Raw genomic sequence first — 65682 nt, 5'->3', positions numbered from 1 at the left:
GCCTCCTGCCAGGAGTCCCTCCCCCAGCCCAGCTGTTGGGAGAGTCCTGCTGAGCTGGCCAGAGGCAGCCCTGGGATGTCTCGGTGCTCTGAGCCCTGTCCCTTGTCCCTGGCTCAGGCTCGCGTCCTTCTCTTGCTTGGGGATGGGGATGTGACGTGTGCTCCTCCTCCTCCCCTTCCCAAGTCCTTTGTCTTATTTTCTGGGACTCAGCCCGGCCCTCTTGGTCCTCCTCGATCACTTCCTCCCATAACCCATTTTTCCCCACAGTGGGTTGCTAGTCCTGGAAGGGTCAGGACTCACGGCACAACCACAGATTAGATACTAATGTTTAAGGTGGTTCTGCAACTGTGTGGGATGGAACCATTATGTAAGTGTTGATTCATTCTTTTGAAAAATCATGCCCTTCTGACTTTCAATAGTGAGATGAGTATCACTGTATCACTGTGTCGCGCGCTGCTTCGTCCAGCGAAGAAACACGCAACTCGGAGATCCTTTTGGCTGCGATTTATTCAGGAACTTTCTCATGCGTTAGAGAAGAAATCAGGAACGGGGACGTGGAGTAAGGAGGAAAAGGGGACGCATGAGGGAGAACCGACTAGCTAGGTGACTTCCCCCCTTATATACTTCTCCCTGCCTGTTTGCCCTAAGTGTCTGCAGCTGATAAACCAGCCATAACTTGTGAGCGTGACAAGACATCCTGATTCCCCATCAGCTGTTGTTCACGAAGCACGGTGCAAACAACAAGAAACAGGTGTTCACGAAGCACGGTTCCATGGAGGCTCTCCACAGTTCCCCCTTTTTGTTTTAGAACAACAAGTCTGTGTAGCGACCTCGGCCCCCTTGGCCTTACCCGTCATTGGGAGCCCTCTCGCTTGTAGGTCCCTGTCTTAGGTTGGTCCAAGGGTGAGGTGGGGTATAGTGCACCCTTTCAAACTCAACTACAGGAGGTCCCCTGCAGTTAAGGGCTCTCAGCTGCACAATACCTTTGCTACATTCGGCTAGACCTGATTGTTCCAAACGAGATTATTGTTTCAAAATTGCAAGCCAAAGCTGCAGGGATTGCTGCGCCTCCAGGGCCACGAATGCCTGTAAATATCACGCCTTTGTAAATAGTTGTTCTTGCTACATTTTGTATAGACACCAGGCAAAAAACCAAAGCAGCGAGAAGCAATAAGGATAGTAGTACTCCCACCTCCACCCACTCTTTGATAAAATAGAGGGGACTTCTACTCTGGTCTTATTAAGGTGGGTACCGAAGGGATTAAAGCAGGCCAAGTTGTAGCAATGGCCCAAAAAGCTGCTTCTTCAGCTCGTATCATCACAGAAACCAGGCTGAACAGAAGTACCAGTTTCCACCTCTTGGTCTACTTGAGGCGCGGTCTTCCATGTCAGGCGCTCAGGAATCCACACTGGTTCTGCCCTGTCCTGTGGAAAAACACAAACAGAACCCCTGGCCCAGGTTAACACGGGGTCCGGGCCGTGCCATTCACCAGAAAGGATATCTTTCCATTTAACATATCCTTGGCACACAGGGATCTTTGAAGAATGCCTGTCTGCAGAGGAGGTGCCCTTATCATCAATGATCAAAAAATTTAGAGTAAAAAGTGCAATAGAGGTTCTTTCTCGAGGGGGCCGTCCCAGGCCAACTCCCCCTTTTTGTTTTATTAGGCATGCTTTAAGGGTGGAATGGGCACGCTCAACGATGCCCTGTCCTTGTGGGTTATACGGGAGGCCATGAGATAAAGAGACTCCCATCTGGGCACAAAATGCGGTGAATTTAGCAGAGGTGTATGCCGGACCGTTATCTGTTTTCAGTTGGGCTGGGATGCCCCAGGCTGCCCATGCTTCAAGGCAATGAGAGATAACATTTGTGGACCGCTCTCCAGAAAGGGGAGTGGCATGAATGATACCGGAGCACGTGTCCACGGATACATGGAGATATTTGAGCCTGCCAAATTCCGAGAAATGTGTAACATCTATTTGCCAAATGCGTAAAGGCACAAGACCACGAGGGTTTATGCCCATGGAGGGGGCAGGAAGAAAAGGGACACAGTGTGGACAATGTAAAACAATTGCCCGAGCTTCGGCTCGAGGGATTTGAAATCTATGTTGAAGGGTCCGAGAAGAAACATGGAAATGGTTATGAAAATTTTTTGCTAATTGTAAAGGAGACTGAATAACAAAACAAGATGGTCTAGAGAGTGCATCAACACAAGCATTGCCTTCTGCTAAGGGACCCGGAAGGCCTGTATGAGAGCGGATATGTGTGACAAAAAATGGTTTTTCACGGGTCCAAAGAATTTGCTGTAAAGCAGATAACAAGGAGGCTATCGAGCTGGAGGCCTTTATGGGTCCTGCCACCTCAAGTGAGCAAAGAGCATTTACAACATATCGTGAATCAGAAATCAAATTGAAAGCAAAGGAGCAATGCTCAAACACTGTCAAGACAATGCGGAGTTCCACAACTTGAGGAGACGTAGTTGGAAATTGCATACGAATAGGATCTTGACCCTCTATCATATAAGCCCCCCAGCCTGTACTTGAACCATCAGTATAAATGTTTGGAACATCCCGAAGGGGTACATAAGAGGTGACTTTGGGGAAAATTACCGGATGGGTTTTAAAGAAGGTCATTAGTGGATGTTTGGGATAATGATTATCAATAACATTGGGAAAAGAAAATCGGAGAATCGCCCAATCATCATGTAAGTTACACAAAGAAACTATTTGAGTGGAATTATAGGGGGTAATAAGAGTATCTGGAAGTTTTCCAAAGTATTGCAAGCAGTCCTGAATACCAATCATAGCCAAACGGGCTACAGCTGCAGGGTATAATTCCACGGCTTTTGCCGGAGAGACCCTAGGATGAATCCACAGAAGGGGTCCCTCCTGCCATAGGACTGCAGTAGGTTGCCCATATGTTGAAAGCACACAAAGTAAAATAGGAAACTCAGGCTGCACGCGTGTATTCCCAGCAGCAGTAAGAGCTTGCAATTCCCATTAAGAAGGTGCGCCAGTCCAAGTATTGTCCAGGCATCAACACCGCTCTAGCCACCTGTTGCCAATCATTTGGGGTCATACAATATCTGAATAAGCCTTCTACTTGGGTTACAGTAAAGGCTGCGTTGGCTCCATACATCTTTACTGATTCTGCCAAGGACTTGATTATTTTAAAATCTAGGGACTCGTGATATCGCTGTTGATTATTACCTTCAAAAACAGGATAAGTTAACTGTAGCTCTCGCCTAACTTCTGCCCAGAGCCCGGGTTTTGCAAAAGAAAGTCCACCTCCCGCTTTGTTATAAAGGGGCGGATCATCCTCAGACCTCTTTAGCGGCAAGTATCGGTCACTATCATACGTCGCAGCTTCCTCTTCAATAGGGGGGTCAGAATCCCCGTTAGCCCGTCCCTGCTGAAATTGATGTAGCGAGGGATAAAGAGACGGACGGGTCATGGATGGTTCTTGGGGCCTTCCTTTCTTTTTTGGGGCGCGTCCCTCCATCAGCGGGGTTCCCCTAGAGGCCTCGCTTTCCACGTCCGAACCCTCCTCTGGCTCAGAGGCTATAATGCCATGACGGCTGCCTCTGTCCTTCTTTGTCTCTTCTAACACTACTTGTCCTGGTTGTATGGCCTTATCGCACTTCTGATCCTTAGAGTAAGCATAGAAAGCAAAAATGAAAAAACAAAGGGAAAGACAAACAAACATCCAACCAACAAACAAAACATACACATCCATGGATATTATTGTCCTGACTCACCACAGGAACTTGATCGTCACGACTTCTCGTGAACCTTAGTCCTGACTTACCACAGGAACCTCATCGTCACGACTTCTCGTGAACCTTAGTCCTGACTTACCACAGGAACCTCATCGTCACGATTTCTCGTGAACCTTAGTCCTGAATAAATCGCAGCAAGTTCTGAATCCACCGGGGGGGTACTGGAGGTCGGGTTCCCCGTACGGGCCACCAGCTGTCGCGCGCCGCTTCGTCCAGCGAAGAAACACGCAACTCGGAGATCCTTTTGGCTGCGATTTATTCAGGAACTTTCTCATGCGTTAGAGAAGAAATCAGGAACGGGGACGTGGAGTAAGGAGGAAAAGGGGACGCATGAGGGAGAACCGACTAGCTAGGTGACTTCCCCCCTTATATACTTCTCCCTGCCTGTTTGCCCTAAGTGTCTGCAGCTGATAAACCAGCCATAACTTGTGAGCGTGACAAGACATCCTGATTCCCCATCAGCTGTTGTTCACAAAGCACGGTGCAACCAACAAGAAACAGGTGTTCACGAAGCACGGTTCCATGGAGGCTCTCCACATCACTGTTATCCCGTTCTCCGTCGATTTACTCAAGCGGGCACAGTAATGTCTCTATTACACTTAGCAGCCTCTCCTTACTCGTTCTTCCCGATGATTGGAGGTTCTTTCAGGGTCCGGGGAATGAGACCTACTGTTACTGTTTTTGGCATATCGAATATGCCATCGGTAGCTTGCCAGGCTCTGCTGTGCAAGCGGGATACTCTCTGGAGCTTGCCAGGCTCTTCGAGAGGTATGTATATATCTGTTACTGAAATTTGGATATGAATATGCCAACGGGGGCTTGCCAGGCTCTTCCAAGTAGGCAATAAACTCTCGTTAGCTTGTCAGGTTCTCCAAGAGGGAGAACTAAGCTATTAGATGTTGTACAGCTGCATTGCGGCTGCATGCTTCTCAGAGCTTGGTTTTATAGTCTCTGGATGTTGGCCGTTGATGGGATTACATGGCTCTGGGGGCAGTCTTTGGGTGTGACTGCCTAGCTACTGGAAAATGGGGGATCTGGGTGGGAGAGGCCCAGTCCTGATCCGAGCAGCCTTGGAGATCTCGGCCCATGGTCCAGCACACCTGGGTTCCTCCAATAGCTCCCCCTTGCTCGAAGCTCGCCTGAACGTGTGGATATTTGCCCTGAGCATGGCCGTGGCTGGGTTCCAGAGGTCTTCAACTGTCGAGTTGAGACTCTGCAGGGCGGTGGGGGAGGAAAACAAAACCTATCCCCACTGAGGGGGCCCGGTGAAGACAGCCAGGTGCAGTGGCAAGAGACTGTGCCCTCTCTTCCGGGAGCTTGGTTTTATAGTTTCTGGGGTGAGATGAGTATGTGGTGACAAATTATGCTATAAAATAAGTGGCTCCGCGCACAATTGCTGCACCCTTCACGGGAGATTTCGGAGGTGCACTGAGTGTCGTGTGTCCCTGTGGAAAGGAGGACGCCAGAACGCTCCCTCGTCCTGGCCCACTGCGCTCCCGTGTGAACTGCTTCCGCTCTCAGGCCGCCAGTGCCCTGGACGAGCACTGCGGCAGACCACGGCTCGGAATAGTCCTCTCCTGGGTCGGAGGAGGAACCCCAGGGTGGACTTCCTTACACCACAGCAGGCTCTGAGGGGTGATGTCTGGGCTGTCCTGGGTGACGGGGCTGAGAAATGGGAGAGGGTGGGGGGACTCAGGACGTGCCTCTCCCTAGGCTTCTGGAAAGGGTCAGGAGCTCAGCAGCCCTGAGCGTCCATCTCCCTCCCCGACCCGTCCCCACCTCTTCTCGCACGGAGCCTCACACAGCCGGGGCTTCTAGCGGGGGTCCCTGGTGTTGCCCCCACACAGCACAGCTGCCAGGGTCTGTGCTTGGTGCACAGCCAGGGGCCTGGACAAAGGCTATTGGCTACTCTCATGGCCAGAGGCCGGGTCAGCTGCTGACCTGGCCATGCACAGCCCCCCAAAAATGTGTCTGCTGCCCCAGGGAATACACCATGGCACAAACTGCAACCTTTGTCCCCATTTTGCAGAGGCACACACTGAGGCTCAAAGAGTGTCAAACTGCCTGTGCTGTGCGGTGAGGAAGGAAAGGGAGGGTGAGAGCACAGGGCGACAGGGGACAGGGAAACTCCCTGTCAGTGATAGGACGGGGGCCGAGGTCCAGCCTGCGGTTTTCCTGCTGCCCCTTGCGCAGAGTGGACGCTGTGAGAGTGGACAGCGATCTGCATGACTCTCTCCCCAGTGCTCTCCTGCAGGAGGAACCCGCTGTGGGAGGGGCCCTAAGGGAGACACAGCCAGACCCCAGCGGGCGGGTCTCACGTGCTCAGCCCACAGGCCTTTCTGCTCCCCTCGCTGTTTCCGGTTCGGCTCAGGCCCAGCTATACCCACAGCCTCCTCCTAGCTCTGCTCAGGAGTTACCCCCAGCAGTGCCCAGGGCCGCGTGGGGACAGGGATGGAACTCGGGTCTCCTGCGTGCTTCACAGCTGGCAGCCCGCTGAGCTCTCCGCAGCGCCTGCTTGGCCTGTGGCTCCAGCATGCCGCTCCCTTCCCCCCTCTCCCTGTTGTCTCTCAGGATACAGTTCCACTCCTCCCACAAGGCCCATGTGATGTCACCTCCTCCGGGGAGGCTTGCAGGCCTTTCCAGGCTGGGCCTTGCCCACAGTCCCCTGTCCCTTACTTGCTTTAGTCTCTGCCCCAACACTCTATCCTGTCACCTGCTGTGCTGCCACTGAGCCTTAATTTCCCTGTCTTTCCCCCAGCACTGAGTAGGGACCTGAAGGGTGTTTGATCTTCCTCCTGGGGCCTAGCCCTGTGCTGACAGGGAGCAGGCAGTGAGCCCAGGCTGTGCCGGAGATCAACCCTGCCGTCGGCCCGGTCAGACTCAGTCCCTCAGGTACCTGGTGCCTAGGTATCACCACTGAGACCTGTGGGGAGGGGCCTTTGTGATTCTGCTTTCAAGAGGAATAACAGGGAACTTGGGGGCAGTGTAACTCCAAAGCCCAAATTCCATTTTTTTTTCTTTTTGGATCACAACCGTTTATGCACCGGGGTTACTCTTGGCTCTGCACTCAGCAATCACTCCTGGCGGAGCTCGGGGGACCCTATGGGATGCTGGGAATCGAACCCGGGTCGGCTGCGTGCAAGGCAAACACTACCCACTGTGCTCCCCAAAATTTTACTTTGAGGCTTAGTCTGTCTTTGGGAGAAGGCCGGCTCTCTGGGCCGGGGATGCACATGTCCCAGTTTGGCCCCTTCAGCCTCTGCTGCCTGTTCCCCACCTGTTGCTGTCTGTCGCTTTTCTTGAGTCCAACCCAGCTACCTGTGTCCCATCTCTGGAGTAGCTGGAGAGAAAGTAGGGCCAAGGCAGCGCTGCCACGGGCACAGGTGGGCAGTGGTATGGTTGAGCCACCGCCGTTCCCAGCAATGTCTGGAAGGAAGAAAGTGAAGGTGGAAGCAGAGGGAAGAACTGGCCCGAGGCCTGTGGGTCTGCGAACAGGCACCGGCTCAGCCCTTAGAGCCCAGTGAGCTGGGGCAGGTTGCAAGTGGGCCAAAGGGAACAATTCCCGGGGTCCCTTGCACTCTAACACCTTGTTTCCATGGGGCAGAGTTACCCTGAGATACCACGAGCCGGAAGCATCTGAGACCAGACTCCCGGGAGTTGGGAGGTTCCACAGCAGTAAAGCCCCGAGTCTTCCACCCTGAGGGCAGCCGCGGTGATGGGGAAGCAGCCGGGGTCAGGGTGGTGCTGGATGGAGAATCGAGACCTTGCCTTGGACCTCGAGCGCGAGGCCAGTAGGATGCAGCAGCAGCGTTTCCGTGTCCCCTGACCCCAGGACGGCAGGCTGGGTGTCTCTGCATCTCACAGACAAACTCTTCCCTTTCAGCTTCTGCAGCCACTCAAACTGCCCACAGACCCTGAGAATAAACCCTGGGGTCAGGGACTCCCCCAAATGCCTCTGTAGGGCTGTGAGCACGGGCGCCCCTGCAGTGCACCCTACTTTTGAAAGAGGAGATCTCAGTTCCCACCTATCAAAATGAAGAATGATTCTATTTTTTGTGGCTCCATCCGACCTTCTAAACATTCCTGCCATCGCAGGGGCATTTCTTAATGGCAGGAGCTCAGCTCCTCCAGGACCATGAATTATGATCCCGGCCTTGGGTTCAACATAACAGGTTGTACCTAAGCCAGGGGTCAAATATGCAACGTGAAAGGTCTGAAGTAAATGGGCATTGCCTACCAGCCTAAGTGGGAGTGCAGGATGTTATTATCATCGTTGTTGGTTTGGACACACCCCAGAGTGCTCAGAGCTTGTCTGGGCTGCGTGCTCAGGAGTCACAGGCGACCAAGTTGTCTAGGTGCAAGTCGAGCACCCTTCTTGCGGGGCTAGCTCTCTGCCCCAGGGAGCTCTTATCAGCAGCACACATGGTTCCTATGTGCACAGACATCCCTGGGGGAGGGGCCGTCCCGAGAGATAGTACAGCCCGCGGGCGACTTGCCTTGTGCGTGGCCAAGCAAGGTCCATCTCCTGCCGTCCGTCTGGCCCAGCCCATGAGGAGGAGCCCTGAGTGCTGAGTGAGGAGTAAGCTCTGAGCGCCGCAGGGTGTGACCCGAAAACCCAAACCAGACACACAAACACCCACCTTTCTGAGACTCAAATGGGAACCCTCTGATGCTTGGTAATAGCTTTGTCTCGTGATAAGAAACACACAAGACCCAATATTCCCACACAAACCCCCGCCGACATGAGCCATACTTGCTCATGAGTTCCTCTCCGGCAGGGAGGAAATTGCCAATAAACTTTTCTTTGTGACAATCTTTCTACCTCTGAGTCTCTCCTCACTCAGTATTTTCAGCAGGGAAATATGGACCCTGGGAACACCGGGCCAACACAGAGAGCTCCGGCCACGGGTGCTCTGCTCCTTTCGTCTCCACGTCCAGCAGGGCCCCGGGGCCGGGGAGAGAGCACGGCCGGTGGAGCGCATGCTCCACATGAGAAGGGCAGGCTGGTCCCCAGAGCACTGTGCTAGGAGCAGCCTCTATGCACCATCAGTGTGGTCCACAAAGGATGAAACCAACAAACAAGGCCCAGGGCCATTCTCTGTGGGCTTCAGCTCCTGCCCCCGCCCTGCCTGCCCCACCCCTGCACAGCCCCCTTAACCATAACAGCGGTTGTGCTTAGAGTTAAGGCTTAGAGCTGAGGTTGGGGTTGGAGTTAGGTCAGGATTAGGGTATTAGGGTTAAGTAGAGGAATAGGGTTCGGTAGGCTTAGGCTAGGTTTAGGGTTTGGGTAGGGTTCGGAGAGGGTTATAAATAGGCTTAAGGTAGGGTATAAGGTTAAGGTTAAGGTCAGATTACAACTCTTTCAGGAGTGACTCCTGAGCACACAGCCAGAACAAGCCCTGAGCACTTCGGGGGGTGTCCCCAAACCAACAACAACGATGAGATAATAACATCCTGCACTCCCAGTTAGGCTGATAGGCAGGACCTGTTTACTTCAGACCTTCCACGTTGCATATTTGACCACTGGCTTAGGTACAACCTGTTATGTTCAGCCCAATGCCTGGATCATGACACAGTTTAGGGTGTTAGGGTTAGAGGAAGGGGTAGAGATAGGGGTAGGGCTGGGATTGGTTGGCGTTAGGCTTAGTTTGGGGTGGGTTAGGGTTGGTACAGGAGTATTAGTAGGGACATAGTCAGGGTCAGGGTAGGGGTAGGGCTTAGTATAAGGTTAGGGGTAAGGGGGAAGAGGAGGGATAGGGTTACGGTTAGGTATAGGTTAGGGCTAGGGCTCACTTGTATCACTTGTCATCCCATTGATCTTCGATTTGCTCAAGAGGGTGTCAGTAACGTCTCCATTTAATCTGTCACGTGCTAGTGTAGCCCAATGATATCTGCTTGCTCCAGGAACAGGAAGAGCCTCAAATCATTTATTCAGGGTTTTAATGAAAACGTCTGACTATCTCATTGGTGGGCAGCCACACGGTCTTTTAACGTCCTGTGGAATCCAGTCGGTAACAGCTCTAGTCCAGCGGTCGTCTCTGAATCGCATTATGTGTCCTGCCCATCTGATTTTTGATGCCTCGGGAAATGAGACAGCATCCCTGATTCTTGACCACAGATGGAGGTCAGAACCTGGGATTCCTTGTGTCACTTAAGTGAAACCTGGTACTCCCAGCATGGCTCTTTTGATTCCTCTTTGGGATACCCGAATAGCATTCTCATCCTGTTTTCGTAGGGCCCAGGTCTCTGAGGCGTATGTTAGTGCAGAAAGAATTGTGGAGTTGAAAAGATGTGCCCGGAGCAGGAGTTTCTTTGTCCTCTTAACCACTTCTTCGACGCTCTTGAAGGCGTTCCACACCGCTCTCTTCATCCTGCGCAGTTCTGGCGCCAAGTCATTCCTCACGCTGAGTTCTCGACCTACGTACACGTAGCTGCTGCATTCGGAGATGTTTGTTCCATTGAGAGCAAATGGAACATCAGGGACTAGTTCGTTTTCCATGAACATCGTTTTGCTGAGATTCAGCTGCAGTCTGACCTTTCCACACTCGTGGTCGGAGTTGGCCAGTATTTGTGCTGCTTGGCTAATGTTTGGCTGTGTAAACACAAAGTAAGGGGGCATGCCACAGCAGCGCTCTATCTCTCCCCCACCCCACCGCCCGTGTTCGGTAGTCTCGAGCCGCTTCCCCCACCCCTGGGAGGTTGATGGCGATGGGCAGGCGAAGGAAGGAATGGGAGCCAGGCTGGTTGGTCTGAGTTGCAGTTTATTTCATTCCCGTCTCCATTCTTCTCTGAGTCTCCTCCTGCTTCTTCCTCCCCCATGCTACTTCATTCTCCTTCTCACTCTGGATCTGGATCTTAATCTGGCTTCTCCAGATCTGCCCCCCACCCCCAGCCCACACTTACAGCCTAGCTAATCCCCAAGCATGAGAATTTGGGGCTTACACATAGGTGTGGTCACAATCAATAGGGGTCAAGTTCTTTCCCTCAGGGGATGCTTCTCCTAGGACAGATTGGCTTTCAGCAGGAAGACCCACCCAAGAGCAGAATCCCATGGGTGTGTTTCTCCTCTTCTTGTCCAAACTAACATATAAGCATTCATAATAGTAATCATTTTGTATGGACACAGTAAGAGATACATTAAGCTTATAGAATTGCTCTCCTGGGGCCATCTCAATCCAGACTACAGTGCTCAGGCCAGATTAGTCATTCCTATCCACAGCAGCGTCCTAGTCTCGTCGTTGCTTTTGGATCATGACAGCATTTGTCCATGATCAAGCTCTTAACTTATGGTTAAGAATCATGGCGCTTTGTCCTGGCCCATATCAATACCAGGGTAGCTCACAGCTTGCTCTTGGTCCCTTCAGTCCCTTGTCGGGACCCTGATTTTGGGGTGCTAGGAACTAAGGAAAACTGAGGCTAAAGTCGAGAAAGCAGATGCACAGGAGTAAATAGTATTTAAAGCTAATTAAATCCCAAGTTACAAAAGCATATTATTGACTGTCTTCCTTTGTCCATACAAAAAGGACATTGCTTTAAACAAAACTATTCAAAAGACATAAAGAGAGGAGAAAGACAATATTTCACTCATACACATAAAATCATAGATTTCTGAGGAATCCGACCCTACAAGTTAACAGAGTCTGACTAGGGGGAAAAGATGTTAGACCGGTTTGGGAAGAAAGCATGGAGAGGGGTTTAAGATAAACGCAGTGGACTGGAAGTGCCTCGGGAGCACTGTGATAAACCTAAGCTTCCTGTGGCAAGGGGAACAGGACATACCAATGTGTCTTAAAGTGTTTAGAGATTATTACCAGATAAACCTAAACTCTTTGTGGCAAGGGAGAAAGGACAAACCAATGATATCCTACACATACCTGAGCCCATGGGTACTACCTAAGCCTATTCGAAGCTGGCTCAGATTTTTCCAGGCATCTAAGATCTCAAACAGTGTCCAGATATGCTCATACTTAGTGCCATCAAAGAGGCCAAACAATGAGGACCGTTGCTCCCAGCGACATTCCATCATGGTGCCATAGCCAGTGCCAGGCTCGTGACAACGCATTCCTGGTGACTCCTCAAGCCTGCTCAAATTCGGAGTCATGGCTTCCCCTGCTCTGTTTTATTTAAACACTGTGGTATACAAAGTTGTTCATGATGGTGTGTTACATGTGTTCAGTATTCCAACACCAGTCCTTATTATGTCACCACAGTCACCTTTCTCTCCACCATTGTTTCCAATTATGTCAACCACCCCTCAATCTGCCTCTGTGGCAGACCCACAGTCATTTATTTTATATAGATTTTTTGTTACCAATAAATTGCCAACAGAATGAACAAAAATGATTTCCTTAGAAGAAAATTAGTGAACATTGCTGTATCTCACCATGGGGACACTAAGTCCTTGTCTGAGGGATTACTAAGATGTTGTTACAAGTGAAGCCTTCGGTGTTACCATTTTCGTTAGTTGAAATTGGTTGATTCTAGGTTTCATCCCGTCCGTTCTGGTGTGCTATTACAGGATTGTCAGCATTGTAGAGGTGGAGACATCATGCAGGGAATTCAGAATTTTTACTGGGTGGTCTAGCTGGATTTAAAATTGCCATTGGGCAGTAGCTTTAGAGGACCAGAGCAAGCAGTTGCTGGGGCTTTGTTTGGGCAGGTGCTGGTCTGTCCCCTCCGAGAGTGCCCCAGATGTCCCAGTCCTAGAAATCCTTGTGGCTAGTTGAGCTCTTTCAAGATGTATTTATGAGTTTCTGGAGCAAGGCTGGCAGGTGAGCATCTGTTGCGGGAGAGCTGGTTCGTCCCCCTAGGCCTCTGGAGCAGAGTCACCATCCCCTGCTTAGGCCCTTGTGGAATTCTAGAAATAAGGGGAGATGGAGAGACTTGCACACATTGATGGTAGAGACAGCAACTGGAAAGTACTCCTGCTGTTACCCAGCTATGAAAGATGCGAGTTTCAAAAATAGAAACGAATGCCCAAACAGCGACGAGAGCCATCGGTGGCCAAGAGCCGCCTCCCCAGGACAGACGATGTAGACTGACAGATGAAGGACCAGGGGGACGGAGAAACTGGGTCCGGGCTCCAGGCTGATGGGTAGACAGTTGATTTCTCTCTCCCTCCCTGTGTAGTCCAATTTCTCCCCTTATGGCACAATCATAGTCATAGTTTTGGCCATAGTCCCAGTCATCATAGTTCCCTTATTCTAGTCTTCTCGTAGACCTCAGAGTCCTCTCCTTTCTTATCTCCTTCCTAGTCTCGTCTTAGTCTCATAGTCCTCTCCTTCCAGTCATCGTCCTCATCTGGTCCTCCTCCTAGTCCCGGACTTTCTAGTCCCCTCTTACTCCTTACAGCATAGTTCTAGAGAAATCATGAAGGGTGGGGTACACATAGGTGGGGTTGAATATTGTCATAACAACAAACAGAGGTAAAGCCACCCCTTCAGGGGAAGTTCTAGGAGATCAACTCTAGGACAAAATCTCATTGGAGGGTTCAGCACTCTAGATTACTAGGAGATCTGCTCAAAGGCAGGATTCCATCCAGGGTGAATTCTTTCTCCTTTCCTCAGCTAGTAATCCACTGAAACAATGAGAGTAAATGTACTTCTTATCATACTTCTAGTCATTTTGTATGAACACAGTAAGAGATATATTAAGCTTATAGTTTGGCTCTTTGGGGGAACATCTCGCTATATATTCCAGACCACAGTCCTCAGGCCAGGTGAGTCTCTCCTAACCCCAGCAGGGTCCTTATGCAGCTACTTATTTTTGGGTCATGATAGAATTTGTCCCATGACCTTGTTCTTAACTTATTATACTTAACTTATTATACTTATTATACTTCTGCTGCTTAGCTTGTCCCCTTTCGATGCCAGGGTAGATAATTGCTTGCCCAGAGTCCATCCAGTCCATTTGTTGGAACCCTGCTTTTGGGGTATTAGGAAGAAAGGGCAAGTGAGGTTTAAGTCCAGTCAATATGATGCCCAGGAGTAAATATTATTTTGGAGCCAATTAACTCCCATGTGACAAAGCATAACATGAACTGTCTTCCTGAGTCTATACAAAAAGAGCATTGCTCAATAATGTATGCAAATGACATAAAGGAAAGAGAAAGCAATATAGGATTATTAGTGCTTGATGGAATTGGGTATGTCTCAGGGGCACTCTTGTGGGAGTAACTCAATAAACCTAAGCTCCCTGCGGGAGCAGCAAGGACAACCCATTATTATCCAACAGAAAGCTACCTGAGGAAGACTTCAAAACAACTGTCTTACTGATACTCACTGAAATGACTTCTGTGGAAGGTAATGTCAATAAAAACAGCAGAAGTCTGAGATCAGCTTGAGAAAAATCCAATCAGAGATAATAGAGATAAAGAATGTAACAACTGAAATTTAAAAATTAGAATAGAGGGCTTCAACAGCAGAATGAAAAAAAAGAAAGAAAAAGAAAAAGAAAAACCAAATCAGTGAATCAATGGTAAAGTAGTGTAAAACAAATTACAAAATTTATCACCAGCAAACTGACCATCCATGTAATATTAAAGGAAATTTAATAAAAAGAACAAGAAGCCTCATTTGGAGATAGTCAGAAACCTTGGAAGAAAGAAAAAGTAGGAGAGAAGTAGACTGATAATGGGAACTCATTGTTTTGGGTTTGGTGGGATGTTTTTTTGCTTTTTGGGTCATACCCAGAGATGTACAGGGGCCACTCCTTGCTCTGCACTCAGGAATAATTCTTGGCGGCGCTCAGGGAACCTTATGGGATGCTGGGAATTGAAGCCCCAGACTCATTGTTTTTAAGTTTGATGATTCTTATGCTGATTCCTTATGCTACTTAGTCAATATTAAATTTTAATTATTTATTTTTTATGGGCTGGAATGATAGCACAGCAGTTGGGCTTTCGCCTTTCACGCGACCAACCCATGTTCGATTCCTCCGCCCTCTCGGAGAACGCGGCAAGCTACCAAGAGTACGGAGCCCGCATGGCAGAGCCTGGCAAGCTACCCGTGTGCATTGGATATGCCAAAAACAGTAACAATAAATCTCTCAATGAGAGATGTTACTGGTGCCCACTCGAACAAATCGATGAGTGACAGGATGACAGTGGCAGTGATTTTTTATGGGGTCACATCCAGCAATGCTCAGGGGTTATTCCTGGCTCTGCACCCAGGAATCACTCCAGGCAGTGCTGGGAGGATGATACGGGATGCCAGGGATCGAACCTGGGTTGGCTGCGTGTAAGGCAAATGCCCTACCCGCTGGACTATTGCACATGGCCATTAATTTAATTTTTTTTTTTTTGCTTTTTTGGGTCATACCCGGCGATGCACAGGGGTTACTCTTGGCTCTGCACTCAGGAATTACTCCTGGCGGTGCTCAGGGGACCATATGGGATGCTGGGAACCGAATCCGGGTCGGCCACGTGCAAGGCAAACGCCCTACCCGCTGTGCTATCACTCCAGCCTCTAATTTTAAATTTTAGATAACATATTTCTCAGTTCTAAAAGTTATACTTATTCTTGTAAAGTCCATCTTCTTTCTGGGTGCCAGAGTGTTAGTGCAGTGGGAAGGATGCTTGCCTTGAAAGTGGCTAATCAGGGTTGAATCCTTAGACCTTCTAGGGTCCCCTGACCACCCCTAAGAGATCCCTGAGTCCCACAGGTAGTCCCCAAACAAAAATAAATAAAATGAAATAGATATTATTTCAGTAAAACACATTTTGGACCCTTCATATGTGACCTATTTTATTTTGTATCCATTTGGGTAGGTTATTTTTTCTCCACGTACTGGTAATGGCTTTCATTTCTCTTCTTTTCTCCTTTCAGTCTTGTTGGAGATTTATTTTAATGGCCTTTAAAGAAATCTTCAGCATTTTAATCATTTTCTCCATTTTTTTTGTTTTCAGGAAAATAATGCTCTTAAATTTCCTTATCTATTTTTTTCTGCTTAAATAAAATGTACTGCTCATTCCCTTTTCTAGATCTTAAAGAGAAAACTTAGATTACTGATTTTAGAATGATCTGTTTTTAAATAATATAAACATTTAATACTTTGAGTTTCTCTCTCCAATTTTATTTCAAAATATTTCCATAGAATATATAACTTTTAAAATAAAATTTCTCTCTTTGACCCATGGAATAAAAACACTTTGCTTGATTTTAAGAATTTAGATTTCTATTTTTGTGTGTAGTTATCATTGGATAGTTTCACTCTCTAATGGTCAGAGATTCAGAGATGACCACTGGACTAGGGCTGTTACCGACTGGATTCCACGGGACGTCAAAAGACCGAGTGGCCGCCCACCAATGAGATGGTCAGACTTCTTCATCAAAACTGTGAATGAACAGTTTGAGGCTCTTTGTGTTCCTGGAGCAAGCAGATATCATTGAGCTACACTAGCACTTGACAGGGACAAATGGAGATGTTACTGGCACCCGCTTGAGCAAATCTAAGATCAATGGATGACAAGTGACAAGTGATATCAAAAATTATCACTGTATCTGTCATCATGTTGCTCATCAATTTGCTCGAGCGGGCACCAGTACTGTCTCCATTGTGAGACTTGTTACTGTTTTTGGCATATCGAATACACCACAGGAGCTTGCCAGGCTCTGCCCTGTGGGTGAGATAATCTTCGTAGCTTGCTGGGCTCTCTGAGAGGGGCAGAGGAACGGAACCCGAGTCAGCTGCATGCAAGGCAAATGCCCTACCACTGTACTATCACCCCAGCCCTGTCAAAAATTTTTTGATAAAAAATTAAGGGAAATAAAACTGAAAAAGAATAAAAAACATTGATAAACAAATTTACTGACTTATTCAGGTGCTTTATTTCATATGATGGAGCCTACACTTTTTTTTTGTGGGGGGGTGGAGGGTCACACCTGGCAATGTTCAGGAGTTAGTTCTGCACTCAGAAATCTGCACTCAGAAATCACCTGGTTCTGCACTCAGAAATCACCTCTGGCAGTGCTCAGGGATCATATGGGATGTCAGGGATCAAACCCGGGTCTGCTGTATGCCAGGGAAAACATCCTATCTGCTGTACTATCGATCAAGCCCCACCTATTTCTTTATACCCTGATTTTTATTTTGGAAATTTCAAAGATATACAATAAAATACCTAGCTTCAGCAGGTATAGGTTTTTGTTTTCTCCATGCTGTGCACTTGGAGCATATTCTAGACAGCAGATAATTCCATCCACAAATATCTGACCTTCTCTAAAAGATACTTGTATTCACTTTCAATCATGTAAGAAGATGTTATATTGATTGAAGAGCACAGTAGTAACCGTTTTAAACCAAAATAGCTGTTCAGTGAGAAACTAAAATCACTTTTAGATATTATTTATGTACCGATAGTTCTGGTTTGGTTTGGGGCTCTGTCGGGGGGTGTGTGGGATCGAACCTGGGTCAGCTACGTGTGAGCAAACACCCTGCCTGTTGTCCTGCATCCCCAGGCTCTCGGGTGCTGATGACCCTGACTATTCCTGGCCTGATACTTTTTCCCTTGAAATTCGGTCTTGATATTTTGAGTTCCTTTCTGTGGACTTCATCCCTTTCTCTGTACCCCCACAAGGGGGCAGAAGAAGGAAGAGCAAAGTAGAGTTTAAATGAATCCAGCTTGAAGTTCATTTTTATTCATCAGCCACTGAACATTTTTGGAATAACTTTTCAGAGTGACTCCTGAAACAACTTATAATGCCTTTTCACATTTTTTACAGTAATAATCGGGTATTTCTAGGGGGAGTTAAATTTTAATCTTTAAAAAGGCATTTCCAGAGATCAGAGCAATGGCACAATGGGTAGGGCATGCAGCCTTGCATGAAGCTGACCTAGTCGGGTTCCATCCCCAGATGGTCCCCCAAGCACCACCAAGAGTGATTCCTGAGCTCAGAGCTAGGAGTAAGCCCTAAGCCTTACTTACCTCACTCCTCAGAGCTAGGAGTAAGCTAGGAGTAAGCTCTGAGGAGTGAGGTAAGTAAGCCCTAAGTGCAGGGCATGTCCCCCAAACAAAAATAACAACAAGTAAATGATTTCCCAAGCACTATCCGAGTATTCAACTTTCTCAGTTAATAATTTGGGCTTCAGGACCGGAGAAATATCTCAGCGGGCCGGAGTGCATGCTTCCACACAGAAGTTCCAGATTCTATTCCTGCACTACAGGGACCTTTAAGAACCTGCCAGGTAAGACCCCCGAGCACTTAGCCCAGAATAACTTCTGAGGTTTGAGCGTATATGTAGTTTGAGAGTTACAGGTTTGAAAGCTCTTCTTAAAATTTCTCATCAGCTGCATGGGCTTGGGTTGATGGTAGGTCCGTGCTCTGGGACCCTTCATAGTGCCCAGGCCAGAGCAGCCTGCGGCCCCGCACCGTTGCCTGGCCCTCCCAGGGGACAGCAGGCGCTGAAGCAGGTCACACAGCACAAATAGGGGCAGCGTGCTTGAGTCATAGTGCCTGGTGACACTGGAAGACAAACATGCTTGATGTTTACGTATTTAGATATTGACCACTTTCAGGGAGCCATTCTATGCAACAACCCTTTACCACATTTTTACTTTAATGATGTCCCTTTTGAATACACAAAATGTAGAGTAATTTAATGGTAGTTTTTGTTTGTTTTGTTGGCACACCTGGTGGTATTCAGGGCTTACTGCTGTCTCTGTGCTCAGGGATCACTCCTGGCAGGCCAAGGGGAACGTATGGGGTGGAGGGGATTGAACCCGGGTAGGCTGCATGCAAGATAAGTGCCCTATCCACTGTACTATCACTCCAGCCCCTGATTCAGTGATAATCTGTAGAAATAACTTGTTGAAAGTAAATTGCTATGAGCTAAATGTCTATTTAAATTCTTAAATGTCTCTTTAAAGTATTGGTTTGAAACTCATTAGTGAAGTTCTTAACGGCTATTCTCTAATTTTCTGTGGTATAATTTGTATATTGATTTTTCTGTCCATCTCAGAGAGCCCGGCAAGCTACCAAGAGTATCCCGCCAGCATGGCAGAGCCTGGCAAGCTACCTGTGGTGTGGTGGTTCAATACGCCAAAAACAGAAACAAGTCTCACAATGGAGACATTACTGGTGCCCGCTTGAGCAAATCGATGAGCAACTAGATGACAGTGACACAGTTATACAGTGAAATAAGTAAATAAATAAGTAAGTAAATAGCAAGCAGGAAAGCAAGCAAGCAACTTGTCATTTTGACTTAGCCGCAAGTAAGGTACAGGTAGGGAGGAAGCGTGAAGTGGGTGTCACTGAGCACAGGAAGGAATACCCATTCCTTGAAATAGGGGATGCAGTGTCCAAGGGCATGTTGCCGTCACATAGCCTGGGCCTCTTCTCCTGGTGCCACTCTCTCCACCTCCCAGGGAAAGTGTGCTATGCTGAAGTCCCATGGCACTGTTCCCTGGGCCATGTGCTGCCGCTCCCTCTCTGTCTGTCTGTCTGTCTGTCTGTCTGTCTGTCTGTCTCTCTCTCTCTCTCTCTCTCTCACACACACACACACACACACACACACACACACACACACACAGAGCACCAGCACCCAGGAAGGACTGTTGTTTTCTTTCTCTTTTTCTGCTGGGCCCCAAAAACAGGCGAGCCGGGCGCTGTACCACTGAGCCCCCTGCCTGGCTCCCAAGATGGAGTGGGTGTAGCATTCATTGATTCATTCGTTCACTCCCTCCCTCATTTTCCCTTCCGAAGTGACGATCCATCAGCTCCGTTTCTTGGAGTCAGAATGCCATCTTACCCCCTCTGGACCCAAACGGGTAGGGAGGAGGCCTGGAGCCGACCCGCTCTCCTCGCGAGCGCCCCCTGCCGGAGCGGTCGTGGCAGTCCCCCCAGCAGAGCTCCATGGGAGCTGCTCTAGAGAAAGGACCCTCCTGGGCCCCCCACGACCCCGTCCCGCGGGCGGCTCCCTCCCTCACGGTGATGCAGTAGATGAATTTACTTAAAAAAAAGAAAGAGAAAGGGTGACTCAAGGGTCGACCTCGGGCTGAGCGGGGCTGGGGCGGGGGAGGGGAGGGGGGAGGGGGGGAGGTGGTGGCGCAGAGGGGGGGGCCCTCAAGTCTGGCCCGAGCCCGAGCCCGCCGCTCCTCTGGCCTGAAGATTTCCAGCCCTCGGTTTGCGCCTGGTCACGTGCGGGCCACTAGGCCCACGGGGTCGCCTCAGGCCGGCGGCAGGAGCCGAGCATGGGCCCACCCGGGCGTGGGGGCCGAGCCCAGCAGCGCGCGGGAGAATCTCTCCCTCCTGGCCCCGCCACCCCCACCCCTCCGCGGTCTAGGGCGGGGGGAGGCGGGGGGAGCAAGACCCGGCTCGGCCCCCCGTTGGCCTGAGGGTCCCCCGTGAAAGGCTTTCGTCTGCGTCTCGGGGCCCTCAGGAACCCTCTGACGGTGCTCGGGAAACCTGTGGGCGCAGGAGCAGAACCCGGGTCACCCCGCACGAGGCGAGCGCCCTCCTGGCTCAGGACTCCACCCACGGCCCCAGGCTGCCTGCTCGACCCCTCATGACCCCGAGCCCAACACTGAGGCCGAGACTGGAGATCTTTACCTTGGGGAAGTCGGGCCGCGGCAGTTCCACCGCATAGCCACCAGAGGGCGCCGTGGACCGTTGCCAGTGGTCCCCTGCCTGCGCATCAGTCTACCGGGGAGGGCGCTGGCCTTGCACACAGCCCACCCGGGTTTGACTCCCAGCATCCCGCAGCGTTCCCCTGAGCACAGCCAGGAGTAATTCCAGGATGCAGAGAGAGCAGTCAGCCCTGAGCATCGCTGGGAGTAGCCCAAGAAGGAAAAGAAAAAAGAAAATCCTCTTGCTTCACACACACACACACACACACACACACACACACACACACACACACACTAATCAGGGACACTCAGAGGCTCTGCGCTAACCTCCTCTCACCAGTAGGTGTCGCCGTAGCCCCACTTGGGCTCAGCCCCCAACTGGGCTCTTACTAAAACAGCCAATTCCTGTGCTCTGAAAACCTCGAGATTTCCTTCTACTTCCTGCCTTTTGAGACACTGCAAAGGGGCCTGGGAGGACAGTGTTTACCCCAGCAGCAGTGCCCCGGAAGGACAGAATTTTAGTCACGGGGCCCAGAGCCGGAGTAAAGCGTGGAGAGCACTTGACTTACACACGATGAACCCGGGTTCCATATCTGGCACCGCACAGGGTCCCCCGAGCACTGCCAGCAGTGATCCCAGAGCACTGCCAGCAGTGAGCACAGAGCCAGGAGTCATCGGAGCACCGCTGGGTGTCACCCCAAAACAAAAACAAAGTCTATTATGATTTCAGGCATGGAAGAAGGTGCTTTTATCCTGATGTGTCGAGTCCAGGAGCTTTCGCTGAGGGGAGGTGGGGATGTTATGGGTCAGGTGGGGAGAGCTCTTCCCCCAGTTCTCCCTTGGCAGGGTGGCCCACAGTGCGAGACGAAACAAGGCTCTGTGGAATGTGGGGGAGCCCCGTGCTCCCACCCATCCATCCCTGCCGCTGGCCTTGCTGCATGCCCACCGTGTTTCAGGCTCTGCTAGGGACGCTGCGAACCCAAGGAACCCCTGCTCAGTGGCGGGGTAATGGGGGGAGGGCATATGACAGCCACGGAGAGGAAAACCTGGAGTTCTTGGAGTTCAGGGCAGGTGGGGAGTTCAGGGAGATAGGTCGGCGTCCCAGGTGGGCCGCTGGGCAGGGGCAGGGGCAGGGTGGTGGGGCAGCTGGAACTGCCTGGCTGCCTGGAGCTCCGTGCTAAATCATGACAGAACGAATGAGGAGGATGAGAAAGGGGAGATGGGAAGGAGGGTGGAGGGAGGAGCGGAGAGGGGACAGAGCGTCCCTTCTCCAGATACCGCCTTGACAAGGTGCTGGGCTGGGTGGATATCAGCACCTGCAGTACCAGCAGTAGCCATCAGGAGGCACTGCAGCCCGTGGACGCCTCAGCAGCCAGGCTCTCCAGGGAATGGCCTGGATTGGCCCCGCCCCGGTCCCGCCCTCCAGGGAGTGACCTCGATTGGCCCAGCCACACCGCGATATGCGAGGGTCAAAAGCATTACATCAGTCTCAAAGATATCAAAAAGTTTACAATGCTCACAATTAAAGATCTTTGTAACATATATCTGCTTGGCCAAAGTTCATTAGAAATTTTATCTTTAGAATTCCAATTTCTAGGGAAACAGATATAAAAGAATTAAAACACTCACAGATTCCCAGGCGCAGTAAGGATTCCATATTTGTAGATAAACCGTTACTCTTAAGGTCAAGACTAGGTTGATACCTGGTAACAAAGCTTAAGTGAAATAAAGTTACTGTGTAGACTAATTGACAATAGTTTGAAAAAGAGACCCTACCAGTTATTGTCCACTTGTGTGGTGTCTCTGCAGGTCCTGGGGCCGCTCAGGGCCTTGAGCCTCACCCACACAATTCTCCATTCTCAGAAACCACTAAAGCCAAATGGACTGTTCTTAGCCGTTTGAATTATTTTTCCTTCAATAAAAAGAAAGCTGCTCTGGACTCCAGCAGGAAAACCCGATATCTTTAACTTTTATCAAGGCACAATTCTGTGGTCTTGGTAGCTCCTGAAATTTAGGTTACCAACAATCTCAGAAATCAATAAAAACACTGGTAGGGTAAGAAATTTTGCACCAATCTTATGACTTGAAACACTCACATTGAAATCCATTACTCTGAAACTTGTTTTCATGTTCCACAATAATTTGAACTCACATTCTAATAATCCAGTGCAAATACAAACAAATATAAACCATTCATTTTTATGAAAGTAGGAAAACCTTCTTTGGCTTACTTTTAAAGTTCTTAATTCCCTCAAATCATAAGGTTTTTACACTAGATACGTTAGCAATTTCACACTTTTTAGACATAGAAAGAGGCCATTGGTACTCAGAAAACTTTTAGACAACAGCATATGTTTATGAAGACATGACAAAACTTTGTTTTGATGGCTGCTATACCTCTGTTATTAAACTAAGTAGACTAATTTTATCTCTGCACTCTTTTACAACACTCTTGTTTTTAACCAGAGAGGGCTTCTCTTAACCGGTTCCTGTCAGACCAGGATGTAAGGGGTCTTTTCCGGGTGTCTTCCCAGTCCTGGAAAGAAAAATTTTACCTTTAACTTTTCAGAAAGGTCCCCAGATCAAAAGTACCTTCTGCTAGTCAGCTAACGTTGAAGGCTGGCCATTTTGCAGAACAAAGAGTTATCAGTTTACCTTTCTTCACCTCTACCGAGAGGCTGCTGCCCCTGGACCTGAAATTGCTGAAATGGCCAGTCACAAGGGAAAGTGGGGTCGACTGATTCTGACCCATGACAAATTCACAGATGAAGGGCTCGAATACCAAAACAACAGTCAGACTCAACACACACGTAGTAATCCAAAGAATATGACACAAGGAAGACAAATGAACACCAAAGACAGACACCAACCCTTGTACACAAGTCCCCGAGGCTTCTCCCAGTGTCTCCATCTGCACTGCCACTGCTTTCTGGAGACTTAAAAAAAAGAAAAGAAAAAAATCATCGGGGACGTCTCCCATAATACTTAGCTGCCAGCCTCCTCGCCTGGCGAGGTGGCCTTACGCCCTTCTACTGAGTCGACAGTTGGCTGCCAAATCCCAGATCCCCTGGTGAGCTGGCCTAACGCCCCTGTGTGGGCCATCACGAAACATGGCTTTATGCCCCTGACCTGTCTCCCCTTCACTCAGGCCTCTCAGTCTCAACGAGACCGCCCCTGAGTGACTGCAGGTTTTCATAATAGAAACTCCTATACTGAGATGTGGTCTGCCTGCTTTTCCACTTGGGAATCCTGAGGAATGAGCCCCCAGATGTTAAACCCAGGGTTCCGGGTTCCCAAGTAGCAAGACGGACAGAGACATGAACATGATAATGCAAAAGCAGTAGGAGTTTTATTCCAGTATCCTGGGGTCATCTATCTCACCCACAGAGTGGTCTCTTGATAGGACCCCGACTTCAGGCAGCAAGCAGCTTATATAGGGTTTGATTACATAAGCAGTACATGCCTTATTGTTTTAGAAAAGGATCTGACTTAGTTACCAAAGGTATTTTGGCAAGTGTCTAGGGTAACAATGGTAAGACAACAATTAAACAATAATTTCCAGTATCAGTACCAATTTTATGATTACATAGTCTTCTCATTCTTTTTAAACAAAAAGCACCTTCTGGGGCATTGTGAGAATTGATTAATTGAGCCCACTTGCTGAGTCCAGAAACTTTCTCAGGTGGGTTCAGGTTGGCTAGTTACACATTTTTTTATTGCTGGGAAACTGAATCTGTTTCAGTTCCAGGAATTAAACCCGGGGCCACCTGATTTTTCTCATTTCTGCCGCCTGTCGTGGTGTCAGTTTCGCCCTTACACGGGGTTCAGACTCCAGCATCCCGTATGGTCCCCTCAGCTGGCCAGGAGCAATTCCTGAGCACAGAGCCAGCAGTCAGCCCTGAGCACTGCTGGGTGTGGCCGCCACCACTAAAACCCACTACAAATGAAGGCAGTGGGGACCTGGTGGATGGGAGGCAGTGAGGTGAGGACAGGGGTCTGGTGCCAAGATGGAGCTGGGAAAGGAGGGGGACAGACACTCCCTGCCCTGACTCTTGTGTCCCTCCCCCAATCTCTCTCTCCCTCCCTCTCCCTCTCCCCCACCTCCTGGGACCTCCTCTTGCTTTTGATTCCAGCTGAGAGAGCCAGAGCAGAGGGGAGCAGAGAGAATCCTAAAGTGTGTCCCCAGCAGAGTCCTTTGCCAGGAAAAGAACTTGGGTGTCCCCAGCTCCTTCTCAAAGCCCCCAACCTTACTTTTTTGGGGGTATACCCAGCACTGTTCAGGGTTTCCTCCTGACTCTGTGCTTAGGGGTCACTCCTGGTGGGGCTCGGGAGACCATCTGGGGTGCTGGGGACCAAATTTGGGTGAGCTGCATGCAAGGCAGCCACTCTACACGCTGTCCTCCATCCAGACACACCCCAAGCTTGCTTTGCCTCTCCCCTCCATGGGGACCTCATCACTCCTCCATAGCTTTTAGAAAACAATTTACGGGGTGATGGGAAAGGCGATTGACCATCAAGCTTGGGGGTTGGAGCAGTGATCCCTGACACCCCATCGGCTCTCCTTGAGCCCCGACATGAGAGATCCCTGAGCATCGCTGGGTGTGGCCTCCCAGACAAGCCAAAACCATCCGGGGGTGTGGGGTGGGCCGGAGAATCCTGCCTGGTCCTGTGCATGCAGGGAAGTGCGGGTCTGGGCTGGTTTGCCAGAGGGAGGAGGGAAGGCCGGTGTCCGGGAGGCGTAGGGCCCCCCTGGTTCTGTCCCTTCCTGCCCGTGTGACCCTCGGCAGTGACCTGGTTCATTCTGCCACAGTGGCTGGGAGGCAACGGAGGTACCTAGCGAGAGCCTTTGTCCTCCAGGTCCTCACAGAGACAGGATGGGGGAGGTGGGACTGCTGACCCAGATGGGGCCGGGCGGGCCCATGCGGCGGCTCAGAAGCTGCAGAGCTCCCAGGACCAAGTGCTTTTCTGTTTGCTCTTGGGGTTGGCTGGGGGGCTACACCCAGCAGTGCTCAGGCTGACTCTGCACTGAGGGAATCATTCCTGGTGGGGCTTGGAGGACCCTAAGTGGCACCAGGGACCAAACTGGGCAAGCCAGGCACCTGCTCGCTGTCCTACCTCTGACTCCAACCCAGAGGACTGATGTCCAATCTGACTTTCCCGTCACCTCATGCAAAAAAATAAAATAAGGCTACAGGGGGCTGGAGTGGTAGGACAGCGGGGAGGGCATTTGCCTTGCATACATTCCACTCGAGGTCAATCCCTGGCATCCCATAGGGTCCTCTGAGCACCCCCAGGGGTAATTCCCAAGAGCAGAGCCAGGAGTCAGCATTAAGCACCAACACCAAAATGAGACCAAATGAAAGTAGAACACCACATGGTCCAGCGGGCCCAGCCTCTCCACCGAAGGAGTCGGAGAATTTTTCCTGGAAGCAATCCTGGACCACTGAGGCCTGCGAGGCAAGATTCATAGCACTGGGGCAGGAAGTGGGAACCCCACAAGAGTCCCTGTCCATGGTGAGGAGGCCTTGGACAGGGCTGTGGGGTTGGGGTCCCTCCATAGAATGCTCTGGATCCTGAGTGAAAAAGGATCCCACCATTTCCGACCGCAGCCCAGAACAAGTGGAGATAAAAATTACTGGGCCAAGCTCAAAGGATGAGCACAGGTACCCAAGCCTTAGTTCTTCAGAGAAGGCACTTGCCTGGCACACAGCTGACGTGGGTTCGATCCCCAACATCCCATATGGTTCCCCAAGTACTACCAGGAGTGATTCCTGAGCACAAAGTCAGGCGTCTGCCCTGAGTACCATTGGGTGTTGCCCAAAACAAAACAAAAGGTCTGAGCACAGGCTTTGCATCCAGGATACTGGGACCTTTGTTATGGTTTTATTTTGTTGGCTTTTTTTATTTTTTTTTTGTTGTTGTTTTTGCTTTTTTGGATGGGCTGGAGCGATAGCACAGTGGGTAGGGCATTTGCCTTGCACGCGGCTGACCCGGGTTTGATTCCTCCATCGCTCTCGGAGAGCCCAGCAAGTTTCCGAGAGCATCCCACATGCATGGCAAAGCCTGGCAAGCTATACGTGGCATATTCGATATGCCAAAAACAGTAACAACAGCCCCACAATGGAGACATTACTGGCGCCCGCTGGAGCAAATCGATGAACAACGGGACGACACTGCTACAGTGCCTTTTGGGTCAATCCAGCAATGCTCAGGGGTTACTCCTGACTCTGCACTCAGGAATTACTCAGTGCTCAGGGGACCATATGGGATGCTGGGAATCGTACCCAGGTTGTGCACGTGCAAGGCAAACACCCTACCTGATGTGATATCACTCCACTCCCCTTGTTATGGTTTCTCTTTTATTTTTTGGGCCACATCCAGGCAATCCTCAAAAATTTGTCCTAGCTCGGCACTTAATGTTCACTTCTGACAGTGCTCAGGAGCTACAGTGCCAGAAATGTAGTATTGTCCACATGCAAGGCAAGTGCCCTGCCCGCTGTACTATTTCTCTGGCCCCAAACAACCAGGGCAGTTACCAGCCAAGTTGTGCCCGACACGTTAAACATTGTGTTTGGTTGGTTGGTTTTTATTTGGGGATCACCTCTGGTGGTGCTCAGGGATCAATCCTGGTGGTGCTCAGGGACCCTACGGGATGCCAGAGATCGAAGCTCAGTTGGCCATGTGCAAGGCCAGCATGCTCCCCGCTGGACTATGGCTCCGACCCCTGAAAGTCTTACCCGCGCAGGGGCTGGAGAGTCAGTACAGGGCCAGGAGGTGAAGGCGATTGCTCTGCACGCGGCCAACCACGGTTCTATCCCGGCCTCCCATAGGGTCCCTAAGCACCACCAGGAGTGATTCCTGAGTGTAGAGCCTGGAGTAATGCCTGAGCATTGCCGGGTATGACTCCCCCCAAAAATGTCTCCAAGGGTTTGTAGCTGGAGGGAGAGCACAGCAGGGCGGGCATCTGTCCTGCACACAGCCAGCTTGGGTTCGATCCGGCATCCAGTATTGTCCTCCGAGCACGGCCAGGAGTAACCCTGGAGCATTGCTGGGTGTGTGGCCCTGGCAAACAAACAAAAGAATTCCCACACTCCAGGGGCTGGAGCAATAGGACAGTGGGGACGGAATTTGCTTCCCAGGTTACTGACAGGTACAATCTGTAGCATCGCATAGGATCCCTGAGCAATGCCAGGAGTGATCCCTGAGCACGGCCAGGGTCAACCCCTGAGCATCACCAGGGGTGTGGCCCAAACACTAAAAAAAAAAAAAAGTAACATAATAGGAGACTAACACCTACTTTGCAGAGCTGAGGGCCAGGAGGATGGCTCCAGGCTTGGAGCCGGCCTCGCGTGCTGGGGAAAGGGCAGCTGGGACAGAGAAGGGACCACTAAGTAAACGATGGTTGGAGGACTCACTGGGGAAGGGAGGTGCGCGCCGAAAGTAGACTATGGATCAAGCCTGAGGGCCACTCAGGACCTGTGTTGCAAACCACAGCCCTCAGAGGGAGAGAGGGAGTAAGAGGGAATGGCTCTGCACAGAGGCGGGGGGGGGGGGGGGGCAGGAGGGATATTGGGAACATTGGTGGTGGAGAACGAGCACTAGTGTAGGGATGGGTACTCAGTCATTTCATGTTTGAAACGTAATCACCAAAGTTTGTACATCTGTAACTGTTTTTCACGGTGATTCGTTAATAAATAAATAAATAAATAAATCCATATGTTTGAGTGTCTCCGGCGTGAGGCCTTGGGTATGATCCCCGGTGCCCTTACACATGCCGAGTGCGATGCTGGTGGCACAGCCAGACAGGAACAAGCTTGGAGCTGTAGCACAGCAGGGAAGGTGTTTTGAACACAGCCTGTGTGAGTCCCATCCTGCGCAGCCCATAGTCTCCCCTGAGACTCTCCAAGCGTGATCCCTGAGCACAGAACCAGGAGTCAGTTCTGAGTACCTTTGGATGTGACCCCCGAACATCAATCTTTAAAAATTCTCCGTTGTGCTCTGGTGACTGTGCAGCGTTTCTCAGCCGTTTCCTGGCCGCAACCCCCTTCTGACTTAGCTCCTTCCCATGACACAGAATAAGACCTACTTGCCTTGTAGGAGTTCGATCCCCGGAGCTGCAGCGTTCGGCCAGCCAGTCCAGACAGCTCAGGTATCTGGACCCTGCCCCACCCAAAAGAGTGTGAGTCCCAGAACGACTGCACCAAAAGACACGCACTCCACGTCGGCTGCAAGGACCCCTCCTCCAGGAAGCCCGCTGTGATTCCCGCAACTGAAGAGAACTTCTTGCCCTCCTCCCTACCTTCTTTTCCTCTGTGGCACCCCCTCTGGCTTTGCTGACGCACCTGTTCATCCAACTAGAGTCAGAAGTCTAGGAGGGCCCCGATATTTGTAGTCTATGGGTGAGTATGTGTTTGTGTGTCTCTGTGCACGTGTGTGTGCTTCGATGTGTGTGCACTTTGTGTGTGCATGTGCGTGTGTGTGTATGCTTGTGTGTGCATGTGGGTCATCACGTGTGGATCTGGCTGAGCCTACAGATGGATGCATTTGGGGGGTCCTGAGGTAGGGGGGTAGGATGAGGATTTGATGGGGCCAGGGCCTTGATCCATTTGTGTCTGTCACCCCCTCCATCAGCCGGCTCTGTCCATCCTGGGAGATCCACCCTGGCCTCCCCCCTTCCACAGCTGGGAGTCAGGGGCTGAAATTGCCCCAGAGTACAAGATGCCATTCCTTAGGGGTCCTGGGAACCTGCCCAGCAGCATATGCAAATCAGGGGGCGTGCCCTGGCGCTTCTGTCGCTGCCTGCTGCTGTTCCTCATTCTGGAACGCTCTGTGAGCTCCTTCCAGAGGTCTCTGGAAACTATTAATTGCGCCTCCTTCCAAATTCCTGCCTGTGTGCTTCTCCCTGTTTTGTTTTGGGCCACACACCGGCGATACTCAGGGTTTCCTCCCGGCTCTGCACTCAGGAATCACTCCTGGCGGTGCTCAGGGGACGCTATGGGATGCCGGGGATGGGACTCTGGTCAGCAGCTTGCAAAGCCAGTGCCCCACTTACTGTACTACCCCGCCCAGCCTGGGCCGCGTGCATTTTACCCTGAGTCTGTGTGTGCGTGCTGCATGTGTGTATGTGCTTGTTTTTTAAAATATTTTTTATTTTAGTTTTGATTTCAGGGCCACACCCAGTGGTTTTACTCCTGGTTCTGATTTCAGGAATTGTTCTTGGCAGGCAGGGGGACCATATGGGGTACCAGGAATGGAACCCCAGGCTACAGTGTGCAAGTAACTGTACCTTGCTCTGTGCTATTACTCCAGCCCTTTATTACCTTTATTATTTTTTAATGAAGGTTGGTTTGCCTTTGGCCACACCAACTAGTGATGGGAATTAGAGAAACAGTCTGAACCCCACCCTCTCCCAGGACAACGGCAGGAACTTGCCAAAGTGGCTTTGGCTTCCTTATTTTATTTGGGTATTCAGGGTCTTGGGGCAGACCACCCCCCCTCCAGGGAGCTCAAGAAACCAGAAAGGGTGCGAGAGCCCAGGTTGGTCACAAACAGCAAAACCCCTGCCTCGATCTCCCATCTCTCTGTCCCGACCCCCGTTATTCAAAATTTGCTGCCATGGACCCCATCACCCCTCATGTCTGAGTGCTCCTCATTCCCCTCTCCCTGGAGAACAAAAAGCCCAGCCCAACTATTTGTCTCTTCCTTCACTGATGAAGGATAAAGGGGAGATTAAGATCAAGTACTCCCTGGGGCTGGAGTGATAGCACAGGGGATAGGGCGTTTGCCTTGCATGGGGCCCGACCCAGGTTCGATTCCCAGCATCCCATAGGGTCCCGATGCACTGCCAGAAGTGATTTCTGAGTGTATGAGCCAGGAGTAACCCCTGTACATCGCCTGGTGTGACCCAAAATGCAAAAATGCAAACAAATCAAAGAAAGAAAGAAAGAATGAAGGAAGGGAGGGAGAAAGAGAGGAAGGGAGGAAGGAAGAAATAAGCTTTGGGTTGGAAGATTCAGGAGGAAGTGTGGACCTTCAAGTCGCTCTTCCACCCACCCCACTGGAGGAACCACCGAACCTCTGAATAAATTTTTTGAAAATCCTTGGAGATCTTGGGATATTTCTGTGCTCCATCTCCATGTGCTAATTCTGCACATTCATTCCTAAACAAGCCCCCCCGCTTCACCCCAAAACTCGGGGGTTACCAGACTGAAATTTCCGCCCATACCCCTCCACCGAGGTGAACAGGGCAAGCACAATGTTTAGAACATCTGAAATCTATGGGATTCCCCAAAACTCTGGCAGGGAGTAAGAGAGTGTTTGGGGGTCCTTCAAAATGTACAGAGTGGGGTGCCGGAGCTAGAATACAGCGGGGTGGGTGTTTGCTGTGCACGTGGTGGACCTGGGTTCTATCCCCAGCATCCCATATGGTCTCCTGAGCACCGCCAGGAGTAATTCCTGAGTGCAGAGCCAGGAGGAATCATGAGCAACGCTGGGTGTGACCCGGAAAAGCAAAAAAAAAAAGTATGGGGGGGTGGGAAGAGGTGTGAGGATGACCGTGATGGGAAACCTTAAAAAGGGCCAAGAAAATGGGACAGGAATGTGGGCAGGCTCTTGCCTTGCCTCGGCCCACCTGGGTTCGATCCCCTGCACCATAGGAAGCCTCGAACCCCCACACCTTTAGCTCTACTCTAGCCACCCCCAGATAAAGCCAGAGCACTGGTGTGGCAGGGTGGGGGGCTGCAGAGGTGGTCGAGGATTAGGGGTCTTTCTCCTGAGAGCTGGAAAGTCCGGGGAGCTTCAGCAGGTTCTGGAGGGAGGTCAGGAGCAGGGGTGGACATTCCTGATAGAAACGCAGGGACAGGGACACGGACGGAAATGCTCCACAGCGCCGTCTTGTGGTGATGGAGAGGAAGTAGTGCGTCCCGGGTTTACAGGGAAGATTTCCAGCCCTGGGTTTGGCGTCAATGATTAAGGATCAAGTGCGCTCCCCTCGCGAATCCAAGCACCCCATATAGTTCCCTGAGCACCTACAGGAGAAATTAATGAAAGAATAGCCAGAAGCCACCCCAGAACATTGACGGGTGTGACCCCAACCAGAAACTTGTGTCACTTGTATCACATGTCATCCTGTTGATCTTCGGTTTGCTCGAGCGGACACCAGTAATGTCTCCATTCATCCCTGTGGTGTGCTACTGTAGCCCAACGGCATCTGCTCGCTCCAGGAACACGAAGAGCCTCAAACCATTCATTCAGAGTTTTGACGAAGTCTGACCATCTTGTAGGTGGGCGGCCATGTGGTCTTTTGATGTCCCGTGGAATCCAGTCGGTAACAGCTCAAAGGGCTCAATCACAGATATCGCAAGGGGGATTCAGAACTTTTCTTGCTCAGAGCGAAGAGAACAAATAATGTAAGAAAATAACCTTGCCTTGCTCGTTCCAGGCCATGTTCAATCCTCTGCACCCCTCGAGGTCCAGAGACAAAGCTGGGGCAACCCATTCGACCCCCAGAGGAGATTCAGCCATGTACCCCACAAAGACCTGAAGGCGGAATCGAACTCAGGTTACTCAAGTAAAAGACAAGCACCCACAGGCTCTCCTACCGCTGCACCTGTGGAAGCTGCTTGCTTGATCCTTAATTACTCCATACTTAACGCTGAAGCTAACTCAAGGGCGGAAAACTCTTAAGAGAAACGGGCCTAGGGAGGAAAGAAAACGCCCATATCGCCATCTCGTGGCTATTCCGCGAAACTACCGCGGCCCGACTTTTCCCACGCTTGAGATTTCCAGTCCTTTGCTTTGCTTCAATGTGAGGGGACAGGGTCATTAAGGATCAAGCAAACAGTGCAGCCTCTGGGACGTGAGCAGAGCGGTGAGTGCTCTGGCTTGCAGTCACAGGTCCATGGTTCTTTCTTTGGCTCTCCACACAGCCCGACCATCACGCCGGAGTGATTCCTGAGTGCAGAGCCAGGAGAACCCCTGAGCGTTGCTGGGTTTGTGGCCCCCAAACCATGAACAAACAAAATAGAACCAAAACAGCCTCAGTCCGTTGGTGGCGATTCCCTCACCCCAACGTGGTGGGTTCTGAGCTGTATCTTGCTGTATCCCTGTATCTTCTCTGTAGAAGAGGTTTGAGGCACCCTCAGAACGTGGGGTGATGGCACGTGGGGTTGACTATAACTGGAAACCTTTCCAAAGAGCTGGGTCACAGAGAGAGCAAGGTGGGTTCAGCACTTCTCTTGTTCAAAGTTAACAGAACAACAACAGAATAATCTCACCCTGCTCGTAGATGACCAGGTTCAATCCCATGTACTCAATGGTCTCCAGAAACCTGCGGGCCCACACCAAAGCATCCCCCCTCCAAAAGAATATATCCTCGGAGCCAGAGCTACAGTACAGCAGATAGGGCATTTGCCGTGCACGCAGCCAACCCAGGTCCAATCCCCATTATTCCATATGGTCCCCCAGGCACCGCCAGGATTACTGGCTGCAGAGCCCGGAGTAACCACTGAACATCGCTGGGTGTGACCCAAAAAGGAAAAAAAAGAAAAAGCAAAAAACAAACTCCTTGGCAGAAGTGATGTATTTAGAATTTCCAGGGAAGGAGACTGCCGGGTCTTAGGCTCATTATTCCTGTGTTAATTAGAATTCTCCTTCACTCACCCCCAGTCCCTCTGATGGCTGTTACCTTCACCCCAGACATCTGGAGATGCCGGAGTTGAACCTGGCCTCTGCCACCCTCCTCCATGGAGAACAGAAGACATGGGACTTCTCATGTGTAAAGGAAGCCCAAAACTCTCCCAGGATGGAAGATGGCACCCTCAGCAATGTGGGGTGCTGTGGTGTGGGGACGTGGGGTCTGGAGACCTTTAGAACTGAGTTGGTTGGAGACACCATACTGCGGGAAGGCACAGCCTCTCCTGTGTCACCCTGTTTGCTCTCGGGCAGCTGGCTCTGGGGCACTGTGCACTGGTGTCCCTCCACACAGAGAGTGAGAGGGGCGAGCCCCAGGCAGTATGGACCCCCAGACACAGTCCACCAGTTTATTCTCTGACCCGAGGCCCAGCAGGGCATGGTCAGGGCTGGAAGATGCTGGACTCTCACATCCCCTCCAGCCCCTGGTGGGTGTAAGCGAGTGGAATCCACCAGAAGCGGCCTCCTCTTGGCACATGGACCCCTCGAGAATAAAGGCAGGACCATTGGGATCTGGGGACACCCCCCAACCCTCACTCGACCCCCCTACCTGGTCCACACCTCCTGATGATTCAGGGGAGGGGGTTGGACGCAGGGGTGAGGCAGTGTCTGGAGTTGGGCTGAGGGGGGCACACAGCTACGCCAGGGGGGCCCAGTTCCTTCTGGAGTCAGACTTTGACTCCTACACTCAGGGACTCCACATCCGCTGTGCTCCCCCAAATGTCAGGGGAAGCCAATGAGCAGTCTTGCATTGAACAGGAGGAAATGTAGTAGTCAACAAGGAAGTCCGGGGTACCAGAGTTTTGGGGGGACAGGTCAAGAGGCAGGTTTGGGGGGGCCTGTATCAGCTCCAAGCTGGTAGTCCTTTGTATGGGGTGCAGGGGTCCTCAACTTCCAGATAAACTTCCGATGCACCCCCCAGGAGAGGAGGGGGGTGGTTTGGGGTCCCCAGGGGGCTAAAGAAGGAAGAAGATTCCTCTTGTATGAACGTGAGGCAGTTCCAGGAGAAGATAAATAGGGCGGCGGAGGCCTCAGCACCATTAGTGCCCCCGTGGGAGCGTCCCGTCTGTTCCCCCTCCTGTGACCCCCAAAACTCAGCAACTGAAGCAGATGGGCCCCAGCTGAAAGTGAACTTTTGGGTCAGGCTGTCCGAAGCCTGCGGCCACCACGTCTAGCAGAGGTAGGACAGTTCCTGGCACTACTGAATTCCAGCAGACTTGGCCTGGCCCTTCCGGAACTGCTGGGGTGCGGGCGGGGCCGGATCAAAGCCCTGATTGACATGTGCAAGACCAGCGCGTCTGGGTAAGGGACAAATTGGGATCAAGGGGAGGTCAAAGTCAGGAGCAGGTTTACTTCCGGGCCTGGGCCTGAGGACTTAGCCTCTGAGCTCAGGTCTGGGGTCTCCTGGAGGGTGAACCAGGCTTGGGATTTAGGGTGTGGCCCGGTCAGGTGAGGCTGGAATCGGGATTGAGACCACAAACAGGACGGAGATGGGGGTGGGGTGATCAGGATCAAGCAGGGTGGGGGACCCCCGTTTCCTGCGATCAGGGACGAAGCAAGCCTAGAGCACTTAACGTGGGGTGGGCCTGGGTGTCCAGAACGTCCCCTGTATCCCTGTTGGTCCACGTGGACCCTGGGAGGCAGAATGGGGGCGGAGTCAGGCTCAGAAGGGGCGGGGCTAGCAATGTCACTCTCGCCCCTTACCCCGCCTCCCGCCGGAAGTGAGCAATGGGCCCCGCCCCACGCGCGAAAGTCCGGCAGGGAGCACTCCTGAGTGGGGCCGTGGGAACCTGCCAGGCCTGGGGCTCAGCGCTGCACAGTCGGGACAGAGGCCACTTGAGTGACCCTGCGTGCAGGGCTGGGCTCCAGAGTCCTGTCTGCAGGTACCAGGATGGGGTCCGGGAAGGTGTGGGCGCTCGCCCTCCCGGGGCCCCACTCACCGCATCGCCCTTGTCGCCTCCGCTCCCCTTGTGGCCGGGTGTGGCCCTGTCTCCCCGCACAGGAGTGGACACGAGGAAGGACCCGTCCCCCCACCCCGGGGGCTCCCCCAAGCTCCTCTCACCTTGTCCCCCTCCTCACCGGAAGGGCCGGCTGCAATTGCGGGCCCAGGAAGTCCCAGTGGCCCAGGGGTCTCGTCTTTGCTGATGCCCCCGGGGGGCCACTTTCACCTGGTCGGGGGAGGGGAGAGGGGTTAAGAAACCAGGGCGGAAGTGGACTTCTCTCCTGTGCGGCCAACAGGACCTTGACCTCCACTCTGACCAGGGAGTCCGATATTCCCGGTGGGACTCAGAGGTCCCCGCTCCCCTGGGGAGCACTGTAGGGAGGGAGAGGCTATGGGGAGTCTCCCTGTGAAGGACACCTGAGCTGGAGGGTCCCTCACAGAGCAGGCAGAGAGACTGCCTCTATTCTTTTTCCTTTGCTTTGGAAACCACACCCATTGATGCTCAGGGCTGACTCCTGGTGGTGCTCAGGGGACTGAGTGGGAGGTTTTGATTCGAACCCGGGTCAGCCGGGTGCAAGGCAAGCGCCTTCCCTGCTGTCCCATCGCTCCAACCCTCTGCCTAGAGCCCCGTATGGCTTTCAGCTCACCCACAGAGAAGCCCAGTATGGAAGAAATAAAGAAAGGGAGAGATAAAGAAATAAAGATAGAAAGAAAGGAAGAAGAAAAAGAAAGGGAGAAAGAAATAAAGAAACATAGAAAGAAAGAAAGGAAGACGAAGAAAAAGAGAAAGAAAGGGAATAAAGACATATAGAAAGAAAGAAAGGAAGAGAAAAAAGAAAGGGGGAAAGAAATAAAGAAGTGTAGAAAGAAAGGAAGGAAGAAGAAGAAAAAAGAGAAAGAAAGGGAATAAAGAAATATAGATAGAAAGAAAGGAAGAAGAAAAAGAAAGGGAATAAATAAATATAGATAGATAAAAAGGTAGAAGAAAAAGAGAAAGAAAGGGAATAAAGAAATATAGATAGAAGAAAAAGAAAGACAGGGAGAAAGAAATAAAGATAGAAAGAGAAGAAAGAAAGAGAAAGAAAGAAGAATAGAAAGAAAGGAAGAAGAAAAAGAAAGGGAATAAAGAAATATAGATAGAAAGGAAGAAGAAGTAAAAGGGAAAGAAAGGGAGAAAGAAATAAAGATAGAGAAGAAAGAAAAAAGGGGGAAAATGAAATATAGATAGAAAGAAAGAAAAAAGAAAGAAAGGAAATAAAGAAAGAGAGACAGGAAGAAAGAAAGAAAGGGAAAAGAAGAAAAGGAGAAAGAAAGGGAGAAAGAAAAATAATAAATAAAGGAAGAAAAGAAAAAAAGGTAGTGGGTAATTCTGTAACATCACAGCAGGATACCTATGTGAACACCCTGAACTCTCTAACAGACATGGCTGGTCTGCCTTTAAAGGAACAGATAATGCGAGGCCTCCTTGAGAGGGTACAAAAATATTGTCATTGGTTTAAGCCAAAAATATAGAACAATTTAGATTTATGGACAAAAGTAGGGAGAGAATTGTGTTATGCTAAAAACATGGAGATTTAAATATCAATACCCAAAAATCCATGGCCTTCGTATATGCAAACAGTGAGGCAGAGGAAAGGGACATGAAAAAAGCAATCCCATTCACAATCGTGCCCCAGAAAGTCAAGTACCTCGGAATCAGCTTAACTAAGGAAGTAAAGGACCTCTACAAAGAAAACTATAAAACGCTACTCCATGAAATAAAAGAGGACACGAGGAAATGGAAACATATTCCCTGCTCATGGATAGAGAGAATCAACATTGTCAAAATGGCAATACTCCCCAAAGCATTATACAGATTCGATGCCATCCCTATAAAGATACCCATGAAATTCTTCAAAGAAATGGATCAAGCAATCCTGAAATTCATATGGAACAACAAACGCCCACAGATAGCTAAAACAATTCTTGGGAAAAAGATGATGGGAGGCATCACCCTCCCCAACCTCAAACTTTACTACAAAGCGGTAACAATTAAAACAGCATGGTACTGGAACAAAGGCAGAGCCACAGACCAATGGAACAGGGTGGAATATCCCTACACACAACCTCAAATGTATGATCATCTAATCTTTGAGAAGGGAGCAAGAAGTGTGAGGTGGAGCAAGGAAAGCCTCTTTAACAAATGGTGCTGGCACAACTAGACAACCACATACAAAAGAATGGGCTTAGATCTTGACCTGACACCATGCACAAAAGTCAGATCAAAATGGATTAAAGACCTCAACATCAGACCACAATCCATAAGGTACATTGAAGACAAAGTCGGCAAAACCTTCCCACGATATTGAAGCTAAGGGTCTCTTCAAAGATGACATGCAACTGATCAACCAAATAGAAACAGAGATAAACAAATGGGACTATATTAAATGAAGAAGCTTCTGTACTGCAAAAGATAGAGTGACCAGAATACAAAGACTATCTACAGAACGGGAAAGAAAATTTGCCCAATACCCATCTGATAAGGGGTTGATATCAAGGGTATATAAGGCACTGGTTGTACTCTACAAGAAGAAAACATCCAACCCCATCAGAAAAAGGGGCAGAGAAATGAACAGAAACTTTCCCAAAGAAGAGATACGAATGGCCAAAAGGCACATGAAAAACTGCTCTTTATCACTATCACTAATCATCAGAGAGATACAGATCAAAACAACTATGAGATACCACCTCACACCACAGAGAATGGCACACATCCAAAAGAACAAAAGCAACTGCTGTTGGAGTGGATGTGGGGACCCTTCTACACTGTTGGTGGGAATGCCGACTTCTTCAGCCCTTCTGGAAAACAATATGGATGCTCCTGAAAAAATTCGAAATTGAGTCCCTATTTGACCCAGCAATACCACTTCTGGGAATATATCCCAGAGAAACAAGTCTAGTCGAAATGACATCTGCACTTATATTTTCATCGCAGCACTGTTTTCAATAGCCAGAACCTGGAAAAAACCCGAGTACTGAAGAACACTGGTTAAAGAAACTCTGGTACATCTATATAATGGAATACTATGCAGCTGTTAGAAAAGATGAAGTCATGAATTTTGCATATAAGTGGATCAACATGGAAAGTATCATGCTAAGTGAAATGAGTCAGAAAGAGAGTCACAGACATAGAAAGATTGCGCTCATCTGTGGAATATAAAATAACAGTAGGAGACTAACACCCAAAAATAGTAGAAATAAGCACCAGGTGGTTGGCATGGCTTGGAAGCTGGTCTCACAGGCTGGGAGAAAAGGCAGTTCAGATAGAGAAGGGAACATCAAATAAACTGTGGTTGGAGGACCCGCTCAGGAGGGGAGATGCGTGCTGAAAGTAGACCATAGGTTGAACACGATGGCCACTCCTACCCCTATTACAGACCACAACACCCAAAAGGAGAGAGAGAACAAAAGGAATGCCCTGCCACAGAGGTGGGGGGTTTGGGATTGGGGGGTGGGAGGGATACTGGGTTCACTGATGGTGGAGAATGGACACTGGTGAAGGGAGGGGTGCTCAAGCATTGTATGAGGGAAACACAAGTACGAAATTGTGTAAATCTGTTACTGTACCCTCATGGTGATTCACTAATTAAAAAATAAAAAAATTAAAATAAAAAGAACGACTGGAAAGCTATTTGTCTAAAAATAAGAAAAATAATGGAATTAGACACAAGTGATCTGTTGAATACAGTGTGAAAAACAGTTTCAACAATTTTTCTATTTTTTCACAATAAGATGACCTATTTTTATAATTTAATAAAATTATAACTTAAAATTTTAAAAAATGGAGATTTGATCCCAGCAAAGGAATGGAGCACATACAATTGTATTGCTGCTGCCCTGAATTTTTCACAGTTTGACTTTGAGTATGAGGAGACTTCTCTTTCGTCTTCTCATACGGCTCTCTGCACTGATTCATCAAATTTCAAAGCAACTTACAGAGAAACTCCTGTGTTAGAGGAGAAGAGTGGGGAAGAATCTTTGATTCAGCCTAAATTTGGTGCTAAGCCAACAGCATCTATACTATCTGGTGATTCACATCAAATTGATGATTCACCTGCCTGCCCGGTCTGAGTCTGACAGCTTTGAGTCAGACACAGAGAATTCAGTTTCAAAAGAGGCTGTAAGCACCCAAGAGTTGAGAAAGTTAATAAAAAATTAGATAAATTAATTAGACAAATGAAGTACCTTGAGATGCACCACCCTTCTTAAAGAAGCATAATGCCTCCTGTACAGGGTACCACTGATCCTGACCCTTTGGCAGCTTCTTCCCCTCACTTACATAAGAATAGGGAAGAGGAATCTCTGTGTTGCCCTTCTAAGCTTAGTCCTGAGTTGCATTCTCTGATGCAAAAATCTGAAGCTCCTTTCTATAAGGCAAAATTGAGCCAACAGCCTGCTCAGTTTATGGCTTTTCCAGTTGTTTGTAATCCTGATGTGCAAAGAAAAAGACAGGCAGGGCAATGTGAGCCTGTTCCTTTTCAGTTTCTTTCCTCGCTTAAGCAAGCTGCGACCACGTATAGCGTTACTTCTAATTCTGTGCTAGACCTTCTTGAAAATTTTGCGGAAGCTAATACTGTAATTCAGCTTGATTGGCAAACTCTTGCAAAGGCAGTGCTAGAAAATTCTCAATATGTACAATTTAAATCTTGGTGGAAAGAAGAGGCTGGGAAATATGCTAGAATTCAAACACCAAAACATGTTGATATCACTGTGAATCAGATTTTAGGCACTGGCAAGTGGGCTTTAGCGGAAGAACAAGTCCATTTGAAGGCAAACATTTTAGAAGCTGTTAATAAGAACTGTCTAAAGGCGTGGCGTTATCTTGAGACCTCTGCAAAATGTACTATGGTATTCACAAAAATCTTTCAGGAAGTAAATGAACAGATTTTATTGCCAGACTCCAGGACGCTCTTGAGAAGGCTATACCTGATGAAGGCCTTCGTGAAATGCTTATGCTAACGTTAGCGGTGGAAAACGCTACGGCAGATTGCCAAAAGGCAATCCAAACTGCTAAGTTAATGGGAAAAACTCTCTACATTATTTTATTAAAGTATGTAGGGAAGTGGGAACACCAACTCATCAGGCGCAAATAATAGAAAATAATAGCCACTGCTATTATCCTCTACGGCCCCCTGACCACCCCCAAGAGATCCCTGGGTCCCACAGGTAGTCCCTCAACAAAAATAAATAAAATAAAACATATTATTTCCGTAAAAAGCATTTTTGGGAACTTCATGTGTGACCTATTTTATTTTGTATCCATTTGGATAGATTATTTTTTCTCCACATATTGATAATGACTTTCATTTCTCTTCTTATCTCTTTTCAGTCTTGTTGGATATTTATTTTACTGGCCTTTCAAAAAACTTTAGCATTTTAATCATTTTCTCCATATTTTTTTGTTTTCAGAAAAATAATGCTCTTAAATTTTCTTATCTATATTTTTCTGCTTAAATAAGATGTACTGTTCATTCCCTTTTCTAGATCTTGCAGAGGACACTTAGATTACTGATTTTAGAATGATCTGTTTTTAAATAATATAAACATTTAATACTTTGAGTTTCTCTCTCCAATTTTATTTCAAAATATTTCTATAGAATATGTAGCTTTTTAAATAAAATTTCTCTATTTCACCCATGGAATAAAATCACCTTGCTTGATATTAAAAATTTAGATTTCTATTTTTGTGTGTAGTTATCAATGGATAGTTTCACTCTCTAAGGGTCTGTGTGTATGTATATATATCACTGTCACTGTCATCCCGTTGCTCATCAATTTGCTCAAGCGGGCACCAGCAATGTCTCCATTGTGAGACTTCTTGTTACTGTTAAATCATATAGGCCACGGGTAGCTTGCTAGCTCTGCGGTGCTGGCAAGATACTCTCGGTAACTTGCCGGGCTCTCCGAGAGGGATGAAGGAATTGAACCCAGGTCGGCTGCATGGAAGGCAAATACCCTACCCACTGTGCTATATTTATAAGTGATAAATACAAATGAAATTCTTCAATAAAATAAAACCAGGACCAGGTAGAGCATTCAAGTCTTAGAGCAATTGCAAAGCACCCATAGCACCTGTGTTCTGCGTTTGGTCCTCAGCAGCACAGGATGTAGCCTTGGTGACTCCCAATGCCAGGCCTGGCCACTGAGCTCCCTGACCCACAGGGGGCCTAAGGGGAACCCAGATATCTTAATAAAGATGCCCCTCCGGAGTGTCTTAAGAACGACCCCTATTGGCAGTGCTGCCAACGCCCTGGCAGAGGAGCTGAGGTCATCACTGAAGTTGAAGTAAAGTGGATACAAAACTGTTTCAGCAATGCAGACAATTAAGTGTGTTGTTGTGGGTGATGGTGCCGTTGGTAAAACATGTCTCCTGATATCCTATACAACAAACAAATTTCCGTCTGAGTATGTACCAACGGTTTTTGACAACTATGCAGTCACTCTTGTGATTGGTGGAAAGCCATATACTCTGGGACTTTTTGATACGGCAGGGCAAGAGGATTATGACAGATTACGGCCACTGAGTTACCCACAAACAGATGTATTTTTAGTCTGCTTTTCAGTGGTCTCTCCATCCTCATTTGAAAATATGAAAGAAAAGTGGGTGGCTGAGATAACTCACCACTGTCCGAAGACTCCTTTCTTACTTGTTGGGACCCAAATTGATCTCAGAGATGACCCCTCTACTACTGAAAAACTTGCCAAGAACAAACAGAAGCCTATCACTCCAGAGACTGCGGAAAAGCTGGCGCGCGACCTGAAGGCTGTTAAATATATGGAGTGCTCTGCACTCACACAGAAAGGCCTAGAGGATGTATTTGATGAAGCAATATTGGCTGCCCTGGAGCCTCCAGAGCCGAAGAAGAGCCGCAGGTGTGTGCTGCTGTGCACGTCTCTCCAGAGTCCTTTCTGCACAGCTGGTGTCGGCATCATACTAAAAGCAATGTTTAAATCAAACTAAAGATTAAAAATTAAAATTCGTTTTTGCAATAATGACAAAGGCCCTGCACCTACCCACATGCACTCATGTAAGACAGGCTCATAGGAATGGCCCTCCCTCTCCTGATACTAGTGAATTTTGAGTCATTGTGTATTTGTCAGAAAAGTGATCAGTACTACTTTCAGTTTTGCTGTTTTAAAATTTTTTTGTTTGTTTTGTTTTTGTTTAAAAGCAAGGCATGCTTGTGATGACTCTTTAACAGAGTAATTCGGATTGTTAAAGCTGCTCTGGGGCTCCACTCTGGAGTAATCTGGGGCATCTAGTAATTGGGTTTTTTTTCCCCGTCCTTTTTTTTTTCCTTTTGTGGAGCAGGGGGAGTGTGTGTAGGGTCAGTTTTTATTTAGTCCTTTTTGTTTTTATTTTTTATTTTTAATTCATTAACTATTGTATAGCCATTAAGGAGAGGAGGATGGATGGATTGCACATTCCACGTCCTACGCCTGGTTTAGAGGACATGCTCCCTGCCTGGTGCTCTTAGGAAGGAGTATAGCAGATGCCTCGTGCAGTAAAAATATTCATTTTTGAAAGTTGCCTTTTCTCTCCACCCGAGTAGGTTCGGTTTTTGATGAAACTCATGAAAGTGGAACCAGATTTGCCCCTCCTCTTTTCTAGGATGCACTATATATGTGACTGTGACTTTCAAGGAAATATGTTTGCCATTTAATTTTTTTAAAAAGTTTTTTCCCCTGAAGTTAATTTCTAACTTCTCTAACAAGTGAAAAGTATTGCACCTTTTGAAATATACCGAATGGATTGAGTACATAATTAAAAAGCATTTTTCCCTTCTCAATCATTGTCTTATATGCTTAGCATAGACAAGATGTGTAATAGTACAGTAGTCCTAGAAATAGCTGAAGACCTGGTATATAGAGAAAATATGAGGGGTGGTGCTAGAGGAAAGATACCCTTGCAATGATATGCAACCTGTTCCAAGTTAAGAAGATGGAGACCTGCTTCATTAAGAAGCTAGGGATGGGGTGCGGTGGGGAGAACACTTAACAACATGGGGACCAGCCAGGGGCATCCCTTTATTTCTGTTGTGCATCTGAGAACCCTAGAGCAGCCAACTGAGGCTCTAGGTTAATTAAAATTACAAAACAAAAAAATGGGGAACAGAGACTTATAAAGACTCTTTATGATAAGTGTTAATAGGATTTTATCAGCTCATTTTGGTTGCGAAAATTCCAGTTTTTAAAAATGGTCGGATAATTTTTCCCACCTTCCCCAATCCTAATTCTTGTAGAATAATTAGTGTTGAACAATGCTCTCTCATGTCTCAATTCTTTGTATAAGCATTCTTTTCAGATGTATTAAACGAAAAACGCTTCAAAAAAAAAAAAAGAATGACCCCTATTGGGGCTGGAGCAATAGCACAGAGGGTAAGGCGTTTGCCTTGAACGCAGCCAACCCGGGTTCGATTCCCAGCATCCCATATGTTCCCCGGAGCACTACCAGGAGTAATTCCTGAGTTCGTGAGCCAGGAGTAACCCCTGAGCAACGCTGGGTCTGACCCAAAAAGCAGAAAGAAAAAAAAAAAAGAATGGATGGGCATGAAAAGTTTCATGCTGAGTGAAATGAGTCAGAAAGAGAGAGACAGACATAGAAAGACTGCACTCATCTATGGTATATAGAATATCAGAGTGGGAGACTAATACCCAAGAACTGTAGAAATAAGTACCAGGAGGTTGACTCCATGGCTTCGAGGCTGGTCTCACATTCCGGGGAAAGGGCAACTCAGAGAAGCAACCACCAACTACATTGTAGTTGAAGGCCATGTGGGGGAAGGGAGTTGCGGGCTGAATGAGGGCTAGAGACTGAGCACAGCGGCCACTCAACACCTTTATTGCAAACCACAAGAGCTAATTAGAGAGAGAGAACAGAAGGGAATGCCCTGCCATAGTGGCAGGGTGGGGTGGGGGGAGATGGGATTGGGGAGGGTGGGAGGGATGCTGGGTTTACGGGTGGTGGAGAATGGGCACTGGTGAAGGGATGGGTTCCCGAACTTTGTATGAGGGAAGTATAAGCACAAAAGTGTATAAATCTGTAACTGTACCCTCACGGTGATTCTCTAATTAAAAATAAATAAATTATAAAAAAAAAAAAAAGAATGAACGCTATTAAAAAAATAGTTTCAAAAAAGTAGATGTGAAGCAGAAAAAAGGAATAACCAAATCACACACATAAATGACCAGGAATAGGACAGACACAGCAGGTAGAAACGGCTACAGAGAAGAACCAGCTGGAGGGCCCCTAGGAAGACCCCCAGGCCGAGCTGTGGCCGCCTGCGGGGGGATGCAGCTGTGGCCTGGGGGGTCAAGCCTCCGTGCTGGGGGCGGGTGGGGTGGGCTTGCAGGGATGTGCCCGAGCACTGAGCCCTTCTCCCGGCTCTGCCCTTTCCAGGAGAGACGGACGCAGCTCCTGGGGGTCGCCAGGAACCCGGGCACCTTCGCGTCCCTGATCTGATGTGACCGAGCCCTGGTCGCGCCTTCGGAACTTCGACTGTTGGTGACCCGCGGGTCGCGGGCTGAGGCGCGGGGCGGGAGGTGGCGCACAGCGGGCCCGGTGTCCATGCCCAGAAAGGCTCGGGCCGAAGCGCCGCAGTGTGTGGCCCTGGACCCCTGGGCCCCGCCAGGCCGGGCCGCTGCTGCCGAGTCCTGCAGACCCCGCAGGACGCGCCTCTCTGCGCTCACCAGGTACCGCCAGGAGACACCGCCGAGTCTCCTGAGCACCACCCGACTCCCCCTGGGCTCCTGGGAAAGCCCCAGACCCGAGACGGCTCAGCGGAGCAGTCCCCGGCGACCCTGCGGAGAGAGCTCAGGCCCGCACCAGCCCCCCGCGGCCAGGACCCCTGGGAAGGCGCCTCCTTCTCCCGCACGGCTTCTCCACTGCCCTCTAGTGACCACCGCTGGCATTACGCCAACAGGCCGGGAGAAGCGTTTCAAGAACCCAGGTGCATTTGGACCTAGCAGGCCAGGAAGAGGGTATGGGGAGGGGCTGGAGCAGCAGCACAGCAGGTGGGCCAGCTGCCTTGCAAGCCCCGCCTCAGTGAAGCAAGAGTGGGTGCCCACCCTATACCAGCTACCAACTTAGTTCTTTCACTACCAAAAGGTCACAGGACACAGGTCCTGCCCCACCTGGTCTGTGTTCCCCCACAGGCAGCCTTCCAGGCTTCAGCACCCCACATTCTCAGCCAGGTCAGCCTGCACAGTCACAGCCCAGGGCAAGTATCACCCAGTCCTGGCACCCCCAGGCTGGGTCAGTGCCCCGGGAGAGGCATTGTCCATGGACAGCGTCCCCCACCTTCCACCCCCTCCACCCCGCCCCCCCACACACAAACCTGGCTGTGCCCGGTTTAAGTCATTGCAGCTGCCAAGACCACATGGGCAAGAGTGACCCTGCTTCCATAGCAGAGGGCCCTCCAGGCACCGGACGTTCCCACCCAAAGATTCTCCCTTGATTCCCCTTTGGGGAACCCGTTTCACACAAACAGGGTTGAGCAAACACAGGCAGAGGCTCTGCAGAGGAGAAAGAAGCCCAAAGTTCCCACTTTTCTCCCCCATCTCACCACCTGGACAGATATTGGACAGCCCGCTCAGTCGCAGATGGGAGGGTGCACTGCAGAATCTCCCTGGGCATAAACGTCTTCAGACTTTTCTCTGCGAGGAGACCAAGCAGAACCAGGGAAGGGCCCAGGGCCACGCGCAAGACCAGTGCAGACGGGCGCGCTTCGGGGAGCCGCCGCTGCAAGGCTGGTGGTACCTGTTCTGGCAGCTGCATGAGCACCCACAGCCTCCAACTTCCCCATCCACGGCCCCATGCTGCCAAGCACCCGCTTTCACGGATAGCGGGAGCGCCCTCCCACCGCACCTCCTCTCTGTGGGGTAGCCCGAGCGGAGCAGCGACCCCAAAGCTGTGTTCAAATAGGCTCAAAGTCCCCTCCCGAACCCCTCCTCTCCCTGGCGCCCAGGCCGGGCACCTGTCTCCCGCCTGATCTTTCCAGTCCAGAAACTTCCCCCAGATGCAGGCCTGGGTGTCTCTCCAGACTCACGCCGAGAGGGCGTCCTTGGGGCTCTCCCGGGGGCAGCGGCCACCCACGGTCTGGAAGGCGCCGCGTATGGGCCTCTGGCATGGGCCAGGTGGTCGTCCAGGCTGCCCGCACCTGCCAAGCCCAAGGCTCGCCAATGTCCAGAAGCGCCCGAGGGCGGGCGGGTCCTGGGCAGGGGGCGGTCTGCGCCGCCTCAGGCGCGCTCGGGAGCGGCTGAGCAGGGCCGCTGGGCAGGCAGGGCGGCCAGCGGCACATCCTGTCCTTAGAGGGCTGCCCTTGGGTCTGGAGGGTGGGGCGCGATCCCCGCGCGACTACCTACCCCCGACCCGCCAGCCTAGAGCAGCAGCCCTGGGGTCCTGAGCCCCACCAGCTGGGCGCGGCCCCCCATAGGGCAGCCAGGATGTCTCAAGCCCTGCGCTCACCACTGGCCCTGGCCCAGGCCCCATGCACCAGCCCCCACCACCGCTGCCACTTGGCCCCTTTAAAGTGCCCAGGCGCTGGCTCCAATGGTGGGCAGCAACCACTGCCGCAGTCCGAAGGGGCAAGCGCAGGAGTGGCTGGAAGCGGCTGCTGTGAGCGAGCCCGGTGGGATGTGCGTGCGGGACTGCTATTAGGGGAGTCTCTATTTTGGTCGAGTCCCGGACCCCATGTGGGGCTGGCTCAAGTCTGGCACTGGGTCGCCTCCGCGGGGAGGCAGGGGCCACGCACCGCTGTCCCTTTGCAGGCCTGTGTGCATGAGGGTGAGAGGTTATACTGCCTGGTGTGAGGTTTGGGCCAAGCTGCCTGGCGACTGTGCGGACTCCTTCTGCCCCTCTGCCTTGTGCTGCTGGCATCCCTGAGTCATCTTGTCCATCCTGTGGATGCGGGGCTGCCCCACAGAGAGGCCCTGCTCCTGATGGCATACACCGAGCATCTGGCTATTTGGTGCTCTGTGCTCAGGGACCATTCATGGCAGGACATAAGGGATCACCGGTGGAGCCAGGGTTCGATCGCGTGCAAGGGAAGCATCCGACTTGTTGTCCTATCTCTCCAGCCCTCACATTAGGTTTTCACCATACTGGTATAATGACGAGTGTAGGCCAGTCTGATCTATGATTCAATAATAGTTACCATCCTTTTTGCCTTCTGATCTCATTCATTCTGTTTTTTAGGACACACCTGGCTGTGATCAGGGCTTCCTCCAGGCTTTGCACTACAGGATCACTCCTGGTTCTGGGGATCCTCTGGGGTAACAGGGATTGAATGGGTTGGCTGTGAGCAAGGCAATGGCCTTGGCCTTCGAATGACCACTCTGACCACTCCTTCTAATTTTAAAGAAAATTGTGGCCCCAGATGCCCAGTCTTCCTGGAGGACACAGACCTTGTGACCACCTACTTGTCTTCAGGACTCACAGCATTACCCTCCTCCAAGCAGCCTTCCAGATCCCTTCCTCCCCTGTGCCCTATATCCAGGGTGTGTCTTGGCCTCACAGGGGCCGGCAGAGTTGCCATGCACATGGGTGTGGTGCTGAGACACTTGGCTGAATGGAGCTGAGGAGCTGAAGAAGGGACTTAGAGACTCAGAGAGGGGCTGTGGGAGCTGCAAACAGAAACGATTAATTTCTTGTCACTCAGCCCATAGGACTCGTGCTGCCCAGGGAGCACTGGTCCTGCTGCACGTCTGGCTGGGCTTCGAGCAGTGGCAATAGGTGGAGAGACTGGGTGCATTGTTCCCACCTCAGCCCCCAGTGGCTGGACCCTGGGCCAGTGCTGTGCTGGTGCGGAGGCTGATGGAGGAGCCATGGGGTCTTCCCCTTGTGTCCTGATGCTCAGTTCCCTCTTCTGCATGGGAAGCTGAATCCTGGGAGGATGAAAAGCAATCTCTCCCCTGCCTGTTTTGAGGGGGCTGGGTTTGGGCCACCCCAGACTTAGATCAGGTTTACCGTTGGCTCTGCATTCATGATCACTCTAGTTAGCTCGGGGTACTATGGAGGGGGGTGGCGGGAGCTGGGGACAGAACTGTGTCAGCAGGGAACTCTATCTCTTTTATCTTCTCTCCCCACAAATGACTCCTGAGCAAGGTCTACCAGTCCCTGAATACCGTCCACTCCCCACGTAAGCAGATCACAGGTGCTCACACTCTCAGCCTAAGACAGCCCCTCGCTCCTCATCACTCTCACTTCCTGGTCAGTAGCAACTGACTGACTTTCCTGGTCAGGACAGCTTCCTTTCTCTTCTTTCTTCTATGCCCAGTGAGGGGATTTGTTTGGTTTTAAATAAGGTGATGTTGGTTCACTAAGTCCCCCTAGAGGTGCTGGAGTGTGTGGTGTGCGTGTGCATCTGTGTGTGTGTGTGTGTGTGTGTGTGTGTGTGTGTGTGTGTGTGTGTAGGCATTTGGTGCTGGGGATCAAACTTAAGGCCTTCAGTATGTGAGGTATGTGTTTCACCCTTTGATCTGTCTACTGGCCAGTCTGCCTGGGGGCATTTAGGATGCTCTAAACCTCAAACACCTCAGAGGAGGTGCAAGGGTCACGGGTCTGGAAGTCCCCATTCCCGAAGCAAGGAGGCCTGCCCCTGACTCCCACATTCAGGCCTCAAGGAGGTTGAGCCCCTGCTCCCTGGAATGGCTAGTGACATGGTTTCCCTCCCTGATGCCTCCTATGGCAGTGAGCCAGCGTTGGTGCCAGGCACAGTGGGGCTCACCTGGGCGAACAGGGGAGTTCACGGTGCTCCTCTCTGTGTGGGAGTCAGAGGAAGAAGCTCAGTTGTCTACCTGGGTCCGACAGGCACTTCTGTCATGCCTCCTGCATGCCGTGCCCAGGAGGGGCTGGCCCATTCTGATTCTTGGCAGCCATTCCACTCCCCACCATGCCCCCGCCCATGTCAGATGCTATTCCTTCTAGACCCTCTGGATTCTCCTGCTTCACAATCCTCTGACCCTGGAGAACTCGGACTCCCCCAGGAAACCAACATTCCCACCTGAACTGAGAGTCCCAGGGCCTCCTCCCTGCTCCAGGGTCAGGCTGTCAGCAGGAGACCTAGAGATGTGTCCTGTGACACACACTTCACACGCAGCACCCTGAGGCCAATGTGAACCCAGAGCCTCACCCTGAAAGCACAGTGCCACCCCCTGGCCCCGTAGAGCCATCCATGATAAGTGTGTATGCGTGAGGGAAGGCGTGTGCTCTGGCCTGCTTTTACAGGTGCCAGCTGGCGGGTGGAAGTGTGCGTGTGCGGTCTGGCCCTCTGTTCCACGGTCTGCTCACTTCAGCAGCCCACAGCCCCTCTGACATCGTCTCCTTGATCATGAACCAACGTCTCAGCTAAGGACGCTTCAGGATTTCTGCTGAAGCAGAAGAAAGCAAGACTTTAGGAGGGCCTGGAGGGGCCACTGGATGGGGCCACTGGATGTCCTCCTATGGCTTTCCCAGGTGACTGAGCTCTGGGCATGTAAAGGTCCAGAGTTTCAGGCTAAGGAGCAGGAATTCTCTTGCTCTTGGACACTGCCCTCCTTCTCCGGCAGACACTGAGGCTGGTCTACTTTGAGATACCGCCTCCTCCTCTGTCCTGCAGCCCAGTTTCCAGCTATTCCAGCTTCTCTGGAGGGGATGTAGTGAGTTGTCTCACCCGCCCGGCTGCCACACTGCGGGGGACTGCAGGCTGCTGGACCCCTCCAGTATCAGCCCCCAGACCAGCTGTCTCTGCTGGCCACACAGGCAGGAGTGTGAATTTCCCTCTTCCTGCCCCAGTCCTGTCCTGGATTGCACCTGCAGGGTAGAGAGTTGGGAGGGTCAGTCAGGGCCTTCTGCAGGGCATTGAGTCCTGTCCATTCCCTGACCCAGCGCCTGACACCTGCCAGGTTCTACACAGACCATTTTCCCTCCTTCTCCCAACAGAACTGGGACAACAAAGTGCTCTGAACACTGTTTATAGGAACCATTAAGAACAGACCAAGGCCACAAGCACAGCCTCCCCTTCCCGCTCATGGGAACACCCAGACTCAGCCACAGTCACTGTAAGACCAGTGCTTACGCAGTTTATAAGGACCATAAAGGAGGTACAAACTTGGAAGTGTGGGAAGGAAAAAAAAAGAGGTATGAATTTGCAACATCGGGACGCGTGGATGATCTCAGGACAGGGGCAATACAGGCACACTCTCCAGTGAGATGCGACCCTGGTGGCCACACATTTGTGTGGCTGCTCTGCTGCTGATCGACCACAATCCGGAGGCCAGCTAGACTACTTTTGGTACCAGCAGCTGCTTGCAAAAATGTCTCTAGACTCTGAACTAAGCCATAGCCCCATGTTGCCCCAGGAAGGGAAATGATACAATTTCTAACATAAATCTCCCTGGACTTAGTTACTAAGATGCTAAAATACAGAAATCCCAAACTGACTTCATATCTCTCCATTCTCAGCAATGGAAAACTCATTATCAAATGCTTCCTTTAGAGCAGGGCTGGGTTTTTTTTTGTTTGTTTTTTTTTTTTTTTGCTTTTTGGGTCACACCTAGCGATGCTCAGGGGTTACTCCTGGCTTTGCACTCAGGAATTGCTCCTGGCAGTGCTTGGGGGACCATAAGGGATGCCGGGGATCGAACCCAGGTAGGCCGCGTGCAAGGCAAATGCCCTGCATGCCGTGCTATCGCTCTGGCCCAGAGCAGGGCTGTTTTTTTGGGGGAGAAATTCCAACAAAAAGTGAGTTTTGTGTTGAAATATGGAATGTAATCAAGGTAAAGAGAAAGTGAAGTTAAATTAATCAGCTACGTAGGCGGGGGTGGGGGTTGGGGGCGGTGGTAGGTATAGTGGGGTTTTTGGTGGTGGAATATGTGCACTAGTGAAGGGGCAGGTGTTCGAGCATTGTATAACTGAGACATAAGCCTGAAAGCTTTGTAACTTTCCACATGGTGATTCAATAAAATAAATAACTTATTTAATAAGAAAAAGACCAGTGCTTAGGGCTTCGTACCACCCGCCCCCTCCTGTCACAGTCTCCTCCATTCCCTTCTCCCTCTCCTTCCATTCCCTCCATTCCCTTCATTCCCCTTCATCCTCATCCATATCCCACCTGCCTCCTGTCTTTCACGTTCTCTCTGTCCTCCCTTTTCTCCCTCCCTCCCCTTTCTCTCCTTCTCCCTCCCCTCCTTTCCTCATTCCTCTGAATTTGGACTCTTCTTCCTTTGGGTTTGATTCTCCCCAGCCTCATACACATCCATTCCAACACATCACAGCACAGTACCTCCATCCTTTAACTAATCCCTTCTGTCTTCCGGGTTCAGAATTTAGCAGAACATCTAAAGAATTGTTTCTATGCTCATATCTCTGCTCTGACTTGGTATTCCCAGTCTGCCCTGTCAGCCAGAAATCTGCTTCGTTAGATGTTCCAGAATCCTGAGCTGATTTCCCTGCTTGCAAAACATTGTGAACCATCCACTACCCTCCACCTGTCTCATGGAGCTTTCTTTGTTGTTGGTTTTTGTTAGGGTCCGTGATCCGAGGAACAAGACAGAATAAAAATTGTGAGCCAAGCATATGTGACAGGTCGACCAGGGTCCCCTGCACAGAGGGCAACACTGCCTTGCTGTAAGCATCCCCTTTTATGCCCTCTCTCGGGTTTGCACCTGCCTTCCTTGGACTGGCTCCCTCCCAGTACTCAGGGTGGTGTTTTTGCCTGATTGGCTTATTCCTTCCTTGATACCCTGCCCCTAAAACTCAGGTAACTCTACCTGACTTCCTTTCTCCTCACCCTCTGCTGTTGGGTGTTTTGCCTATTATGGCCTTGGACTGTTGCTTCTTCTTCTACTTTTGCATGCCTTCTAGGACTTATGCCAGTGATGGACTCAGATAGATTAAAGATAGACCCGGATATTCTGTTCACTATGCCTGTTCAATGTAGAGCCCTTACTAACACGAAGTCCCTAATGTCAGTCACTGCAGTCTTTCAGTTTTGTTTCACTTTGTTGGATTTATTTATTTTGGTTGGGGGTCACACACAGCACTTCTCAGGGATTACTCACAACTGGCTCTGTATGGGGTGTGGTTCTGTGTGAGTGTGGGTGTGTGGAGTGTGGGGAGGGTGTTAGGGAGGTGGGGGGTGTGAGTGAGTGGTCACCCCAGGCTTTGCTCTGGGAACATGCAGTGTTCGGCTCGAGGAGCTATCTCCCTGTTCTGTGGTCATGTAGCTTTGATGGTGCTGTCTTCTGTTGCACAAAAATCTGATCCCTGAAGTGCTGTGAGGAAGCCTCCCTGTTCAGACTTGAATAGGTTGGGCAGATTTATTTTCATTAATTTGGGGAGGGGCACATCCTCAGGAGCCCAGGGCTTACTGCACTTCATTCAGGGGTTGCCCCTGGTGGGCTCAGGAACCCTGTGGGGTACTGGGGGTTGAACTCGGCTTGGCTGCATGCAAGGAATGTGCCCACTCACTGTACTATCTCTTCGGTTCCTTTTATTTTGTAACTGTACAGTTACAAACATACAAGCATTCATGATTACGCTTCAATCAATCATCCCTCCACCAGTGCCCATTCTCTAATGTTCCCAGTGTCCCTTCACCACCCTCACCCTTTCCTACCCTTGCCTCTGTGGCAGACACATTCCCTCTTTCTCTCTCCTTTTGGGTGTCATGGTTTCCAATATAGTCAATAAGCGGCTATTGTGTTTGGTCCATAATCTACTTTCAGCACGCATCTACCAGCCTGAGCGATTTCTCCAACCATCATTTACTTAGTGGTCTCTTCTCCATCCCACCTGCCTTTTCCCCCAGCACATAAGATAGGCTTCCAAGCTGTGGAGTGATCCTCCTGGCCCTAATCTCTACTATCCTTGGGTGTTATCTCCCATTCTGTGACTTTATATTCCACAAATGAGTGCAGTCCTTCTATGTCTGTTCTTCTCTTTTTGACTCATTTCACTTAGCAGGATACTCTCCATGTTGAACCTGCAAATTTCATGATTTCATCTTTTCTCACAGCTGCATAGGATTCCATTGTGTAGATATAGCAAAGTTTCTTATCCAATCATCTATTCTTAGCCACTCAGGTTTTTTCCAGCAACTGGCTATTGCAAATAGTGCTGCAATAAACATATAAATGCAGATGTCATTTCTCCTGTACTTTTTTGCATCTCCAGGATATATTCCCAGAAGTGGTATTACTGGGTGTAATGGGATGTCAATTTCTAATTTTTTGAGAAATGTCCATATTGTTTTCCAAAAAGGCTGGACCAGTTGGCATTCCAACCAACAGTTAAGGAGAGTCCCTTTCTTCCCACGTCCACGCCAACACTTTTGTTCTTTGGACATGTGCTAGTCTCTATGGTATGAGATGATATCTCATTGTTGGTTTGATCTGCATCTCTCTGATGATCAATGATGAAGAGCATTTTTTCATGTGTCTTGTGGCCATTCGGCTTTCTTCTTTGAGAAAGTTTCTGTTCATTTCATTGCCCCATTTTCTAATGGTATTGGATGTTTTCTTCTTGTAGAGTTCAACCAGTGCCTTGTATATTCTAGTTATTAGCCCCTTATGGGAGGGTATTGGGTGACTATCCTTTCCCCTTCTGTAGACTGTCATTGTATTCTTTGTAAACAGACTGTAACAGACTGTTCATTGTAAACAGACTGCCACTGTTTCTTTTGAGGTGCAGAAACTTCTTAGTTCAAGGTAGTCCCATTTATGTATCTCTGTTTCCACTTACTTTGTCAATGGCATTTTTTCCCATAAGATACCTCTATCTTCAATATCCTAGAGGGTTTTCTGATCTTTTCTTCAACGTTCCTGATAGATTCTGGTCTGACGTTGAGGTCTTTAATCCACTTTGATCTGACTTTTGTGCATGGTGTTAGGTAGAGGCCATTTTTTTTTTTTGCATGTGGCTGTCCAGTTTTGCCAGCACCATTTGTTAAAAAGGCTTTTCTTGTTCCACTTCACATTTCTTGCTCCCTTATCAAAGATAAGATGATCCCATATTTGATGGTATGTGTAAGGATACTCAACCCTATTGCACTGGTCTATGGATCTGTTTTTGTTCCAATACCATACTGGGAGTGTAATAGTAGCCTTTTTTTTTTTTATCTCCTATATTGTTTTCTCCACAGATCAGTGGTTTCCAGAGGTGGCAATGTGTCTGAAATTGGAAAGTGACAGGGAGCAACTGTCTCAAGTACTACACATAGACCTCTGGGCACTGACTACTGGTCCTGGAAGCTCTATTTTCTCCAACAAAAGGGATGTAGAGAGGGATCTGGGCCTTGCGGCTTCTTCTTGGGGAATGAGTGTGCAATCAGCACTAAAACCAGGTCTCTGTTATTTTTTTCCTGATGTTGGAAAATTGCTGGGACCTGGGAACTGGTTGGTTTCATCTGAGTTGAAACTGCTACACTTTCTCTGTGGCAACAAAGTCTCAGCCCAATTAGGGGAACACTAAGTATCCACCAAGAGTGGGGAGGTGGGGTAGTGACAGGCATCTGCAGCGTAGGCCTCTGTGTCGGAATCCTGGGGTCTAGGACGTGCCAGAATTTTAGGAATTAACACTCTGCTCAGAAGTTAGTCTCTTGTGGAGAACCTTCCAGTGGGCTCACCCCGCCCCCACTCCCTCTCCATGGTGGAGCTTTTCTATGAAATGACTTCCTTGAAGCATTGGATTATTCAAGCCCTGCAGGTATTTCAAGAAGGGCAGCGCCCCCTGGAGACAGCGCTGCAAGTCGACCCTTCAGGTAGAACCTGTGGCACAGCAGGTGCCCTGGGCGCTGTGGGTGGAGGTCCAGCTCAGGATCATCCTCACAGGTGACTCAGGCCCATGCCAAGTGTTTTGGGCACAGTTTCCTCTCCCTGAGTGTCACATTGTGTTTTATTCTAACCTGACTGCATTTCCCACATTGTTTTTGACGCAGCAGTTGCTTCAGAGAATACTAAACCCTGCACCCTTTCCTTCTTCACCATGTCTAGCAGTTTCCTGCTGAATTGATTACATCAAAGTATTCTTTTCAATTAATCGTACTTAAAAGTACTGTGTTGGGGTTGGAGCGACAGCAGAGTGGGTAGGGCGTTTGCCTTGCACGCGGCCAACCCGGGTTTGATTCCAAGCATCCCATAGGAGTACCGCCAGGAGTAATTCATGAGTGCAGAGCCAGGAGTAATAACACCTGTGCATTGCCGGGTGTGACCCGAAAAGCAAAAAAATATTATCTGTTATCAGTGATGGCCCTTCAATGAGTTCCGTTGAAATGAATGTGATGATAGAATTGCTGTTATCAAATTACGTTTGTGAATTGAAATTACTTTGTCGCGGTCATTTCAATGTCCAGTTAATTTTATGTGATTATTAAAATATTCCTCTGCCTTCTGTTATATACTGTTATTACCCGTTTCCTAGTGTTGTTTCCTAATGGCAAAGCAGGTTTATTCTGAAGTCTGTTTACCCACTGCTTAGTAGCTGAGATTTCACTAAGGAGCTCTGCGGCTCGTTGCCCCCACATCAGGTAGCTTATTGCTGTGTCAAACACTCAGGCAGAGTTTCTTCCATCTCTCTGTTCACACATGGACCAGTGGCCCCTCATTCTTGAATATAGTGTTTCCCACCCCAGCAGTTGGGCCATTTCATTTGAGTTCTGGTGTGCTGTATCCTTTGGTAGTTTCCCGACCTGCCCCATTTCATTCACATCTCCCTAGGTGACCTCTGACTTGCTTTTGCCTTTAGCCTCTTGTGAGTGCAGCTGCTGGCAATATTCCTGTGTACCTTCAGCCTGAATGGGCCCGTTTGACTCCACCACCAGCAATCGTTGGCCAAAGTTTCCCCCTACCCTTCTCCCATTCGTGTTCTGGGCAATGCTTGGGAAATGGTGGCTACTCCCAGTGACGTTTGTCCATCTGGTTGGAAAGTTTAGTGCTTGTTTAGGAACGTGAACTGAATGCTGCTCAAGCCCAGTGATGTTTGGGGACACTAAGGTCACACCTGACTGTGCTGGTGTGGGCACATAAACTATCATGGATTCAACAGTGGAAAACTTGGTCATCATTTTACATAGGGAACTTTCAGTATTTAATGATCCACACACTAGAGTCTGTATCCGTATTCAGTGGCCCTGAGTACTCTAAACAGTTTTGGGAAACACACAAGTCACAAGTCACTGTCATCCCATTGGTCATTGATTTGCTCAAGCGGGCACCGGTAATGTTTTCATTGTGAGACTTGCCATTACTGTTTTGGGCATATCGAATACGCCATGGGTAGCTTGCCAGGCTCAGCTGTGTGGGCGGGATGTGCTTGGTAGCTTGCTGGGCTCTGCAAGAGGGGCGGATTTGGGAAAGAGTTAACTTATAAATTATACATATATTGACAAAGTTATGTCATCTTTTGATGACAAAAGTTTCATCTTCTCTTGCATATGTGCATAATCTGGGTGTCATGAATTGCCTCTTTCATGTCCATGTAAAAAGTATCAAAGTATCTTTCTTTTTTAATTTTTTAAAAATTTATTTATTTATTTATTTATTTTATTGAAAGAGCATGTGGAAAGTTACAAAGTTCTCAGGCTTATGTCTCAGTTATACAATGCTCAAACACCCGTCCTTTCACCAGTGCACATATTCCACCACCACCAAAAAAAACACCCCAGTATACATCCAACCCCCACCCCCCAACAAGCCCCCCGCATAACTGATAAACTTCACTTCCTTTTCTCTTTACCTTGATTACATTCCATATTTCAACACAAAACTCACTATTGTTGTTGGAGTTTCAACACAGAACTCACTATTCTTGTTGGAATTTATTCCCCAAGAATACGGCTCTATTGACAGGGAAATATTTGATAATTAGTTTTCCACTGATGAGAATGAAGAGATATAATTGTAAACCGCGCGGCTACCGCGGCCGCGTGGTTTACAATTTCTGTATTTCAGTAATTAAGTCCAGTGAGATTTAAGTTGGAAATTGAATCACTTCCCTTCCTGGAGCAGCATGGAGCAAAAGCTTAGCTCACAGTCTTGATACATGGCCGCAAGCACTCGCTGGAACCCCAAGTCATATAGCTGGCTCTGGATCCTGCTCGTTCGGCAGCCAAGCGGCTGTGCAAAGGCATGGCCACCCGGGTCGAATCTCAGCGGAGCTCGAGCCGGCCCCGGCCCCGGCCCGAGACTTCAAAGTATCTTTCTAACCAAAATTTTTTTTTCCATGTAGGAGTACTGCTATTTATTCAGCCATTGACTAAGCTGATTAAATTGAGCATGAACTCCATATGACTTTTTTAGATCACCCTGAGATACAGTTGCAAAGCTTTCATGTTCGAGATTCAGCCGTACAATGATTGAACACCCATCTCTCCACCAGTGCACACTTTCCACCACCAGTCCTCACACTGCCTCCATGGCAGACAATTTCCCCAATACTCTCTCTCTACTTTTGGGCATTATGTTTTGCTCAACTTTTCCCACCACCATTCAAGCCTGCCTGTCAGGGGCAGATGCTACATCCTTTATTGTCCATTGCTCATTTTGAAAACCTTGGGTGCTGCGGCCACTAGAATCCTAGATTGTAAATGGTTGGATTCAAAGACCTTGCTGTAGGGCATTAATTCATTTGGAGGTTCAGATAGATGTCTCTGTACTAGGACTGTTTATACGCTAAGGTGGCACCAGGAGCCACATTTGGGATGTCACATCCAGGCCAATGAGCAGTCAGGGAGGGACAGCCTCTGCTGCCATGCAGCATGGATATTCAGTCCTGGAACCGCATACCTGGGTCTTGCTTGTGGAAGCTCTTGGTCACCAGGATTCCATTTGGAGTAGGTGGGAACACTGCACCTTCTCCATCTGGGGTGATCCAATGAAACTGGCTCAGTCTGCCACCTGAAGAGATCCCCAGCTCTGTGGTGTCATTTGGAACTCAGTCCTGTGTCTCTGGAGAAGAGCTATTGGTGCACTAAGGTGGCACCCTGAGGCACATTGTGGGCTACAGACAGGCCAACAGCAGGAGGGGAGGCAGGGAGGGACACCCCAGCACCTATGCCATCATGTGGCATGGAGATTTAGTTCTGGAACCACCATATTGGGCCTTGCTTGTGAAAGGTCTTGGTCGCAGGATTCCATTTGGAGTAGGTGGGGAGATTGCACCTGCTCCATCTTGGGTGCACCAGTGAAATTGGCTGCTGCACGTGATGTTTGTCTGAATGGTTGGACAGTGTAGTGCTTGGTTGGGACAGTGCCCTGAATGCTCCTCAGGTCCTGTGATGCTTGGAGACAGCAGGATTCATCTGTCTGTGGGGGTAGGGCACTGAACTGCAGGGACTGAATATCGATTTCGATATGTGTGAAACATCTGTTCCCGCTTGAGTGCAGGCCAGTGATGCCTAGCAGTGTTCAGATGCTTTCAGTGCTGGGTTCTCTTATGTTCACCAGAAATGTGCTATCCTGACTCTTTCTGTCATTAGGTTATCTTTGGAGTGGTGGATGGGCACCTGATGAGCAGGTCTCACCTCAGGTCAGAACCCCTGAGCTCTAATTAGAGGAAGAAGCCCTGTTTTGCTACTCCTCCACTTTGGGTAGTAAGGAATGTTACTATAAGAAGATCATGACTGCCCTGTTTTAGGGACTGTCTCAAGGGAGCAGTTCGAAAGGACCATGAAGTACGCAGTGGAACACTACTTCTAATACTGCATTCATTATGTAGTGTGAGTGAGCTAAGAATTCACAGTTGTTCACGTTACAAATTTAACATATGTGAGGCCCTGTGTGACAGCCTAGGGAATTGTAGTTTTACAGGTCGCTTCCCACTCTATGAAGTAATGACTAGTGCTCATCGTCAGATGGAGGGTGTGGAGTCCCTCACACAGCTCTTTGCCTCTGTACAACGATTGATGAAGTAGTGGGAGCATACAGATCTGAGAGCACTGGGTGAACACCATCCACAGAGAGATCTAAAGGAGAAGTTCATTGAAATGGACTGTGCCGGACACCATGCCAGTGACCACTTACAGCCAACCCTTGAGCTCTTTAACTCGTGTCATGTCTCTGACCATGTGCGTGGGGTTTTGGCAACCATTACATGCCTGTTTTCTAGGTTTTCCTGTCAACCTCCAGAACCCTGACAAGCATGCCTGGCTTGGTGCTCACTGTGATCCAACAGAGAACCCCGAGACTGCTCCTACTCCTGCGACAACACTGTTCGCTTCCCGCTGAGATGGTGGTGCCTGAGAGGGAGGTGCTGTGCAGAGGTGAGTCACTCACACACAGGGGTCTGGGGAGGGGAGTATGTGCTGTTTGTATTTAGGAGGAAGTGTGTATGTACATTGGTATTCAGAAGTGTGTCATGTCACATGCACATTTATTCACAATTTGTGGAAAAGGTTTGTTGCATTCAACTGTGTTTTTACTTTTCAGTTTTTACAATGAGTAACTCTATGTTTCATGAATGAAGTCCCAGTTTTTATATGGTGGAACACATGTAATGTACTAAATTCAGAGCTCATTTGTTGTTCAAGGACCCCTTACTCGTGGTTCAGGATGGCCTTTTGTGGGGTGGGGTGGGTAGGGGAGTAAGTGCTATTTGTAGTTAATAGGAAGTGTGCATGTTTATTGGTATTCAGCACTGGATCTTTTGGGTTCCTACTCTAGAAAGGTATGTACATCTTTAATCATTCCCTGAAGATTTCTTTGGATCTACTAACTGGTCAGGTGCTACACTCACTTCATTTGCACCGAACCATGTTCATGTTTTTATAATGTGTTTTTATTCCCACTTTGTGTCACACACCTCACTTGTATGATCACCACCTGACCTTATTCACAGCCATTTGCATTACATTGCACACCTGTTACTTTATGCATCCTTTTGTTCTCTTCGCCTGCCAAGTATCTCTCCTGAGTCCATTGTAATAATAATTTCATTTCATATTCTTTAAGTGCACTTCTACCAGGGCCTGGAGCAAGTTATACAGCTAAGACACTTTCCTTTCACAAGCCCATAATAAGTTTGATCCCTGGCTCTCCATAGGGTCCCCTAAGCCATGCAATAGTGGTTCCTGAGTCTTGAGCCAGGAGTAATCCCTGAGTGCTGCCTGGTGTTTCACAAAGAAATGAAACAAAACAGTCACTGTTACCAATATATATTTTTTTTTGCCTTTTGGGTCATGATACTCAGGCCTGGAGATACTCAAGGCTGACTCCTGGCTCTGCACTCAGAAATCACTCCTGGCGGTGTTCTGGGGACCATGTGGGTTGCTGGGAATCAAACACCCTACCAGCTGTTCTATCACTCCAGCTCCTGAACTGTGATGTGAATCTTGGAGTGGATTTTTTTCCCCAAGCTTTTAGAGGACAGCTCCTAACTTGGAAACTAACCTTATTGCTGTAAGCAGATTGTAGTTCTCTATCTACCCAAATGTCTGGTCTTGTTAATTAATCCACAGAGATATTGATCTTGGGATTAGCTTTTGCATTCATAATTCCCCCGGGCTACACAAGTCTCATATTCCCAGTGCCAAAATTTGGCACGGGAGAGACAGGTGCAAGGCAATTGTTCCAAATCTGCAAGAATCATCGAATTCAGTTGTAGCTAATTCAAGAAGTCCTGTAACATAAAGAGAGTCAGTTCCTTACTGCATACCAGCGTGGTTTCATTCTTTGAAAGTCTCAACAGGAAAGAAGTGTGTATGTATTTGCCCTCCCCTTATGGGAATTTTTTATTTTCAGTGACAGGAATATGACAAGATCCAGGGTACAAATATGCATGCATAGTCTCTCCTAAGTGAGAATGCCAAATTCCTTGCTGAATTCTAGATAAGATTGGCAAGCTGGCTTCTGCCACTACTCTGTTCTTCTGATGGAGCTGAGAGAGAGCAGGTGATCTGGGAGGTCAAGGCCATTCCTTACTCTCTTTCCTTTCTCTCACACTAGGTTTTTCCCCATTTTCTAAGGAATCCTTGTGAAGGTTTGGGGGGAGTGGAGGTTTTACCTTTTAAACAGGAACAAGGAGAAAAGGGCAATTAGCCTCCTCTTCCTCCTCAGATGGTTTCTCCTCAGAACTGTTCTAATTTCTTTTCCTTGCTTTCCTTTCATCCTTTTTCTGTGCCCTTCCAATTCTAATGATTTGAAAGCAGCTAGGACCAAGTAACAAAGGGACCACCCAGAATCAGGTAGGATGCCCCCTTTTTTTGCACTTCTTTCAGTTCTAAGATCAGTTCTAAGATCAAACAAGTTCTCAGATCATTTTCTTCCATTGTTTGGAATGTAACGTTCCTTGGAGGATAGCCAGGGATCATGCTGCCCAAAGCCTGAAATAATTTCAGGAAGTCTTCCTTTTCATTTTTAATCCTGATATATCCATTATATGCATCAATGCTTGTAGGAGTTGAATATACTCCCCATGTTAAGAAGCACTTTGCCTCAGTTTTCTTTTTTTTTTAGTTTTTGGGTCCCAATGGTCATGCACAGGGGTTACTCCAGGCTCATGCACTCAGGAATTTCTCACAGCAGTGCTCGGGGACCATATGGGATGCTGGGAATCGAAACCAGGTTAGCCGTGTGCAAGGCAAACACCCTACCCGCTGTTCTATCTCTAGCCCCCTTGCCCCATTCTTACCCCGATTAACAAATCTCCAGACAACACTCACCCGTGGAGTTTTGCTTACTCTGCTTCAGCAGGGATCCACTGCCTCAGTTCTGAGTACTCCTAGTTTATTGAGGTATTTTGTTTAGGGTTATGACTTGGTTAGGTTAGGGTAGAAATGTGTTTAGGGTTAGGGGTTAGGACGAGGGTAGGGGGTGCGGTTGTGGTTAGAGTTAGAGGTGAGTTGAGGTTGGGGTTGGAGTTAGGTTAGGGTTAGGGCATTAGGGTTAAGTTGAATAGGATTCAAGTAGGGTAAGTCTAGGTATAGGTTTCAGGTATGGTTCAGAGAGGGTTATAAATAGGGTTAAGGGTGGGGTAGGAGCGTGGGTAGGGTTAGAGTTAGAGATAGGTAGATAGTCACCTTTCTTTAGGAGCTGACAGGTATGACTCTGTATGTACCACAGATTCACATTGACTTGGGTACCAGCCAATGTTTGCCTCCAGATCATGGGTATTGTCACAGACACCCTTACAATGGCAACGAACATGGCTCCCATTTTGGATGCAGTTAGCAAGGGAGTGTCTCTGCCTCCCACTGGAAACCTGCCTCTCACCCAAGACTGCACAGCAACTTCCGAGCAGGTGCCCTTGCAGGGCCATCTCTGTTGGCTTGGAGAGTCTCAACCTAAGAAGAAGCTCCTGATCAAGCAAGATACAGGGACGGAGGGTGTTTGAGGGCAAGAGAGATAGGTGTCCCTGAAGGAGGGATGGCTGAGTCATATCCCAATAGAGGACAGCCAGACCTCGGCTCCCACCCTCTGGGTGGATATCTGGAGACTCTTGTGCCTGTAGCCCATCCGGGAATGCAGCCCCTGCAGGTGGTTCCCAGACACAGGGCCCTGTGCATGGCCACTCAGTGGGCCAAGTTCCTTGGGCATTATGGCCTATTTTTGGAGGGAAGGGCACTTTCAGGGATGGCAGTTTGCTGTGGAAATTAGTGTGATGCTTCTAGAGCAGAATGAGGAGAGATGAGTAGGACACCGGGGTCCTGGACACTCTGACAGACAGTTGCCTCCACTGTAGCTGAAGAGAGGGAAGAAGTCATGACCTGACAGGGGGCTGAGTTTGAGGGTTATGGGGGACACCAGTAGCCCTTGACTCATTCACAGGCCCAAACTCTCTGAGCCTGACAGCCTGTCCCAACCTTCAGTATCATTTGCTTCTGCAGAGGGGAGGGAGCCAGAGAGGGGAGAGGATTCCCAGGCCTGTGGGATGGAGGACACAAGTCTGAGTCCAGGGCCCAGGAGTCTGGACAGGGGAGACATGAAAAATCCAGTTCAACTGAATCCTCAGAGTTAGGACCCACGTTCTATTTCCAGATAGTTGGGGAAAGCTCTCAACTCCTTGGTTCAGTCAGTGGGTGCCATAGTAGGGGAGGGCATTTGGTCAGTTGGAAGGAATTCAAGAGCTCATAGAACTCTGGAAAATGACCTCACTTCCCTGGTGACCATCCCCAACTGCCATAGAACCCTGGTTCCCCTGTGAGCTCATTCTCGAGAAAGTGACTGTCTAGTTCACTTGTATTGAGAAGCAATAGACATGTTTTCCCATTTTCTCCCCGTGTTCAGAAGCTCTGGACCGAGGCGAGCCCAGAGTGAGGGTGATCGCTGTCCCTGCAGACTGTGGAGGAGGGCTCCACCCCACCCGCAACACCTGTCCCAGGTGAGGAGGAACTCAAGGGTAATCCGGGCCAACAGGGTCAACAGTTCAGAGTTGTGATGCACCTCAGTGGACTCACATCCCTGTTCCTGTGTGTGTGTGTTCGTGTGTGTGTCTGTGAATAAAATTTGATTGTGTGAGTTGTGGGTATGGTCCAAGGGTGTCTGACCGAAGTGAGTCATGTTCTTATGGGAAGGAGCAGCTGCCTCGTGAGGGAAGGCTGGTGTGTGTCATGGACTCTTCTTGACAAAACAGAGTTTTTACAAAATGGAATCACCATGAGACACTCAGTTTCATAGTTTGTAAAAAACTAAAGAACGCCGAGGGGGGGTGAGCACTCTCGGGCTCTCCGGGCGGCTCTGTCTCACCACCCGCGTTCGGTGCTCTGGAACCGCAGTGTGTGGACTGGATCGGGACAGCCGGTGGTCAAGGACAGGCGAAGGAAGAACGAGGACCAAGCTGGTTGCTGATTAGTTACCGTTTATTCAATCTTCAAGCTTTCTCATCTCCCGCACTCCCAGCTCCGGCCTCTCTCTGGATCTACTGCTCAACTGCTGCTTCTCTCTCTGGCTTCTCTCTCTCCTCCTACTTACTTGTCTCTCCCACCTTACCCTCCAGGCTACAACCAGCCAGGTCGCAAAATCAACATAAGAAAGCCCTTCCTGAGGGCAGGGCACTCCAAAGCCCTTCCTCACTCTTAAGGTTTTTTTTCTTTTCCTTAGTCCAGGAACTTATTAACATCTTAATACTAGTTATTTTTGTATGGACATAGCAAGGGATACATTGAGGCTTGCAAGGCAGCTCTCCTGGCAACATCTTGCCACAGGCTCAGACCACAGCACTCAGGCCAGATTAATCATTCCTCACCCTAGCAGGGTCCAAATCTAGTTATCACTGTTTGGATCATGACAGCATTTGTCCATGATCAAGCTCTTAACTTATAGTTAAGCATTAGGCACTTTGGCCAGGCCCATCTCGATGCCAGGGTAGCACACAACTCACCGCTTGCCCTGGGTCCTTCTTGTCCCACGTCGGGACCGTGCTTTGGGGATGCTAGGAAGTAAGGGCAGCTGAGGCTTAGGTCAAGAGAACAGATGCCCTGGAGGAAAATATCATGTAGAGTCAAATGACTCCCAGGTTACAAAAGCATAACATTTGTTAAGTCTTCCTGTGTCCATACAAAAAGGGCTTGCTCTGAATAAACTATGCAAAGGACTCAAGGAGAAGAGAAAAACATTATTTACAAGTCAACAGAACACCAAGAAAGAAGCTACAAATAAACAAAGAGGAATAGGAGCACTGTAACGGGAGTAACCCAATAAACCTAAACTACTGAGGCTATGTTATCCTACAATAGTTGTTCTTTTTTTTTTCTTTTTGGGAAGCACCTGGCTCTGCACAGGGGTTACTCCTGGCTCATACACTCAGAAAATACTCCTGTCGGTGCTCAGTGGACCATATGAGATGCTGGGAATCGAACCCGGGTCGGCCGCGTGCAAGGCAAACACCTTACCCGCTGTGCTATTGCTCTAGCCCCTCAAAGTTGTTCTTGGTTGGGTTACAGTCATACATGTTCCAACATCCGTTCCTTCAACAGTGTATATTTCCCACCAGCAACGTTCCCAGTTTCCCTCCCACCACACTCACCCCACATCTACATCTATGGCAAAAACTTTTCTCCTCTTTCTTTCTATTCCTCTCTCTGTCTCTTTTCCCCTCTCTTCTCTCTCTCTCTCTCTCTCTCTCTCTCTCTCTCTCTCTCTCCTTCTGACCATTATAGACTGCAGTACAGGTACTGAGAGGTTATCATGTTTTTTCCGTTACCTACTTTCAGCACTCAGTTCTTATTCATGATTAAATACCTTTATCATAGTGGTCCTTCTCTATCCTAACTACCCCTCCTCTCTCTCCCCAAATTTGTGGACCATTCCTCCTGGCCCTGTTTCCAATATCCTTGGGAACGAGTGTCATACTAAGTGAATTTCATGACGTTTTTCCTGGTGGCTGTGTAGTGTTCCATTGTGTAGATGTACCATAATTTCCTTATTCAGTTCTCTGTTCTTGACACTGGGGCTGTTTCCAGATTCAGGCTACTGTGAATAGTGCTGCAATGAACATAGAAGTGCAGATGACGTTTCAGCTCTGTGCTAATTTAGTCTGGGGTATATTCCCAGAAGTGGCATTGCTGGGTCCTATGGAAAGTCAATTTCTAATTTGGAGGTTGGGGCGGAATGGCCATACTGTTTTCCTGAAGGGCTTCGCCAGTCGGTCTTCCCACCGACAGTGAATAAGAGCCCCTTTCTCCCTGCATCTGTGCCAGCACTGGTGGTTCTTCTTCCTTTCGCTGTGTGCAGTCTCTGTGGTGAGAGATGATATTCCA

At 49.4% G+C, this 65682-nt stretch overlaps 1 protein-coding gene and 1 non-coding gene across 2 annotated transcripts; both read left to right on the top strand.

The window, feature by feature from the left end:
- Positions 1-18068: 18068 nt before the first annotated feature.
- On the top strand, positions 18069-18200 carry LOC129406666 (small nucleolar RNA SNORA42/SNORA80 family). Its single transcript, XR_008631143.1, has one exon. It is a non-coding gene; the product is annotated as a small nucleolar RNA SNORA42/SNORA80 family (small nucleolar RNA).
- Positions 18201-41253: 23053 nt separating this feature from the next.
- On the top strand, positions 41254-42206 carry LOC129406497 (cell division control protein 42 homolog). Its single transcript, XM_055144487.1, has one exon. The coding sequence runs from the start codon at positions 41328-41330 to the stop codon at positions 41973-41975; it is 648 nt and encodes a 215-aa protein (XP_055000462.1). The 5' UTR covers positions 41254-41327; the 3' UTR covers positions 41976-42206.
- The last annotated feature ends 23476 nt before the right edge of the window (positions 42207-65682 follow it).

The sequence above is a fragment of the Sorex araneus genome, chromosome 7, assembly GCF_027595985.1.
Source record: "Sorex araneus isolate mSorAra2 chromosome 7, mSorAra2.pri, whole genome shotgun sequence".
Classification (NCBI taxonomy): domain Eukaryota; kingdom Metazoa; phylum Chordata; class Mammalia; order Eulipotyphla; family Soricidae; genus Sorex; species Sorex araneus.
Note: the sequence above shows the minus strand (reverse complement) of the source record. Positions and strands in the feature narration are given on the sequence as shown.

What these genes read in the sequence shown, in the direction of transcription:
- LOC129406497 (XM_055144487.1), top strand. Translation starts at nt 41,328, where the DNA reads ATGCAGACAATTAAGTGTGTTGTTGTGGGTGATGGTGCCGTTGGTAAA.